Source organism: Rissa tridactyla, chromosome 7 (genome assembly GCF_028500815.1).
Source record: "Rissa tridactyla isolate bRisTri1 chromosome 7, bRisTri1.patW.cur.20221130, whole genome shotgun sequence".
Lineage (NCBI taxonomy): Eukaryota > Metazoa > Chordata > Aves > Charadriiformes > Laridae > Rissa > Rissa tridactyla.
In genome coordinates, this window is record NC_071472.1 from 27,284,313 (window position 1) to 27,356,401 (window position 72,089).

The following is a 72,089-nucleotide window of genomic DNA, read 5'->3' on the forward strand; positions in this document are numbered from 1 at the left end:
GAGAGATGAAGAACAGTGACAGCATCGCCGTTCACCCATAACCCTGGGACAGCAGGTAAACTGACAGTGCGTAATTACTAAGAGGTGATATTAAGTTAAAACATATAGCTAAAGTAGCGCTATTGCATATGCATCCCTTGGTTTTCAAGGCAGTGTTTAAAATAAAAAACCTTCACCGAGACAGAAAAACTGCTATAGTTATATCATAGCGCACTGAGTTGCAAACCTTTTAATGAAAGACATAATTCTTCTGCTGTCTGCATCATACTATATTCTCATGCAAAACACTTTAATGCATCGTGTAAATTATCTAAGACTTTCTTAGTATGTATTACATTTCTTAATCATAGATATTGGGTGTAAAAAAAGAGAATTATGTGACATGCTGCAAAACAAATTGCTTGGTGTTAGCATATACTAACTGGGTCTATATCTGAAAAATGCATGCATGGAAGGGTTGGAATTTTTTTTTTAAATGTGCAGAACTTGCTTCTAAGTGCGTATGTTATCAATGAAGAAAAAATGACTAATCTGAAATGATGGCGGTCTGATTTTCAGCCAATATCATCAGTTTAAAAGCAGGGGATCTTGATTAGAGTATGGATGATATATTTATTCTGAATTTCTGAATAAGCTCCATGACTGGAAGAGGGTGTGTATAAATAAACCAAATGTTTTCACCCACTTTTTCCATTCAATTACTTTCAGTTTAGCTATAAAGGAGTTTTAAATGCAAATCTCGTTTTCAACAATAAAATGCTTTTGTTGCCAAGTTAGCAGACAGGTTTATCTTGCTGACGCCTCACCACCTGAACACTACTGGAGTGTAAATGGTGGACTATTATCATCACCACCTTATAAGCTGTGAGTCGATGTCCCTTTTGAGAACAGGATCTGATGAGACATGACACCTAATTTTCTGTCAACTTTGATTGAAGTTAATCCGTATTTACATTATATTAATGTTGACTAATTGGGAGTACTAAGCAAGGGTGGAACTTCGCGTATTCGAGATTATGTATTTCATAAAATTTCATTCAAATAGATGAGACATCTGCTTTGAATGCAACCTGAAAGCCATGTGTCAAACATTATCAAATAAACCAGAATTTGTGAAGGTTAAACTCTTGTGGCCCTTGCAAAAATATAAATGTATATTCCACTTGCAAGTACAGAGGAACAGGGCCTGTCTAGACTGGTAGGCATTTCACACTGGCTTCCGGGAATAAGACACACAGACACACACACTAAGAAAGCCATGATCTGGCATTTAAAAATTAATTGATTGCAATCACCACATTTAGTCATTGCAGATAATGCTGTTCTATGTATAAGCTCTCAGGTCTCTAAAGACCAAGTTTAATGGTGGTTTTATGCGTATTCTTTGTTGCTAATATACAAATACTGGTGCAGATTCTAAGAGACATGGACTACCTGGAGGTAGTGTTCTTCAAATCTTAATGGCTTTTGAATTATGTTCATAATCCAGGGCAGGGGGGGAAGGGACACACACACACAACAATGACAATGATACCAAAATATGCCTCCCATTGTGTTCTATGTCCAATTTCTTTCAGTAGGCCAAACTATAATAATACTATGAAATGTATTACTAAATACAAAGTATTACTGATTATAAGCAAGCATGGAAATATATGCAATGAATTGTTAAGCACAACATACATGCTAAAATGTACATTTATATAACACCTCCCCCCTCGATTTTAATTAACATAAACCTTAAAAATAATTGATGCCCTTAGTGAAATATAAATAGAAGTAATGTTGCGAAATAGACAACAACAAAAGACAGTAACACATTTTTAACAGAGCACAAAAGGATCTAACAGGAATTGCTTGTATATCTTTTGGGTTTTTATTCATACTGTGGATGAATCACTGGCTGATGTTTGTGGCGGTTATTCATGACATGTCTGGTGGTGTTATGACCTTCCCTCTTTTATTGGTTTATTTGATGTTTGTGGTATTTTATATAATTGATTTATGCCTGGTGATATGTTTGGGAGCTTTCTAGTAATACACAATAGTGATTGTATGTCTGTAAGTGATGTTACATATTGCTGTTTGTGAGCTTTCTTGGCCAGGTCACCATTGTAAATAAAACTTGTTCTCAATAGATTTTTATGTGGTTAAAGATTTTGACTACTTGAGTGACTGATTGATTGACCGGAAAACACTTGCTAGCAGGACATCAGGGTATCATAGAAAAATGTGTCGTTTGTATTTCTGATTCAAACATCCCCCCACCTTTTCAATCTTTTAAAGCGAAAAAGGTATCATACCAGTAAATGATCACCTACCTTCCTTCTTAGTTGCCCTGATGCGTGTAGGTGCCCACAGCATTTCATAGTGTTCTTCATCTGGCTTACAGTAATGTTGCACCATTTGGTTTGTTCTTAAGTAATTATCCTCCACATGCTTCCTCTGGTATCCTAATGAGTCCTTTACTGAAAACTCTACCAGAAAGTATACTGGAATTGTCTTTTCCTCTCTCTCTCTCTCTGTGTCTTTCTTTCTTTCTTTCTTTCTTTCTTTCTTTCTTTCTTTCTTTCTTTCTTTCTTTCTTTCTTTCTTTCTTTCTTTCTTTCTTTCTCTCTTTCTCTCTTTCTCTCTTTCTCTCTTTCTCTCTTTTCTTTTCTTTTCTTTTCTTTTCTTTTCTTTTCTTTTCTTTTCTTTTCTTTTCTTTTCTTTTCTTTTCTTTTCTTTTCTTTTCTTTTCTTTTCTTCTTTTCTTTTCTTTTCTTTCTCTTTCCATCTTGTTCTGTCATGTGTCTAAGACAGAAATAACACATGAGAATGAATAGTCCAACTACTACAGTGATGGCTTTTCAAAGAGAAAGCTCAAATTCCCTCTATAATATACAGATTGCACAAATTACTCAATAACATTTTTTTATATGGGTTATGCTTTGAGTTCCTGCAACAAAACCTCTAGAAATTCTAATTAACAGCACATACTAACTATTTTGCACTGTCCAGACAGAGAAAAGACTGACAGTTTTTAGTGTATTACTATCAGTGAACTTCTGCAAATGAGCACATGCAACTTCTATCCAGATGTAGAAGAGTTCAGAGAAGATGACAAATAACATGAGCTCTCTCTTGGTTACACAGCAACCTGTTAGCAGTACCCCCGTTGTAAACTCTCATCTCATTAGCATTTCCTGAGTCTGATTAACAGATGTTTGAGGGTCTTGGTCCAGACATAGTTTGATTCTATTTAAAGAGTCAAGACCCTGGCTTGATATGTCATCCAAAAGTAACGCTCACTGTTGCACATTTGCTGCCTCTCTGACTGAATGGTGCAGGTACAAATTAGTGTACTAGCTTTGGCTTCTCAAGGGAAAATAGGAAAGGGAAGTGTGTGACCTCGTCTGACCAACCGTGACCTTCTTTGTCTTAAGAAACCTGATGAGATCCAAGCACAAAATCTTAAAACTAATGCCATTTAACTGTAACTGCTCTTCTCCAATTCCAGACATCTTGTGTCATGCTAAATGCCATGGCTGAAATGATGAAACTTACTGTCAACAAGAGACTGTTGCACACTCCACTACTTTCTCCAGTTCATCCCCCACCGCTCCTTGCTCTGTAACCTCATTCAGTTCACAAACCGAATAAAAATTATCCAGTTTTTCTTGCCACATTAGTTTTCTGCCAGTTCAGTGTTTTGAATGGGCTCACAGGGTAGTCAGAAACCAGCAGAGGCAGCACCAGAAAGGGATGATGGCTTCCCCTGCAGCTCTCTGTAACAATGATGACCCAGAAAAGCTCAGGCATACCGTTGGGTGCACTGACTGGTCACAGAGGGTCCCTGTGTAAAATATGGGAGTAGAAAAGAAACTGAAAATTCAGATATTTTCCAAGACTTGATTTCAACATATACACACAGGACCCTGATGGAGGCATCAAAGAATATACACAGAGGAGAAGCACAAGTTCTTATCCAATATCTGTCTAGTCCTAACTTCCAAGACGGCATTTTTTTTTTTTACTTTTTTATATTTCAACCGTCTGATAGGGATTTGGGGAACTAGTATTGCTTCTGCTTTTTCTGCCAAAAATGGGAAGTGGCTCAAGCTTAGGATTTCACAGATCCTAACAGATTTGATTGATTAGATTTTACTTTGGTTCTGAAACAGCCAAGCAACAAAAGAGTGAAGACCAGTGGGTTAGATGGTTTCTTTACACATGTTTAAGGTATAGAATAACAAATTAACTGAATTTCTAAGCTTTCTTAGTGTCTGTGTGAATCTAAAAAATTATAACTAGTTGGGATTGTAACAGAAGGAAACCCTCAATGAAATCACCTTTAGAAACTTTGCTTTTCACATGATCTATCTGAAAGCTAACAGGGAAAATGGAATATACGCATATCGTGACGGTAAGCTAACATTCATTTTTTAATTCCCTCAAGCTCTGATAAAAAGCTTTAAGGAAAGATAAATCAACTCATTTGCCATCCAACTTTGGAAAACCTGCAACTACTCATGCAGGTGCTGGCCATTTCCATTCCTAGCACACACAAGCTCCCCTCTTCCTTCACACAAACACAAGATTCTAGCCAGAGCCTGCATTTTTTCTTAAAAATTTGGTGTGCAAAATGATGCCAGGTCTATCTTTACATACTTTTCCATGCATACCTCTGAAGGTGTGCTTTCTTTGCTTACAGTATACACAGTATGACAATTTCTGGTGCTGTGAATGAAGCAGAAGTATCACAGGCGATTGTCCCTGCAAAGGCAGGAGCTGGGCTAAACTCACTATCCTTTGCTTTTGTTTATCTTCCTTTCCCATTCATGAATAATGTTATGTCTGCATTTGCCTCTTTAAGAGTGTCCCTGAAAGCATCATTCCAGCACTTAAGGGACGTTACGGTAGTGGGAAGGTGAGCTGGCAAGAACGCTTGAACAATACAAGCATGCCTTGACATTTGACAGCCTGAGTTGGCGAAACTGGCATACAGCTTCCTGAAGAATAACGCCCTGCAAGCAGTATTTCTCTCTACTATACAGCCTTAAAGGTAGTCACAGCACTGGAGAATTCTAACTAGTAAATATGCCGACACAAGCTGCAGAAGGACCACTTTCTGAAAGAACTCATGGAATGTATACCTCTGGCAGGTTCGTAAAAAAATGAAAAACTCAAAAATGCCCCATCTTCTATTGGAAGAATATGAATCTTAAGAGTAGATGAGGGAACATAGTTACCAAGCCAGATTGGATCAATTACCTGTCAAGTTCAGAATTCTGCCTTTGCCAGTGGCCTATGTTGGGTGCTTCAAAGAAAACAGCTGGCTAATTACACGATGTCCTACATGGCAAAAAAGGATGAGAGGACTGTTTCTTATCCCTGTGATCAACTAACACCCTGGAGTATGAATTTGATAGCCCCTCCTAGTACATAAAATCACAAATGATATTATTGGTCATAAAATTAAGAAGTCCCTTTAAAAATCCCATTACAGTATTTAACTCTTTGACCTCTGTAGGTTAACTACTATTCATGCTGTGAAAAGAACTATTTCATGTTTATTTTTTAAATAATACAGTAAGTTCCTTAAAGCCATTAAAACTAATGATGGAAATACATTCTACGTGACACCTATAAGTGACACCCTTAAGTTCCTGATGTCTTGAAGTCTTGAAAAATATTTGGTGTTTTTAAAAAAACTTTAAACAAGAAAAGTTACATAAACAAGCTACTCACATAACTAAGCACTACAGCAAAGCTGAAGTTAATTTGTTGGGGCAACTCACAAGTTGATTAAGGTTTTGATGGTAGCTTACCTTTTAAGTGTGCTTACTCCCACATAAGTCAAATTTCTATTTTTTTTTTTCCTTTCTTTTATGCAAGTACTTTAGGCATTGAAAGCAGACACATGAGAGAGTGCTGTAGGGCTGGAAAGAGCACACAGAGCAACACCTTGTACAGCTCTGCTTAGCTCTGCCAAGCTGCTGTGCCTACCTGCCATCCTACCCTGCGGTACACGGGCACGCTTATTACCAGGACTATCTAGTTCAAACAATAACAATTAGGCAAACATCAGTGATGATTTTGGAATACATTTTTGAATACTGCACTGACACAGTCAAACTACCACTGGCACCAGAGTTTTTTTGCTAAAGCTTTAACCCTTTGAATCACAAAGCTTTCCTGAAAATTGTTTAATAAGCTTCTTTTACCAAAAGAGAAAACATGAGGAGAGAAGGAATAACACATCTTTAATTAGAAAAATTCAAATCAGCTCTTAATTTAATTCACCATACTAGCAGCCATGATTAGATCTGCATCATGATATATCTCCAATACTATCAATTTTCATAAATGCAAACTTTCCTGAATATGGTTCTGATGTATCCTGACATTTTAAAATATGTCCTATTGTCCTTTTCTGTGCAGCAGACCAAGCACAGAGTGTTCAGTCCTATATCACTGTCACAGTGGTATTAGACCAGATGGCTGCTTCCTCGCAGAATCAAGAATTAGAGATAATTTATGCTGTTCACTGTTATTAGAATGTAAAAATATAAAGAGTTTGCAGCACGCATACATGAAAAGCTGCACAGATCCATCAGTGACACCCTGGTGAAAAGGCATTCACACTGCTACTGCACTCTTAAAGGTAAAGCCTCATTTGGTGAAGCTCCGGACTCCTGCAGAGCGTATTGACTGCCCTGCATAGGATACAGCGCAGGGAACCATCTGACCCAGGTTACAGTCCTGCTTTGGCGGGCAAAGAATATTCTGAGTTGGGAAAAAAGTCCAAGAGCTGCTTGCTTTCTTCTTTATCGTAAAATAATTCTACCACGTGATTGTTCCCATTAGCATGTGACAGTTATTTTTGTGTCATAAAGAATGAAGTTAAAAATGGAAGCTTCCTTCAGTCAGTCTGATAATCAGTGCAGAATACTTCTGTATTGAGTATGAGTAAGAGCTCACATCAAAGGGCTTAAGAATTACAGAAATTTGCTCCTGTGCCAGTAAGGACAGCAAGTTTTGCTTATCAGGGCATCATCGCAATCTGTAAATGTATTGGCTCTACCTGCGTGTATATATGCACCTCAGTGTGTGTCAAAATACTGAAGTGAAAGGATGGCAGCCTACCCATTTATTGAGTGTGAGCCCATTATAGGTAAGAATCTTGTTGTCTGAATTTCAAGCAGCTGAATCTGTAGATAAAATAAATATTATTAATGCAGATGATTCATTTGGAGGAACTTCTCAACCTATTCAGGAATTAAAATCTCTCAAGTTCCTAAAACAAGGGAGAGAAACAAAGGGGAAGAGAACTTAGTCAGCTTGTCCATCTTGCTGCAAAAGATTGTAGAAAAAAAAGAAGTGAAAAGGATGTTAGGACAACCAAATGTCAAACACTGTATGCAGGTAGCAGTAGTTTGTTGCTTTATCTTTTCAACTGGGGAAGTTCAGCACAGTACTCCCTATGGATGGTGTCAGAGTTGTAGTCAGATTAAGGACAAACACTCATCAGTATTTAGCAATATTAGAGGAGGAGAAATTTTACTGGCATTCACTGAAATGACACGCTTACTCAATGTGATCTTGGAAAAAGTGTATCACAGAGAGAATGATTTGGTTCACTTTAAGTTAATCTTTAAATTATACTAAGAAACGTTACCAGGGACAGATTTGCTTTCAGCTCTCTGTGAGCATATAATTTGTATTTATGGCATACAATGAAAGTACTGTGACTTTGAATGACTGACTAGCACCTTATGAAAGTCATTACTTTTGTATCAAGAACAATATTTGTAACATAATGTGTTCTTAAACTGATCAGGACAGCAGGAAGCGGCTAAGTGGATCACTTATCTTTATTTTGCAATTTAACCTATGTTGTGACAGGGAACAAAAAAATTAGATAATTTATAATTTTCTGTCAGTGTTGCATACTTTGGGGTAAGCTTGTAACTGCTTGGTATAACTGAAAAGTAAGGAGATTTGGCTGCCAAATAAAACAGAAGAAGAAAGATTACTTTAGAGCACAATGAATTCCTAACTGACTGTTAGAACCAGATCACAAAGATTTCCTGCATTTTTGTTTCCTGACCAGTGTTGTCGATGACTGGATTTTTCTTCTCTAAAAATCCTAGTACTAGTTTTATTAAAATAAAGTCTATCAGAATAGAAGATAGTTGTTATGCAGAAGCAGTAACTCGCATAATATGAGATGGCATTTCTTTCCAGCTCTTGCTGCTCCGCTGGTTCTAATAGCAACCTGGAGCTCAATTTCCTCCTCAAGAACATTGCATTTCATGTGGAATGTCAATTATTAAAATGCAGTGTCCCGTGTCTTACTTTTCACTAGATGAATTCATTTGCAAATTTGCTAATTTATGTAAATGATCCTTAACCTGTAACTGCCTGGTATGTATTTCTCAGTGCCTCTTTTCAATTCAGAAATGTATACAAAGAATATGGTGCCAACAGCATGTATGTTAATTACCTTGTGCCAGTGTTCCAAACCACAAAGATTTAATTCCAGTGTAACCCAGAAAGAGTATCTGATGCTTCTTTCCACTGTTGCATTTTCAATAATATTAGCCCACTCAAAATAGGTAAATAATCTTTAAAAGATCACCTAAAATACCTCTAGTCATTATCATTGGTGGTAAGTATAGTTTTAGTACAATATTTTTGTGAGACGACATGAAACGAAACCCCCTGACTTTCTGATTTGATTTTCAGCTTTCAGTTTTTTCAGGTCATTGTGACTTGCAATGGGCCGAATCACAGCTCCTAAAATTTGATTATTCCTAAAATTCAATTTTTTTGCAGCTAAGACTCCTCTGCATTTCAGAAATTAATTAAGACAGACAGGGAATTTCCTTCAGTCAGTGGACCAGCTGCAACTCATTCTTTTCCTGATGACTTATGCATGGATGCCATTCTGGATTTGTCACTCTGTTTCTTGTTCCACCATAAGCACATCCACTCTGCACCCGTAAATGTTCGTTTCACTCCCCAGATGATCTCAGGAAGTTCAAACTCCTCCTGTCCGTTTGCAGTTCTTACGAATGCAGGAAAATCAAGAAAACCTCAGCTGAAGATTCTCATTTTTGCCTGACTTCTCCCGGCTGCCCACCCAAACCCCTTCAATGGCCTCAGGCACCGCTGGTGGTTTAGAACCTGTTGATGAACCTGGTCCAAGTTGCGGATATTAATAAAACCTGAAATGAGGCAATTTTCCTCTGTGTTATTGTTACTGTTCAGTAACTTCCCACAGCCCAAATAAAAGGATCCAGATTCCCTGTGGTGTAATTGCAGGCACAATTCCATTGATTTCAGTGACCTGTGAATGGCAGAGAGGACTGTGGCCCAAGGTCTCCTCTTGATAAACCGGCTACAGCTTGCTTTCTCGCGATTATTATCTCATTTACATGTCCTTGTTTTAGATGCCCCCCACAAGGGGTAGGTGAACAAAGCTCCATTTCACAGCCGGCGACAGAGATCGTTCCTGGCCAGCATGGAAGTCCCATGATGAGGACTCGTCTCTGAGCCTGGCCTGCAGGGCAAGTGTCCTTTGCAGTTCTCCTGCCCAACTGGCCACCCGTGGGGCCTTGCAGGAGACTGTCGCTCTCTTCAACTTACCCCAGGTTTTGCTTCCCCGGGGTGTAAGGGAGGGAGAGAGGGATGAGGTGCCACCAGCTGACAGGCCACCATGCTGTCAGGCCAGCCCCAGCGTGCTCCTCTTGTGTCTCTGTTTGGGTTGGCTTCAGAAAGTGCAAAGCTGAGAAACGCTTGGCTGCTTTATCCCTGTTTCAGCATTCAGATTGTTGAGAGAAAATCTCAAACGGCTACTTGCTGTGTGTTCTGCAGACATTTTAGCACAAAATCAGCATCTCCAGTATCCCCCCCTCACGCTACCCTGAGGTCTCGGGTATCTGATTTAATTTCTGCTAGGATAACGGCAGGGAAGACTAACTAAGACAGTTGTAATTCTGGAGTTAAAAAGTCCTTCATTGTATTTTATTGCACTGGTTACCTGCAAAAAAGCAAATATCTGAGTTTAAAAGTAGCCTTTAAGCTACTGCTTAGTTTTCTCCACAAAGGACATACTTTACAGGACAATGTCTCTTTAAATCTACCCCGAAGATATCCCTCCTGGCCCAGAAGATGCCAAAATGACTTGATGATTTATTTATGTGGAGCTTGGCAGACCATAGTCCAGATTGTGGCTGAGGCTGAATTTTATGAGCATTCCCCCTAGTGAGTATATTTAAAAATTAAAAAAAAAATAAAATCAAAAAAGGTCTTTATAGAGCTTGGCATGAGATTCAAGCAAATATTATCAGGAAGAAGAATGACTAGGAAAAGAGTTTTAGGACAGAATATAAATATTAATTTATTAATAAAATTTTGTGTTTAGAGAATTAGAATTTTCTCTTGATCTTCATGAAATTAGGGAAGTGAAGGAGGCATTTCTCATCTCAGCAGGAGCTAATGTTTGGTCTGGAATTTTTTTAGCGTATACAACTTGGCATTTTGTACTGGGAACTGGCATTTTTGTCCACAGAAAGATAGATGTCTCATTGTCATTCCAGACCATACAGGCGGCATGTTGGTGCAATGATGTAAGAAAGCAATTTTCTGCCCTATTTTATTGATTTATAGTATTTTAGTAAAGTGATAAAAACATAATGCTAGGGATAAAAAGGAGACCCATCTGATGTAGAGGCGGTGGAAAAGAATAAAGAATGAGGAGAATCCAGCATTAATACTTATTTGCCATGTTTTCTCAGGCCTCTCCTGTACTAGACCATTAACTAAGTTATGAAACCGCATCTAAACTCTTTGACTAAGATATTTTCTAGGCATTAATCCCTCTTTCGAGGCACAGCTTGGTGCAGCACTCTGGCTTTTTGAAGCACATACACATCCTAAGGGCCACAGCAACAACGACCAACGTCAATAGTCCTGAGTCTTTCGGGCTGGGAGGCTCCGTGCTGGGGAAACAAATTCAGGGGGCACTTTTACATAGAGGGAATCGGCAAGCAGCAAGCAAGAATGTGACTCTACAGCATTTCATCTGCTTCACAGCAGTTCTCGGGTGGCCTCTCCAAGGAGTGTTACACTACTCTGTGCTAAGTTCACTTTCCTGCTTGCTGCAGGGCAGCTCCTGAAGCCGACGAGCCCTGAGGCAGAAACTCCCACATCCTTTGGGGAACCTCTTGTTGGGATACTCCCTCATCCTTTTGGCTCAGCACAGGGGCTCTTGCGACACCCCTGCAAAGAGTATAGCTTTGATCCCCTGTCTCCTTTCCTAACACCAGGAAACAAGCTCCCCCAAGTCTAGATCCATAAAAGCTGAGTTTGTGACAATTTATAGGCAGGAGAAATTGTGTTGGAAATCAGTTCAGCTGAAACTATATTACACACTGTTCTTGGATGTTGGATACAAGCAAATGTATGTGGGATGTCAGTAAATGAAAGCCAGAACGTGCCAGGAAGCAACATTTTCTTTCGCAGTGGCATCCCCCACTTTTCTCCAGACAATATAGAGAATACTCATGAATCTCCCCTCAAAGGGAGCTTCAAAGGAAATTCAAGGACATTCATTGTGCTGTTGGTAAATCAAGGTCAACAGGAAAAACATTCGCAGTGGCTACACCCATGCTTTTTTGGTTTTGTTTGGTTTTTGTAGTTATATTGGAGAATTCTCACACTGCAAGTGTAAAGGGAGAATGGTATTTTACAGCCAAGCACCAAACTAACCTTATGAAGTCAGACCTATTCTAATTCACCAAGTGAGGTATTTATTTGCCCTAGGAAGGAGCCCGGGTATGAACTAAGCTATATAAAGCATGGGTATCTTCAGGGCTGGGAGTCCCATGTGAAACAAAGGGAATGCCGGGATGGCAGCCTGGTGCAGCCCCATCACACAGTATTAAAGCTCCTACAAGAACACTTGATCTTAGCCCTGCTTGGAAACCCTAAGCTGATGCACCAAAAGCACTGCTCCACTTCCAACCAAAGTTATTTCTAAAGCATACACTTGGAAAGTGCATCCTGTTGCTGAAATAATTTCAGAGGACTGAAAACTACATCAAAACTTGTGGTCAGAAAGGCATGGGACACAGCCTGCTGGTAAACCTGCCAGGGCAGCAGATTTAAAAGCCAGAAGGAAACGGTAAATGGCATCTTTGACTTCACATGGTAAACTGCCCAGGCCTTTACCTTCAGAGAACTGCACTGTGTAAATTCAGCCATCGACACCAGGTGAGGAACAATGGAAACAAAACCAGGATTAATTTAACTTCAGCCTCACCATTTTATTTCACTCTGTTATATATTGAAACTAGTCCTTGTACTTGACTCAGTTTTGTGTTTTTAATGACCTGTCAAAAGCTCAGTCAGGGCTTATTGTATTTATACTTTTAATTAGTTTAGTAAGGAGCTGGACTGCTTATATTTGATTTTTTTAATTAACTGTGAAAATTTCTGCACCAGGATGATATTGTTCACGTTGATATGTGTGCCTCTGTTACATTGGGTTTGCTGTGTGATATATTGGAGACAGAAGAGGTGTCACAGGAAAGGCATGCCTAAATAGTGCTTCACAGATTGCTGGAGCACTGATTGGAGCTGGTTATGTATCATGTAATTAATTCTTTATACTCTAACGTGCAACTCAGGCCAGTATTAAAGAAAATCGTGTCAGGTCAGGTCATGTCTCTAGCATTTTTTATCTCTGTGTTACACTGTGGATGTGTAGACTTTATTGCTTATGCAAAACAGTCACACGTTGTCATCTCTGGTGACTTGGATTCTCTAGCCACAGAACAAATCCTACATTGGCCCTGGCTTCTGTCTGTCTTTTGATTGCTATGGGATGCCTCAGCCATGGCCTTCTTCAAATCCTGCTCTAGATCTTTCACTGTTTCACCAAACTTGTGTCTTTCTTGCTCAAAATTTATAATTCATCAGTGTGGGAGAAAATTGAGGGTGCTTAATTCATTTCACAAGTCCCTTAACAGCAACTGGGTGGGAATGAATTCTATTCAATGTAATATTAAGCTCTATTTCAATCAGGGTGCTAAAAATGGAGGTACAGCTGTTCACACAGGCAAGTTTAACCTCTGTGCTTGTAATCAGTTTTCTGCTGGTAACATTAAAAATAGGAGTTTCTTATAGAAAGCAAATCATTGCTCTGGCAGGTTTGAATCCACATACCCTGCTGAGATACCATCAATGTTCTAACTCACTTGCAATTGTTACAAGAAGGGAGAAGAGAAAAATTACCAAGCAACTTTGATTTGCACAGGTGACCAGAGCTAATTATACGGCTACCAAACAATAGCACAGGAGGATTAACACAACTTACTCTGTAATTACCATTGATTCCAGCGAAGTTACTGTGTGGTTAACCATGTAATAACATGCATTATTTCACAGTAACCATGCAAGGACTCAAGTCAACAGAGTACGCTGCACAAACGGAGCAAATCATTGGTAAGCTGAAGAGGTCTGAGTGTTTCAAGGAATGACATGAGTTTTATTAGATGGATGATTTTCAGATTTTATTAATAGCCTCAGAGGTTTGGAGCAGAGCCACAACACTGCTGGAGGAGCTAAGGAAGAAGCTCTCAAGTCTATCCAAGGAGCTCCCAAGTGCAGAGGCTCTCATGGGTACATTTATATCACTTTTAACTAGTCCCACTGCAGAGGGCGATGCAGAAAGCAGATCATTCTTGTGTTCCCTCAGAGCAAGCATTAAATTTTGTTTGGTTTGTAAACCGCTTGGCCTTGGAGGAAGATTTTTAAGCCCTCGTCTTGTGCAGCTAGCAGGACCAGCTTCAGATCTCCTTTAAATAAGCCATCTTGCCTACAAAACACAGACCTTGTACTCTGCTTAAAAACCCAGTGACTCGCACTCCAGACACCAAGGACATGAACACAAAGTGCCAAAGAAAATGAGAGAGATTACTCAGCCAATCAAGCATAGACCATGGAAGACTTGTAGTCCAGCACACCGAGGCTGCGTTTTTAAACAGACTTGGACAAAGAAACCATTAAGAAATACAAAATAAGGAGATATTGCTCTATAGTTAATGTAATGGAGAACAATGTTTTGATTAATGCCTTCCCATTAGCGTATGGACAAGCTAGATTGTGTTACAGGATTACGGGCTGTGTTGGTAACACAAAAGAAAAAACATGCCCAAAACTGCAGTAACAACAATTATGGTTCATAGGTGACACCACCAGAGACCGCTGAGAGACAATATTATGAACTGGACCTCTCTAAATAATTATTAATACCTAATTGTTCATTTATATATTGAATTTATAAATTAATCTCTTTTCATGCTTCTATTTGTGTTGAATTTCCACACTGAAGTAACGGCATGTCCACTTGTTAAAACACTCACAGAAATAACTCACATTAAGAAGCCGAACTTTGAGTTTCAGATACTGAGCGTACATCCGCTCACAGTCTGGGGGGTAGGAAGTTACTGAAGTAATTTGAAAAAATTTGAGTTAGCAATTAAATTTGTGAAAATCTCAAGACAATTGGCAACAACCTGCAAGCTGCAAAATATGGCCGTTTCACAAAAAGAAGTGCACAGATACCATTTTTGGGGGTGTTTGACTCCCACAGGGATGGTCCATACTGACTCAGGAGGTGGCTGAGTATCGTATGTCCCGATAGTCCTGAATTATGGGCTCTGCTCGGTATGCACCAGCACACAGGGCTGTATTTTAAAACGCTTCCCTTAATCTTCTGCAAGGGAAGCGTCTGCCAGAGCATCTAAAACAAATGGTTCTAAATCTTGCCTGATTAGACTTAAATGCACCTCCAGCCTACCTCCCCCTATGTTTCTCTATTGCTGTTTAAATCTGTATACATTATTCTCATTGCTGGAAAGATACAGTAACGCTTCATGATGCTCCCTTTCTATTCTAATGCTGCATGGCAGTTGCTTTCTTTAGGCCCCAGCTCTTACCTACATCTGTGCTTACTGAAGTGAGACTTTAATTTGCTACACCACGCCAAGGTATTAATAGACAATTATTTATTGCAAATCTGAACCATTTATACTGTTTACTGGCTGACACAATGTAAAATTTTGATCCAAATGTTAATGTGTCCATGACATTGCATAATTCTGTTCCATGCCAAGGTTTTTTCTTTTCCAAATGAATCGAACTTGCAATATGAGGAAATAGAGTTTTTAATGGATGAATGATTTACAGTCTCAGACTTATAAGACTGCTTACTTGTACAAATAAGGGAAAATTGACTAATTAAAATAGCACAGCAAATTAGAAAAATTTAGGATTTTACTAGAGGCAAAATTAGAGGGAGAAAAATGGAAATAAGTTGCAAAGTACTTAAAGGGTAAATGAATAAATCTTATGTTAGTCATTTCAAGGCAATTGTATTTTTTTAGTGGGCATCTTTGAGACCAGACAGCCTTATAAACATTCAGTTGAGTAGAGCACAGACAAAAATTACCGATTCATAAAGAACCATATGGATAGAAAAGCACTTCAAAGTCTCCAAATGTCTGGTGAAATTACCTTTACAAATATTTTTGGCAGTAAGGAAAAGAAGAAAAAAAGCTTTATAGATAGGCAGCTTTATACAGAACACAAGAATTTCAAGCGTTTATCTCCTCAGGTTTAGATATCCTTCTTTTAATGCAATCTAGGCATGAAATCTTTTTTAATTGATACCTGTTAAGAATCTTCAAGATACAGATGTGTGAATTGAAGAAATATTTTTCTAGCGATCATTCCTCTTGGCTTTTCCTACTGAACCGTGCTATTAAGTTAATCTTTTTCCAGCTTTGCAAGCAGAGAGATTGTTACGATAAAGAGTTATAAAGCAGTTCTAATTAAATCTCACGTAACTATATTCAAGTAGTAATACCCAGAACCTGTGGTCAACTCAACCTACAAAAGACATTTAAAGCCTTTGTAATATTTCAGCTTATATGGACAAGATTACACTGGAAACAGCTCTAGCAGATAGACTAAACCTAATTCAGTACCAAAATAACTGTAAAGGTGCCCTTATTAAAGCCTTCATCTGGGGGACAGCAGAACAGCTCCATTTTCCCCCTTTGTTTTTGTTTCTTTCAGATCTGGCAAGCACAGAAAAGGCCCCAGATATCATTCTGCAATATCAGAAACACGAATAATGACGCTACACAAGTACTGGTTTTACTGACATGGCACAGATTTGTGGCTGACAAGCTGTGACCCCACGGAAGCAATGGTAACAGGTAGAGGTAGGGAGACACATTTCTGCTCATTACAGCAGAATAAAACTAGCCGGTGTGACCTTGAGTGCTGCATAAAGGAAAATGGACATTCTGCACAGGTCTGAGATCCTTGAAATAAGTGGAAATGGGAGCACGCCTTTAAGTCACAAGATTTTTTTTGCCCCTAAAGTGCAAAAATCAGGCTGCAGTGGGAAAGCTGCTAAATTACTTCCCTTTTTGTTACTAATTTAAGAAGAAATAATATATAATTGTGATTCCATGTCTGAATGGCCTCATCATCCTAACCATTGCATGTGGTGCTGCCAACAGGTTAGCGTTCTAGGCAGGGCATTGTGGTAGCAGCCAGGCTGCTCAAACACTGGTTGCTTCTTTGGAGTTCTTTAGAAAACAAATATAAGAACAGTTATTTTGAGGCCTATTACAGTACATTGTAAAATATGACTGTGTTACACAGCAATTAGCAAGAAGCCAACGACTGCAGTGACAAAGACAATGCCTTTGTGAAGCTGAAAGAAAGGAAGAAGAAGCAGGAATTTGACTAGCATCCCTCCCTCCAAGTGTAACAAACAGGGCTGTCCCAAACAGTCCCTGTTCCTGCTATGACTTAGACAACTTTTCTTTTTGTTTAACATGCATTCGCATTGAGATGTCTTTCTGAGCTACCAGGATACACGCTGTCGATGCATATTAATGACAAGATGCAATTTTTATTATTATTGTTCTATAATACAGAATATGTCTAACTATATTTTGTTTATTAGTCATAATACACAATGAGAGAAGACACCAGAATGGCCTCTTTGGAGACTTCACATGCTAGGCTGCAAATGCGTATTAACAATAGTACACATTTCTGTGTTATGGTTTCATAAAACGCATTTGCATAATATGAAATCATAATCCCAAATGTGCAGTAAAAAGCCTATGAAAAATAGTTACTTCTCATACACAACACAATGGTTGATTTTAATCTTCGCTGTCTCAGATGCGGGACTGGTTATTAGGGGTTTTTTATAATGGGAAAAAAGCCTAGCCCATCCTACAGAATTAAGTCTTGCAAAATGAACCAATCGAACAAGAACCTTCCGTAAAATGGCAAAGAGAGTTTGCTGGTAATTTGCATGCACACTTCATTTAATATACTTCCAGGCTGAGATGTTACTTCCAATATAATACCAGAGACTGAAATAAACAGGAAATGCCGTCAGGTCTGGCTGCACGGCACTCCGGGGGCCTATGCATGCAAAAATGTGCAATGGGAGTGGAGCAGAAATTAGCTCGGAGCAGAAGTCACTAGCGCCAGGAAGCCGTCCTTCGGGCTCAGAGGGAATCTTTGCGAGAATGTGATGCTTTCAAATTCCACTATCCAATGAATCCCGAGACAGTTTTCTCCCAGTTTGATTGCAGAGATGGGTAAGTCTGTTTTAGTGTTGTTTCCATTTAACTGCAGGAAAAAAATCGACTAGCTAGTCATAACTCTCAGGTGTTGTAACAAAGGCTGTATGTGTGCCACAGCTACAATTTCTGTAAGGGGAAACAATGATTTCTACTTTTCTTCATTATAAAGAAGCACAGTATTTTTCACCTTGAATGGCTACTGTGCTATTTATTTAGACAATTTGACTTTTGAGCTGCTTTTGCTACGTATACATTATCAAATGATTAATGGTTAATTAGCATTTTGCTAATGGAAAATAAATTTAATAGGAATGAGTGTGCGCCATTGCATTTCCCCTTTTAGCTCAAATTATCACATTTGCATTTTTATCAATAAAAATCTATGAGTTTTCTTTTTGCTATGCCAAGTGAACAGTCTTAATTATATTTAAGGCTCCAGTCCTTCAACACATATTGTCTGGTACCCTGCTGCACCCACACCTGTCCATTGCACCTTGCCAGCTCTGAAGTTCTCTTCCCTTCCTTAGAGCATCGTTTCTTGTTGTATGGAAAATCTCAGTACTCAGAATTTCTGAGCTCTGACTCCTCTAAGGCCTATGGTGGCTTGTGCAGACATTTAGCTCTTTGCAGATGAATGTATTTGGAATTATCAGGATGTTCTGTTTGATGACACGAAGGGGAGAAACGAGTCTTCACACTAAAACTAGCATTAACATTTTTACAGAATGAGGTGGCTTGAAAGCTAAAGGAGGTGTAAGTCTCCAGGGAAATAAATATCAACCTATTTTTTTCACTAGAGATTTCCACTGATTTACAAATCATCTGCAAAATATACTCTGTATGGCTGCTAAGAAAAATCTAGTGATTGTGATGTCTAGTCTTGTCTAGTCACAATCCAGTACTCCCAATTTCAACTGAGACTGAAAACAGTAAAATAAACTCTTCCTACAACAAAGAATGATAGATAGAGTTATTCTTTTAATTTACCTACTCTTTATATCCATGAGACAGCTAATCCAGGTGAATCTACCCAAATTTGTCACTGCCAGTGAACGCAAAACATACAGAATTGACACAAAGCAACATAATTCCACCTTTTTAAAGTTTCATTGTGTTATAATTAATTTATCTGGAAGATGGCATTTTCAGATGTGGCTATTAATGCCATGCTGTGGCTATTAGTAATCGACGAATGAGAAAGCCAGGAGAAAGGGAAGAATGCATTTTAACAGTGATTGGTTTTTTATGATGAGTTTGTTTGTGCTGCTCACCAGAGCTGTGCCAAGCTATTTTCTGTCACCTTCTTGTCATACGCAGCAGATTATAGAAAGAGAGTATTTTCCAGCCCCAGAAATGGCAGGTGAGTAACTTAAATACTTATTTAAAATCAACACTTTCGAAGCCCCTCCCGCCTCTCTGAAGTTTCTTTCATCAGTTGCCCTCTTTGGGGATGGATCAAGACTGGCCGGCTACTGGGAGCATTCGGTCATCAATATTTCATCAGGATTTTCGCAGCTGAGAAGAGTGACAGGTGAACTGAGAGGCAGTGGGGAAGTGGCATCAGCCAGAGTTCACAGAAAGCCTGGAACCATACTTGAAAGAAGTGGGACTTTTCTGTCTTTCAGTAGAAGGGAACCTCTGCTACTGCCCAGGGTGAGAAAGGATAGATGCCACCCCCAGCTGTGATTACTGGGCGAATCTACACTGCCTGAGCTCTGCCTGGAAGCATTGCCTAACATAACTATTGCTCCCAAGTGACGCTTACACATACTTCTTAAAAGGATGATATCCTGTCCAACTACTGTTCCAAAGAGGAGACAGAACTGCAGAGGTGGAGGGAGGAGGGGATACTGCATCCAACTAACCTTAATCTGATCCTGACGTTGCCTAGGGAGAAAGCACTAGGGGAGGGAGATGCAATGAAAAAGTGATTTAAATAGTTTTTAAAAAGCCTGGGGGAGAAAAACACTTCATTTTTTTTTTCATTCATGCTGCCATTGACACCAGGAACAGGATCTATTTCACACATCTAAGAAACACTGAAACTTGTATATTTTGTCTGACTTGGTGCCAAATGTGTTTCACGTGATGTTTCCACCATGATTTAGCAAAAGTGTTTTTTGCCCTCTCAAACAGTGGTAGAGCTGAGGCGGAGGCAGCCATTCCGAAGTCAGCAGAGTTTACAGGAAAGTAGAATTTGGCTCTACAGCAGACAACAGCATTGCACTTTCAAACCTGATGTGCTTGAAACATATTACCAGCAAAATTCAGAGTTTTAAAAACCAGGCTCCCTTTTTGCACATGAAAACTGTGGGAGGAATTAATGGCACTTAGACTTCCAACTCCCTCATTTGTAGACACAAGCAGGTAGTTAGACATCTAAGTAGCAATAACCAAGAGCACAAAATTGCTGGCACAAAAGGGAGTTTAAAAAAAAAAGATCAGGTCATTAAAATATATGACAAAGACTCAAAAGGAGGGAGATGATTCAAACTGGCAGACAATAAAGAATAATCTAGAAACAGATGAAGTTTTCTATAATCTCAATTTCAACTTCTATTTTTTAATGGCAATAATTTACAAGAACAAACAAGAGCATAACAACAGGAATGTGACATACAGAAGTAAATTTGGGCCTAAAATAGCAAATGAACTTTGTAACGAAGTGCAGTTGAAAGGTATATTGCTACCTTTACATATTAAGCTATTCCTGTAAGGTGCCTTTTTAAGGTGTGATATAATATTTTTTTGTTCGTTTTAATAGAAACAATAAAAATGAGACACTAAAAAGGCATCATTACTCGGAAGAGTAAGAAGACTTTAGATCTCCTACTCTTAACAGAAGAGAACAGTATCCCAGCACTGCTGCTGTACCTGAATATTGGCAAGCCACCATTTCTTTATTTATATTTAACCACGTGGGGTGAAAAGCAGTGACCTGAGTTTCAGGTGAGACTGATATACATGTGAACTCTGCATGTGTATAGTTAAAAACTACTTTATTTCTGGCAAAAATAAATAGCTGGCAGTAACCGAGCTCTCTCTTCATTGAAAGAATGCTATAGGGCTGGATATAGCCACTGCAATAGAGCAATAAAATGAGATGAGCTTAACACTACCAGATGGTACCCTGTACAGTGCCTGAAATAAAATGGAGAATTAGGGTGCCCTAAGGTGTGCACAGGGAAGGCAATTACATGAAATAAATGGGCCTCAGGCCTAGATGATGCTCAAGTATGCTACACAGGAGACAGATAGTACATCTGGTGAACAGATTTTATCACACACTGGAAAGCTATAAAGCATGGTGTTGAATTTCAGATCTGGGTTTCACAATGACATTTTACCTGTGTTGGTATTCGGTGCTGTTTATTTTTAAAGGTGCTGTAATCTCAATGATGTGTTTTAAAAGCCTTCTTAACATTGTTTTCTGATGTGCCCCATTTTTTGGACAGATTGATGTAACACAATGCTTTTTCATGGACAAAATACAAACTACTTTGGCTGTAGACGATCATGTTTTTATTTAATATATCACGTTGCTGATGTGATTTTAGTAATATGGTTATACTTGTCAGCACTCACTGCTTGGGAGAAAGCCAGTATGTTTTTAATGTTAACTCCCACTTCTCCATTTCGTTGCAAGGTCTCACTCTCTATAAACCAGCACAAATTCCTCGAGGTTTAAAGCAGATATATTAGATTATGTGAGGAAATCTGCTAGAGTGAATCAAAGCAATATTTTACTCTTATCTCTCGAAGAAATTTCGCTTGTTTTTGCAAAATTCCTGCTCCATTTGACATTAAGATCTTTTTAAGTTTACATTTTTCATAGCAGTATTCAAACTGTTAAAGGTACTGCAGAGAGCAACGTTCAATCTGTGGTGCTGTGACTTTTTTTGTTTTAATGAGGAAATCGTTTAGAGCTTTCCACAGACTTCACTGGTTTTGGTAACCCTCTCTCTCTAATTCCTTTTCTTTTACCTCTCATATAAAGCTATGTGAGGGAGTTAAAAATGCTACCAAACTCGCATAAAAGGAAAAACTGGGGAGACAGGTGAATATTCCTGACAGAAAGATCTGTGGGCTGTGAAATAGGGTCCCTATGGAAATGGTGAAAGCTCTATTCCCTTGAGACACTTAAAATCAGAAGAAACAAAGGTCTAATACACTCTAAGGATATAATCCTGTTCTGGCCCCCTGTGGACAGACTAAATATTTCTAATATCTGAAACTCTGTATATTATTATTGTTTATACTGCAAAAAAACCAGCAAACCCTGTTAAGGGTTTGACTTGAGGTTTGCTTAAACAAGAAAATTTACTCATATTACTATAATGGTGCAATTATATCACTGCAGTTGTATCAGTATAAACAGTATATCTCAGTGCTACCTCTCTAATAAGTGCCTTATTTGGCTTATTGTATACCAATTCTAAAAGTCACAGAAGTACAATAACATGGGTACACTAAAACCACCTTCCCAGCTTCTTGTAACTATTAAGTTCTAGTTAGAGAAGAAATGCATAAATGCAGGCAGGACGTACCACATTCCCACTGAAGCTTATTGCCAGCTCTATGTGCCATAGAAGATGGATATTAATGGCAAAAGCGAAGTGTAAACTAAAATTCACAACGGTAGCATAGCTTGCAAAATGCAAGCAAAACTTGTTCAAGGCATGGACAAACACTCTCCGAGTTTTTTCTTTATGTCTAAGCAGTCTCAAAATAGGGCTGTTTCTAACCTCCTCCTCAACACTTTGAATTTTCCTGCTATTATTATTGAAAACTAGTATGAAAAGACAGGAAAACAATGGGAAAGTTTTATGGGATTTTCTCTGAAGTAAACTAGTTACTTCACCAGAGTCCTTCCCTTGAGAGTACGTCTACATCACAAAATCATACAAAACTTCTGGTTCATAATTTGAAGCAATATGCTGCAGCATTTTGAGAAGACCACTTGGGAGTTTTCTTAATTGCAGGGAATTTGCCACAGTCGCTATTGAGAGGAAGCAGGGGTTTGGAATATTTTCATACGTAAATTAAAATTGTGGCACCGACTTTGAGTTTTGGGTATCGGCCTAAGCAAATTTTGAAGCCTAACAAAGGCTTATAAAATATATACAATGACAGGTCATTAAATAGAGCAGTACAGTTGGGCAATACTCTGTGTACAATTAGCACTGCCAAATAGTGCCTTTCAACCATCAGTTATTCAAAAGCTCTGCTTGTCCTGCTATGTCTGCAGTTCTGTATTTCACTAAGTGACAGCCCTGAATGGATCTTGAATAGGCTGCTGAATAGGAACTGTTCTTTAACTAAGCAAGAAAGGAAGAGATGAAGAAAATAAATGTGAGGAAGGGAGAAACGAAAAGAAGGGAAGAGAAAGATCCTTAGATTGCACAGATATTCTCCCTGGCCAGCTGCATAGCTTTGCAAACCCCTTCTCCCCCCCTCACACATTGCCCAGCCCAGAGAGGAGCCTCATCAGCCAGAATTTCTGTTGTGTAGCTTCATTGTAAAAAACTAACTTATTTTCTAAGTGGCAGTGACCTCTATTCTGCATTGGTGCAGCTACAGAAATCATGGAAGAACAAGAGTAAGACCTCCCAGAGCGAGAACATGGGTGAATATGGCTCCTCCATAATGAGCTGCCTCTAATATCCGCTACTTGCTGATTTGACTACAGAAGACTCCAACTATAGACAGAGGGCCAAACCCTCTTGTAGTGTAAATTATGTGAACTTCAATACCCTCAGTGGTACTATGCCAATTTACAGCTGTTAAGGATCTTGTCTTCAGGGCTTTTCCCATAGAAAAAAAAAAAGTTCCAACTCACTGAAGGCTAAGGATGGAATTCAGGTGAATATAGGCTCCGGTTGCTGTTGTAGGTATCCAAGTTCAAAATGTAGATCCTCCGTTGCCCATACCCACACACAATCTCCCAGCCATCAAAACCTCGGGGTGCCTAAGCTTTCAGGCTTACCTGTGCCTAAAGTTCTGGCCACACTTCTGGCCACTTCTGGCCATACTAAAGAAGACTTTACTGTTGATCGTGCTCAGCACATTAAAACCAATCTTGTGCCGAAGCCCCGCAGGGTCTCCAGCACCAGGATTACCCCGTGCTTCTGCAGCTTTACCCAGCATCCAGGTGATGTTACGGTGCGTGTGGCAGACACTATACAAGCAGGAGAGAGAGGTGATGGGAATATCTCTGTTTTACCCACCCAGCGGCTGGCATATGCATCCAGCACCGACAGCCTTTGTGCCTGCCTGACAAGGCTCCATCAGTGACACGCAGCAGTTCATTGCTTGATATTAATTTTTTTAATGTTTAGGTAACACGAACTGCTCAGCGTTTGAGGGCTGAGCTGCACTGCCTAGACGTGACGGAGCCTGTTACACTTTTGCTGCTTCTTGAACCCTACTCAGGTCAGTGCCAAACTGAGCTGGGACAGAAGACTGTGCAGGTCACCTTACATTTCTGCGTGGGCCTGTGAGATTCAACTGATCAGCGGCTGTTTATGACAGCGAGCACAAAAGGGATATAATGATAACTGCAATTAATTCCTGTAGAAATTAATGCAACTATTCAAAGATTCATTTCAGTCATTTTTCATTCACACCTTCTTCTCTGCCATGAATATACTTTTTTCATTTATGCGATTCTTATTTGTACGATTTATATACAGTACAGTTCACTCAACAGAAAGGTTGGTGGTCTGAAAATGTTCTTTGCCAAAAGAATAAATTCTAAAATGAGTTTACTGCCAAATAAACATCCCAAGTTGCCATAAGCAGAATTTCAACAATCTTGCAGATTATTTTTTTTGCAGGAGGTGGGTTTTAAATATGATGAAATAGTGTAAATAAATGAAATATCAATACCGATCATTTATATGCATTCAGGAGAGCACTAATGATTACTGAAAGTGTGGGGAACTTTCAGTAACGTTGTAGAAAACTGGAATAACTTCACTGTGGTACCGATGTTGAAAATGTATCCATGACGTGCAAAAGAATAGAAATAACTAAAAGCAAAGCGGAGGTAAACGGGCATTGGATTGCCCTGCTCTCTGAATAGGAAAGGGAACTGAACAGTCTTGTTTATTTGGACTCACAGTGTGTTAAAGGAAAGTGCTTCTTTGAAAATATGTTTACATATTCCTTACAAATCATGATTAACCTATAGAAACACAATGTGACAATATGGCAAAAAGAAATAAATGTGTATTGGTTGCTTTCTGCATGATTAATGCTTCTTTCCATCAGACACATACATTTCATTTTATTAAAGATCACATTTCTGATTGCAAGAACTTGATCATAAATAAAGCATGCAAGTGGAAGTTGGAAATCTTCTAATATTAATGACAAGAAAAATGGATTTATTGAATAGTCACCTGCAGTTCATACATACATAAGCACATAAAATGATAACCCAACAGGAGGTACCATCTCAAAATTGGGAGAAAAGATTCTGTTTCTTAAATAGCTTAATAATAATAGCAGTACATTTAGAGAAAATTATTTCTGTCTTATGTGACTAAAAAGAGCCCAATAATAGCCACTTATCAGCTACATTCTAATCAAATGCGGTTCTTTGTCCAAAGAGCTGACACATGGAAAATTCAGTGTATTATTGAAAACATATATATATATATTTATAATTAACATGACAATGAACAAACAGAATTGAAACAGGGCTAATAGACTTCACATAAGATCGTACAGTGTTGCTGAGACTGCATAGGCAGTGTAAACACGACTAAAGCATTCAGCAAAACCGCTGAGGAAATTTCTAGAGCAGTACAGGGCTGGTTAAGATGAAAAGCAATTAGAAAATTCCTCACTAAGGCCAGCGGCCAGCAGAAATAATACAGTTGCACTGTGGAAAGCATCTGTGAGAAAAGCTTATTTTGTCAATCCACCAATAGGTTTCACATGGCCCATATGAGGCTGCCTGCCTGTTTAGCCCACGTGGAAAGGAACATCTGAGGACAAATAACCTGCAGCTCCGTCCCCTACACAGCACACCCAGGGCTGGTGCACATACCCTCAAACAGCTTGTGCCTCATCAGCAATTTACTCCATCAAAGCTGCTTTGCTGTCACCCAACTCTTCCGGCTAACCACCCTTTCACAGCTACCACCAGCTCGGCAGCTCACACGAACAGTCCCTTGCTCTAGAACTGGGTTATTGCAGATGTCCAGTACTCCTGGCACATGTTGACAAAGCACAGAACAGACAGGGCAGAGCTGGGAGATTCAGAGGTGTAAGTAGCCCGGAGAGAAAACCTGAGCAAGCTTTGGGATCACAGTGGGCACCCGGCCATTTTCGGAGAGAGAGCGGCCGTGGAAGATCTGCTGCTTGCCTGTCTCCAGCAGGCAGGGCAGCTGCCGGGGCCAGCATGGGACGCACCCTCCAAAGGATGACCAGTGCCTCCAGGGATGCTGGCAGCCAAGATGGGAAGCGGTGTTTCTCACATGAGCATTCTTGCAGGATCTAGCTGAGTCTATGACTTGTCAAATAAATGATTTTTAAAATAAATAATAGCACTTTAAAAAAAAGCACTATACTCACAAAGCCTCACATACAAGTTTAGACAAATCTACTGGCTCTAAGAAAATGTCCTCCAGAAAAGGTTACAGCAATCACACATGCAGCTATAAGAGAAGGGTAGGAGCTACCACAGAAAACGGACAACAATTTTTGTGCTCAAACAAAAATAATTAAATGGGAGATGATACACGCCTCATAACTATAGCAAATGAAATTAACAGCTCCTTGAAAACCAATTAAATCAACCTCTTGCTTTCAAGACTTAGAAAGAAATGAATATAACCTTAAGTAAAAGACATATAATTAAAACTTTAGGAAGCCATTCATATAAAAATCATATCAGGTTGTCATATGAACCCACAGAAAATAATGTAAATATTCCAATTCCAGTTTGGGAAATCTAGAGTGAGATCTTTGTGTTTCTGAGCGGCTGCTGACAACATGCAGACTACAGAAGGGAAGGGGGTTAGGCCACTTTACAAGTATATATCCCTGTTTAAAAACACTATCTCAAAAAATTGTACAGATAGAATCAAAGTTGACAGAAGTTGCCACAGTTCCACTCCCAAAAATGAATATATTTTTCCCAGTTTAATTATCCAGATAGATATCTTAAATCAAAACCACACCCAAGCCCTTGTTTCCAGCGGTTTCCTTCTCTGACTAGTCGGCAGGAGCAGATCCAGCAGCATCTTACAGGTTAGCAGCCACCTCCACTTCCTGCTTCCAGGCCTCTCTGCTCAGTTCCCATGCCAAGCTCCATAGCCAGGAGGGAAAAAAGAGACTTGCACATGTTCTTGCTTGCATATGTGTGTTCTCCCACACACGCACCACCAGACAATATATAGAGAGAGAAACACTTAATCTCTTATTTTATGCTGTGCCAAAACGTGGGGAACAGGTGCATTGATGTGAGCTGTCTGTACCTTACTGTACTTCTAGTGAATTAATCATTGCCCTCTTCTTTTTCTTATCTTTTTTAAACTTTGTTTCTGGTGCCAAGTCCTTTTTCTGCTTTAGACAGCTATACAGCTATAATCTCTAACGATTTTCGGTGGCAATTCCAGTGTAGGGAATTCCCTCTCCCCCTGCCCACAACCCTCATTCCTGCCCTGCCCCATCCTGCCTGTTGTGCTGACATGGTTGTTTGTAGGGGCACACAGGAACTGGTTCAAGGAACTGAGTTTTCACTTTAAAACAGAGGAATATTTTAACCCGAACCTGGTCCCTCGCCTATTTTTCTACACCTCTTTAAAAAGATTTGTCTCAAAAGTCGAGAAGCAGGTGTGGGTCAGGAAAAACCAGCTGAGGACAGAACCTATTTAAAGATCGTAGCCGAGAAAGAATGTGAAACTGCACAGTTAAACTGTAGCAGGTATTTATTTAACTAGTTGAAGAAGTAATATAGAGCTTGGGAGGTACGGTTAAAGTCCTGTTTGCCATTAACTACAAAGCAACGCAGAGAGAGATCAAGTCAATCTTCGAGTGTGCCACTGATGTTTGAAATGTATTCATTAAACAAAGAAACTTCAGGAACAGTAAGTACCTTTGAAATAATTACTATTTTTAACATCATTTTCCTGCAGAACTTATTTGGTTTAAGGGCTGCAGGTGACTATTTTACAGTTTTATTAATTATATGTTCTTGCTACAGTGCAAGAACATGATTTTTTGCTTTTTTTGGTTTGAAGGCTTTTTTCGTGCCCCAAAATATTGTTGCATAATAGATTTACCCACTTGTAACTAACTGTCTAAGTCACTTTTCTTGAAGAAAATTTGCATTAAGTTGTACTTCAAGATAAGAACACAGTCTACCCATTTAAGAAGGATGAAAACAGTTGTATGGGAAACTTCTGGCCGAGAGCAAAGGTTTTCCTAGAAAATCCTGGTTTACTAAGAAGATCTTTTGCTGCTTCCTCAGTTTTCCATCATTCTTCAAGATTAATTATCAGTAAGAAAATACAGTTCAAATGCTGACACACTTTATTTCACAGTTCATGATTTACTCAAATAAAATTCTCAGTTTGGCTCTTTGAGAACAGTGTATTTAGGATTTTATACAGTACTATTAATCAATAACTACTTAGCTGTTTAGGCCTTGTTTTAAAGTTCAAATCTATATTTTGCCACATTTTAAAATATCTAATGTCCTCCTAGGAAACTTCAAAGCAGTGTTAGTATCCAAGGTATCAACAAAGAGGTGGCTGATGGGTTTGGTGAATATTTTCATTACTTCGGAATACAGAAAAAAATCTTTTCCAGAACAAGGAAAACATCATTTTAGCGGTTCTTGTATCGACTTCTTTTAATTGGAACACAAACCCACTAACATAAAATTCTAGTGAAGTTTTTAAATTAATGGTGTTCAGGCACTCAACCTGGTTGAAGTTCTCCCCATGACTAAAACAGTAGCTAAAATTGTTTGACATTTAGGAACCTGTAGGGTCATTTCTGTCAAAGGGAGGAATTGATAATATTCAGAACATATTGTTGCAGACAGCCACACTTATGAAGAATTTATGCAAAATCAGCAGAATAAGAGCAAATACTCTTTTCCCAATCTGGCTTTCCACTCAACTCTCTGCCCCAAGGCGTTCTGCTTCTGACCTCTCTCTTAGTGTCTGCCTGCATCTTTCCTCGTCTGCTGGTTTTCCTTTGGTAACATATTTGATATGAAACAATTTCCTAGAATCTGTATTTGTGATTGGTGTCTATACGGCTTAGTTTTTGTCGGGCATTGCCATTTTGCTCAAATATCAGCTTCTCTCTCTTCTTAAATATGTCTGTCAATATCCACAGGTTGGGTTTGATGGTGTGAATGTCTTCCAGCTTAAAGAGAGAAGGGTGAAAGCTCATAAACTTTTCATTTTGACTTTAACTTCCTATTCAGCTTGTTCCAGCTCTTACAATGGGTAGCGCCTTGTCTTTATTCAGACAAGTAAGAAATCACACTTCCCTTCTCTGCTTATTAAATCTACAAGAATCTGAGATGGGGAGCCAAAGCTGTCTTAGTTTCTTATTGCCACGTATCACAGTAGCTTCAAAGCACTTGGGTTTAGAAAGCTGCTTCTGTTCTCATCCAGGAGCAAATGGGAAGGAGGGAGCCAATGCCTGGAGTCTGAATTTTTTTTGCCGTTGTCGCTTGGGGTTGGAAAACTTGTGTTACACCTTTTGCTGCAATATGGCTAAGCCTAAAGGCTTAATCTAATATTACATCCGAAATTATACTACAAATATTATTTTATTTGTTATTTTTGGAGACTGTATGATGACAGCATTGGTTTTCATTCCAGATTACATCTAAAATAAGAAAAAGGAAGACAGATTTCCTAACAAGCAATATCTGTTTATCGTTAGTTGCCAAGAAACTGTACAGTAGCTTAGAGAAATGGAGTGGTTTTTTCTATGGCTTGGGAGTCCGGACCGTTGCGGGAACTTATGAAATTGTGAATCCAAAGGTTTTGTAAAATTTATGTCTTGGAAATGAAAATTTGGGTTTAATTTATTGAATACTGAAGGCAACACAGAATAATTTTTCAGACTAAAATCCTCGAAGAGGCATTAATGTAATAATGTGACCAGAATTGTTTTCATATCTGGTCATTCCGTCTCCATTCACACAGCTCACAGTCTGTCAGCTACGAGCTCTTATTTGCTTGTATACCTGTTCAAGAGTGCAAGAGATAGACCAAGAGATAGCCCTTCCAGTACTGTGATCAGCTGTGTATCATTAACTAATCACAAACTAAAGTAATTACTGATGCTTATGTACATAATATTCCTGAACAATATCTACAAAACCATTGTTTCTATAGCAGTTTTGTAAATATGAGCCCGAATTAACTATAAAGTATAATCAGTTTATTGAACTCAATGCAATAATTGACTCAACAAAATCCTTGACCACAAAAATATATAGGATAGAAGAGCAAAGATCTGAATATAGGTCAGCAGTTGTCCGTATTTTCAGTAATTGAACCATTTCTCTAACTCTGTAGAAATAAAGGACAAGCATACAGAGTCAAGAATTTTTCTTTCTGGCAGTGTAATGACACTTAAATCCTAGTCAGAACCAAAGTTAATCAAAGGAGCAGGCTTCACAACAAGTATTAACTGTAATTTTAAATACCGTGCAATGAAGTAGAGCATTAACTTTCACAATCTTTCAAAACATGGGTATGCCACTGGAAAAAGTTATGTACCTGCAGGTGCAATAGCTAAAACTATTTAAATAACTGCATTTAAGGGCTTTCTGAAACTGTTCTGTGATATTCGATGGAAAAATAACTAAAAATTACTTTCTCCATAATCATTTGAGCCTACTAGCATAACCATAAGATTAAAAAAAAAGCACCTATTCTTCTTCAAAATTTATTTAATTGTTGTGACAGATGACATACGAGAAACAAATCAGATAAATATCAATGCCTAAGCAATATCTCCAGGAGCAAGTGGATTGCATGAGTAGATGTAAGTTTAGCAAAAGGATTGAGACATTGTCTCTTGCCCCTTTCATGTCCTGAGGGTATTCATATCTACTGTAATCAAAGTGCTCACTTATCCTGGCTCAGATTCAGAGTTAAGTCAGACTCAGAGTTGCTCCTGTTTGCTCAGTCTGCCTCCCCTTTAACTTACCAACATAGCTTTCATTAACATCAATAAAAATTGGTATTGTTTTTACCATCCCTGGAGGTTTTTAGCATCCCTGGAGGTATTTAAAAGACGGGTAGACATTGAGCTTAGAGATAAGTTTAGTGATGGTTTTTGTCAGTGTTAGGTTGATGGTTGGACTGGATGATCTGAAAGGTCCCTTCCAACCTAGGCAATTCTATGATTCTACATTGGCAACACTTTGCACCCCTGCAAACATTCTTATGCTGAACCATAGCTTTATTGATTAAAAATTTTGCCTCTGGATGTTGTTAAGTTCTGCAATTAAGAACTACAGGATAAAGGCAAAGATCTCCAAGTCAATATTCAAGATTTGGAACTGGCTAACCCACTAGTGGTATCTTGCTATTCTTTTTTAAAAGAATGTTTCGTTGATTATATTTATCATTTTTAAAATTTAACAGCAACCTCTCCCCCAAGGTTCAAATATGGGAACATTTCAGTGTTTCTCCTGTAGCTGATTCACAATAGTAACCCCCCAGAAGCACAGAATTCCCCTCTTAGTGAGGAATCCTTTCAGATCGGGTACACTTAGACCTACTGCATAACAACGTACAGGTGAAGCATGTAAAATGTCTCAGAAAAGGTAGCTCAAAGCAACACTTCTTGTGTGTGTCCAACACGCATATGACAATCACGGATGCCATGCACATGCTGCTGACATTCCCAGACTGCTGTCTCTGTTGTCAAGATCCTAGCGAGATATGACACAAGTGATGGATCTCTAGACAGAGTTAACGTAACAAACGAAGCAAACATTATATTATCAGATTAAGATTCTGGGGCCCAAATTTTCAAGAGGTTCACAAAAATTGTAAATAAGACTAGAATTCCCAAAGTATATGCCAGTTTTTTTATAAAGGCTCAGTTCTTAGCTTGCCAAGCATACCTGAAAATATGTCCATGTATGTCCATAGGTGAGACATAATTAGTTCAGAAAAACTTCCCCTAGTAATAGGTATTTGGAAATGGTACGAATAGGTATAATAATGGCCTGACAAAGTCATCTCTCAACTGAGGCTCGGAATAAACTCTCCACTTTCCTCATGCAGCATGCAGTTACATATTTTTGTCTCCTGATCTGCTTTTCTGGGAGCCTTTTGAGCCAGAAAATTACTATCCAACTCGTTTAATAACAACAGACGAGAGCTAAGGAACAGCTGTCATACAAGAGGTATATCGGTCATTTCGAGCAAATCAACCGTCTCTACAAACTTAGAGGAGAAAGCCAAATGGCACATATTCAAACACAAAATTATAATCGCCAATAGCAATACAGCGCAAATCCTCAGCTACCCAAACTCTTCTAGATTGAAGAGCCCTATTTTTACTCCCTCTTTAATACCTATCATCTTGACATCTAAAGACTGTATACAAAAATACAGTCTTTAGACTTTTTTAGCAGTATGCCACTATAGGCTGTTTGCTGCTGTTCTCACAGTATGAGTTTTAAGTGTTCGAGTCCATTGGTTTCACTTCTGAAAGGAAGAGAGGAGAGAAAGCCAAACCCACAAGATGAATTTTCACTTTGTCCTGTTTATTTCCAGTAAAAAAATGGCACTAAAAAAATGGCACAAATAAAATGTGCCAGGCCCAGTGCCTTTGAAGTTCTTAGAGGAAGTGATATACATCCTCACAAACTCTCACATCCCTGGCAAAACAGGGAGAACAAGTGGATAAGGGGAGCTATGGGCTGGGTAGCTTAATACCACAACTCTCCTTAGCTGCTAAAACATCCCCATGAGGTTATAGATGGTCAAGGAGTCTGAAGCTGCTCTGAGTTATGCCTGGGACTCATTCCAGAAAAGGAACTGCCAAAGTGACATAAACTGTCTCTCTCCTTCCCAGCTATGCCAATGATTTCTCTGTTGCAGGCTTATTGTTATTGGGACTCCCTGAAGAATCCCAGGCACATAAACACATCGTGTTATAAGGAAGGAGAGACACTGTTACCCCTTGTAGAAGCATCAGACCACATCAGCTTTGTCTTTAAGAGGCCATGTAGACTGTCCCCATGGCTTTCTGGGGTGACACAGAAGGAGGAATACACTTATGAACACTACTTTCAAAATGAACATTGCGTGCTTGCAAATAAGAGCAGTAGAAAATAGAACTAACAAGGGAAAATTCAGCATTTGGCCTAATTTTTATTTGTCAGTGGAAACTACTGTTGCAACACTTAATAAGAATATTCTCATATTACACAAGCAAAGATGAGAAAGCAGTACTGTTGACACTTGAACAGTACTGTTGACCTTTGAACACTGAGGATGTGAAGACCAACCTTGTATTAAATTTTACTCAGTGGAGTCAGAATAACGAGCGGAGAACTCCTGCAGAGTGTTCCCATCTCTCTTTTCTCCTCAGCAGTCAACTGTGCTTGAGCTACCAATACTGCTGTAGGTTCTCGCAAAAGACTACAGCTGTAAACCAGCTTTGAAGAAACAATAATCTGTAAAAGGAAATTCTCCTCCATATTGTCACACTCGTTCTTTAAATAGATATATTGTCAGGCTTTTGTCTTACTACTAATTATTTGTCATAGTCCACATCCATGTTGTATAGCCTCTCTCTAATTTCCTCTGATTTCCATCTTAAATTATTAGGATTATTAAATTATTAAATTATATCTCTGCTTCTGTATTGACCACCAAGAATCTCCAAGTATTTGTTTTCTTTTATATTTTTGTAAACCAGTTGCGGCAATGGAAATGAGGCCTGATCAGTATATTTTGTTTAGCAGGTATAAAGTCTTTCATTTAGGCAATATTATAGAAGTGCCTACCGTGAACTCTAAAGCAGCTGGGAGTTTAATTGATTCCTAGAAGTGCAATGAAAGTAGAGCAGACAAAAAATGACAGTTGTTGCTGATGCAAATGAAAATGTTACAGCAAAGCAGCTGGGGAGAATACTGTAGATGTTTACATTTTCCCAACATGCTTACATTGTTTCTTCCACATTTTCCAGGCAAACCTCACCTGGTTTTGCTCAAGGCCTGGAATGCCGCGAATTGTGTACAGCACCTAATATTTATTCATGCCATTGTCAAGAACATCTTTGCAGCTCCTGCCAAAGTCTGTCATTGAATGTGTTTGTTCAGCTGCATGGCAAAAATATAATACACAGTCATCATTTTTACTTCGTCACCTACTCAATATTTTTCTTCTCCGATTAAATTAACTCATAAATACTGTGCATTTCATGCCAGAAAAATCTTACTACATCCATTCAACTAACACCCATTTGTACATTTTCATATCCTTGAACATTTAGATACTTCAATAATAAGTTCTGAAACAACGGAGAAGCCAAATATACCTGGGACTCTGGAAACACTAATCACAATTCAAGAAGATTATATATTCAGGCAAAACTTTCTGCTAAGCTTAATTTCGTCATTACTCGCCATCAACCTTAGAAAGCTGCATATGAATGGAGAAAACACAAGGATAGTAAAGGATTTGGTAAAAAAAAAAAAAAAAAGTTTAATACCAATCTACATTTCCACAGGGGGATATTGACTGCAGCACAGGTGACAAAGAATAATGTTAGTTAGCGTGAGTGAAAACAGAGCATACCGGGGATCCTGGCTAGACACTTCAGCTTCTAACCCAATGGTCTGTGAACTTCATTGCTCCTGCTACCCATGGTAGGTAAAGCATGGATACTCTCTTGCGCTGTAAACACATCTCTTACCTCGGATGGCACAGAAACTGCAGCTTACAGACATTTGACTTTGTGTCAGGGAATCACTGGAAAGTAAGACTCCCCTGGGAGGTCTCTGCCCTCTCTAGGCAAGTTTAATTTATGAGATGTTCCTCTTAAACCTATTCTTAAACATTTTCAGTGATGAAGGCTCCACAGCCCTATCAAAAAATCAGTTTTGCCATCTTTAGAGTCAGTAAGCTTTTTCCAAAAGTCTAATTTGAATTTGCCAGAGCAAATTTGTTCTATCTACCAGAGAGAACAAATAATTCCCGTAAAGGGCTGTTGTAAATAAAATCTCTTTTCCCATGCTCCATCAGTCTTTATTCTAGAGAAAGAAACACAATACACCTCTTCCAATTTTTCACGTATGTCATGTTGTTGTGACCTGGTTATTCTCCCTTGGACTCTAACTACTTTGTGTCTTTCTAGGAGTTTGGTGCCCCAAAACCTGACATAATACACCGGCGCAGGCCTTAAACAGTGCTGAGACGGTTGCTCAAGACAATGCAACATGGTATCAGAGAGTCAGAATATCTGTGACCTATCACTTTTCCACTTCACTTGTGTCCAGTTACCCTGTTTTAAAAGTAAGGGAAATTTATTTGACGTGATTAGTTACTAACAAATTCCCAGTCATCAAGTGGGTGAATTTCACAAATTTGTACTTGGCTGCTACTTATTTCTTTCTCTTCTTTTGGGGTTTAAAAATTCATTTTGAATTATGTAAAAAAATCTTGCATGTGGCTAGCCAGAATTTCTTTGCTCTTCCTCTCCCTTTCTGAAAGAACTGGTATTACATTTGACTTTTTACAGTTTTTCTCATTATTCTTCCCTGTGTCCTCCAAAAAAACTGCCAGCAAATCTGAGGTGGCCACGATGTACTTCATTCTGGGATAATTAAGAAGTGTGCCAAAAAAATTAAAAACATTTGTCCTGCCCTTACTGTATTCTAGGTGGAGGTTTTACCCCTTTTAGCTGGTGTTAATTACATTAGCTGGGTGCTACAGTTGATGTATTTAGTAGAGTCTGATCCAATAAAAGGTACAAAATATTTCAGCTGTCACAGCAGATATACTCTTTTCTCTTGAGCTTACTTCCCAGTTCTCTGACTTCAGAAGAGTTTATCTTCCTGAAGACTATTTTTACTTTTGCTGATTTACTTTCTTCTGTTCCTATGCATTGTGAGTTCTGCCTGTCACAATCCCATCACCCAAGTAATGTTGCCCTTGATGTCCTACAATGGAATAGTGTCATATTTTGTGTACATGCTTCAGACCTCAGTTTCTTACCATTCACACAGAGGAAAGTATCAAACGAATGATGAAGTGCATTCTTTGTCTCCCTTTCAGGATTGTAAAAAGTCAAGGCCCAGTCACAATGTGCACCCCTGACCACAGTGCACAGCATTTATGAAGGCAGCCTGCAAATGTGAACAGAAATAAGGAAGTAACATGGAATAGGCCCCCAACCAGCAAACTGAGAAAGATGAGTTGTGACTTATCTAGTCCTGGCTGAGAGGTCTAGTTCTGTCATGGGGCTGAAAAAACGTCTGACAATAATAATTCCTCTGATGAAGGCAAAAACTACAAGAAGTCTGGTTCTGAATTCAAAGTCCAAAAAGGACCCTGCAGCTAAACCGAATCCAGATTAAAATGAGCCTCATCTTCACTGAGCTTTAAACATGGTCCCTACATTTTCATTATCCAGTACAACAGTGCTAGGGAAGGTCACTTCCCTACTTTCTTCGCTGGTCTTGCTTCAAGCAAAGCACAGATATCATCAGACCTGAGAGGGTGCCTGGGACCTGTTCAGAAAGTCCAAAAGATCCTGAAGTTTACCTTCTGCCAAGGGGAAGCCAGTAAGTGAATGTCTGACAAAGTCTCTTAAAAATTGGAAAACAGCCTCTAAGAAAAAAACAAACCCAAACCCTCAACTCTTTTGGAAGACTGGTTTACCTTCAGTCCTTCCCTTTTAATTAGCACCAACCAGGAATTTGCTGACCAGCGTGTTCCACCGTATGTCTTTACCAACAGTTTGGAAATTAAAGCACACAGAGTACAGGCCCTTAGAAGATTCTGCTACTTCATTATAAAAAATATCCTTCACTTGATCTTCCAGATTTAATGCTTTGTAGTAAACCCTAACTGTGAGATTGCCTATGTCTGTTTCTTCTTTATCATCATGCATGTGCTTTGAGCTCCATTTTAGACATCAGACCACATGATATCCTTCCTTGCTTTTAACCTGCTTCTACTTCCTGAACGATCTGTATCCTTTATATTAATATTCCAGCCATATGAATTCTCCCACCAAGAGAGTGGGAGAATCTCTCTGTTATGCCAGTTCAGCTGTAATCATGATCCATTCTTAAGATTTTCAGGTTTTCTTGTTTATTCTTTATATTTTTTCCATTAGTATGACTGTTAAAAACACTCATGACTGACTTGCTGTTTTGTTTCTTGTCCTTGTGACTTTATTATGAATAAACATCTCTCTATTACTTGTAGTTTTTTGACCCTTTTGCATGTTGGTGGTGTTTATTTTAGTATATAGGGTTTTGCCAGCTCTCCCCTTAACTCTTAGATTAAAGCCATTCTTTCCAGATTAGCAAATGACTGTTCAAAGATGTATTTCTTCTTTTACTGTGGGTTCAATATCTGCCAGCAACTTACAGAATATCACTAATAGTCAAAGCAAGCTAACATCCTTCCAGAGTCACAGGCATAGCTACACAGTCATTTTCAGGCTGCAGCTTGACTGTCAAACCAGAAGTTCCGCAGGAGTCCCACCTGAGTTTCTGATCTCCGTATCTCTGCCCCTTTCCGCAGATCTTTTCATCTGCCCCGCATCACTTCCAGCAGTATCTCTGTGGCAGGAGAGGAAGATGCAATGGAGATCAATGAGGCAGATGAGTTGCAGAAATAGTGACACTTTGACCCAGATTTCTGGGAATCAGTATGTCTGACAGGAGACGTTAATGCTGTCCTGAAAGTGATGGTACTTATTTGCCACCAACCTTTTTTCCCTTTTGTGGAAGTGGCTGCCTGTCCATGAACCTCGCACTTCTTGGTGGTTTCGGCTTTTCCCCTATTATCGCTGAGGCATTCAGTCTTACTGTGGTCAGAACAGGTCTAACTCTCAATGTTAGCAGGTGGCTGGCACGTTGTCAGACACTTGCCCTATGAAATGCAATGGACTAGACATTCCCCCCTTCATTACTGGACATCACCTAATCCAGTTTACGTTATCTATTGGTCTATTTTCTTCAGCGGTGATTGTATGTATCCTGTTTTGTGATAACAGATGCATCCCTCCGTGACCACTTGCAGCCCCCTTCCCTGCTTCATAAGAGATTTTACTAGCAACCACAATCCAAACCAGATGTCCGTTCCTACCCAGCCTTCTTTGGACGAGAATGTAGGTCACACTCCCTACAAATCTCATGCAGGACTGGAGCCAAGGCATACAGGATCAGGTCCCCATCTGGGCACGGCATTCAGTTTCCTAATTGCTTGCACAAACCAGGATGTTATATGTATAAAGAATTACATTATTTGCTGCACTTCACCAAAGCATAGTAGAAAACCTGTAGTTTCAGGGTGGAAGGGAAAAGGGGGAGGAAGAGCAAGACAGAGGCAGCTTTAAACCATATACATGCCTCTGGGGGACGCTTCAAGAGCCCAAGTAACTAAGTTATGGTGCACCCTGAGGTGTTAATGGGCTGCCCCAAAGCCAACAGCAACTGAAAATCCACGTAATTAGGCAATGGAAACACTCCCTCCAGTCTCAACATAGCCCCATGCCAGTCAGAAGCTTTTTCCTCAGTTACTGAGCAGGAGGAATGTTACCCTGCCCAGATCTATTAAACTGCTCCTTAGACCTCTGTAGCTGGAGTACAGGAACCGCAGCCCAGATAATATGTCGCTTTTTCCTGCAGAAGGCTGACACTCTCTTTGTCAAAGATGAAATAGTCTTTTTTATCGTATGACCAGAATATGGCCATCACCTGGCCAAAATGCTGGCTGGCTGGATACATACCTGCCACCTGAGCAGCATTCCTGACATGTGGCAGTCACCTAATGGGAGGAGCCAAGAGAGGCAGTTTTCTTGCCATATGAAAACTGGCGGTGACTATTCAGCTGCCAGAGATAAGGGCAGAAAACTAACGGGAGAAGAGCAGGTCCTCGATCGCTTTCTCTTTGAAGTTTTATTACAGCAGAACTTCCTTCTGAATATTCGGCTGGCTGCAGCAGGAGTGCTGCGCTTCAGCGGGCCTCGGTCAAACCCCCTCTGATGAACATTAACATGGAGGCTTGGGAAAAACTTCTATACTCCAGAACACTTTAGGATCTGCTAAATAACCTGAGATTAGCCTCTGCTAAGAGTTGTACATAGTGGGAAAGGAAGCCTTTTGTTAAAGGTTTTACAGCTATTATTTGCTCTGTGTTTTGTTTTGTTTTCCAGGAAAGGAAAATAAAATTAGTTTAACAAGTAGGTTTCAGATTTTTACAAGATAAATTGATAGGTTTTTTGCAGTGATTCTCATGTTTTTACATTATGGCACCCATTTAAATTACCCTGTTAGTCCAGAGTGGTGGAAAACCTGGTGAATACATATGGAACCCTTAACTTGCCTTTCCAACTATTTGAAGCATTTAGGAATTCATCAACCAGGAAAGAGAGCAGCATATTGCAAGTACCATATGGGCATTAAATGTGAACTTGTCAAAGGAAGAGAGAATAAACCATTTTTTACATTCCTCATGGCCTGTATTTCTTTTTTTTCAGAATATGAATTGTTTCTAACCATATTTTGGTTTTAAATACTCATTACAAGCCAAGGAAATATCCAGGTTAGTAAAAAACCTTTGCAAGTTTATGGTGTTCTGCAATGATTACCTAATACATTTGTCTCATCTGCTTTCCTTGTTGTGTGAAAACACACTGAGGAAATGTGTAAATGCAGTGAATTGTTCCCAACTCTTTTATTCACCTTTCAGCATGCTAGTTCCTTCCCTTGGCATTGATATCATTATGCGTTTGTCAAAGATAGACTGTCACTTTAGAGCTTCTATTATGTGCAAGATTTGGCAGCACATTTTACCTTTGGGACTTGCTTATATCCTTTGCATGTTATTGTACTGCTTTGGCATTCACTAAATTCAGTACACCCATTTCTTTGATGTTCATTCCAGCCCCTAAATGTGGAAACAATGACTGAAATTTTGGATCAAAGCATCCCATAGATGGCAGGCAACATAATTTTGTGATAATTTACATGAACAGAAAGAAATCCCATAGCTAGCTAGAATCGAGGCCTATAACTGTTCTACAATTTATGTACTCTAACATTCAAGAAAAAGAAAAAGAAAGGTATAAAGAACACAGAGGTCCAGTTGAATTCATACCAATGTCCTATTTCTCAATATAATTAAAACTCTTTTTCTTTCCCCCAGTATCAAATGCACATTCTCATAGAATTATAAGAATTCAGAGGTTAAGGACTGAATTGAGCAAGGACAGACAATATCTGCCTCATATTTGTTCTAGAATTGAGGAAAAAACCAGCCTTCCCATTTTCTATTGTTCTGTAAAATACAGTAGTAAATAAAAATACAGTAGCCAATCAAGTTAAATGCAAACTTTCATCTATGATTCAAAATGAAAGAAGTAAAAAGATTTAAAGGAGAAAATTATTTTCAAAACTAGCAGTCCCAGTTATCTTTGTAGTGAAAATGAAAATGGTTTGGTCTGGTTGGCTTTAAATTAGGCCCCACAGACAATCAGTCAATCTGAAGTCAACATCTTCACTGTCCATGTGGGCAGATAAAGGTGTGTAGAGGAACTAAAATATCTGTTTTTTTCTGGTATTTACATAAATAATAAATGAAATGAAATGAAATGAAATGAAATGAAATGAAATGAAATGAAATGAAATAACCCAGATTCTATTATAAAATATGTGCTCTTTTTTTTTTGTAGCAAGGGAACATGCAAGTTCTAGGACAGCTACTAGGGAGTATTACAGTATTAGAGTTATTTTTTAATACACATGTTTTGACGTCTCCTGTCTCGCTGCGTGAGTGTAGCATTATGGTACAGTGTGCTTGGCCAGTAATCCCATACCCACAGATATGTACAACTGCCCCAAAACTCATTCTCAAATTGGGGGCTCCAAGAGCCAAGTTTTTTCCTGCCAGCAATATGCAACAGTGCCATCCAGTGGCAGCTCAGCCCACTCACACTTGCGCAATCCCTGGGAATCCAACAAAATTACTATTTGAAATAAAATAAGTAAAGCCTTTTTTTCCTGAAAGGTAGCAAGCCGGGTTCAGATTAAATGCTAACTACAGAGCACCAGAGCAATACATCTTAAGTTTCTACAAAATCCTCTCATTGTATTCCTGGGCAGATTTTAACGGTACAAACCAGGGCGAGCTTTTCTGTGTGCGATGGGGGGTGGGGGGGCTGTGCAGGGGTTGCGGCAGCCCCCCGTGTGGAGGAGAGCACTGAGCTCCAGGCTCAGAGGCTTTTAGAGCATGTACAGCACAACTGTACAGGGCTGCACTAGATCATGCCTTACCTGAAGCATGAATTCACCTCTGAAGCAAGACTCTGTGACTAATCTTGGCATCAATCGCCAGTTAGGGCTGCTGGTTTAGAACCCTAAAATCCCATCCCCCCCTTGTCCTGTATGGCACTTCTTTCAAGTGATTGAAGCTGTACTTTGTACTAAGGTAATGCTAATGATTGCCACATTTAAAAATCTTCTAATATTCATATGCAAATAAACACCCCACAGACCAATATACGTGTATACGATGCATAGAGAACTATCCATACTAAAGTATTGCCATAGTAATTCATTCATAAAGAGCATTAAATATCCCCGATTGCTTTAAAAAAGGGATATGAAGATGCATAAGAGAATTTGTGCATTTGATAATTCTCAGCCTTGCACAATTTCCTTGTTTTGGAACAATCTGCCAAAGGCTTTTAACTATTTACATGCCATGTGACAACTGCTTGCCAATGTGGCTATTATTTTAATCACTTTAAGGATGGATAGACTAAACCACAGAAAGTTTAAATGACTGTCCAAGATTACGTCACAAAGCACTGATACAGCCAAGGACAGATCATGCAGGACTGAACTTTAGTCTCTAACACAAGCTACCAGCCCATGATAGATGAAGGAAGGAGAAAAAAAATCTGTTATTCTGAATGTAAGAAAAATCATAGAGTGTGTTTCAGGAAAAAAAACCCATAAGATGGTTAAAGTTTCAAGGCTGAGAGGGCATCTGCTCAGGGGAACATTCACATTAAACTCTTTGCCTAAAACGTCTATCAAAGAAACAAAACCAATCCCTATCTTCAGAGACCAGATGCTCTGCAGGGCTTGAGCCAATGATCAGCACAGAAAACTTGCTCATTTAGGCCCTGGCCCAGCAAATGCTGTTGGAGGAGTGCTGCTTCAGGCTTGTGAGCAATACTTTGGAAGAACGCAGGCCTAGTTCCTTGCTTAAAGTTATAACCTTGTTCAACCACTCTTTTGAAAAGGAGCCTAATGATAAATGAACATGAATATTTTAGTGCCTTCTCTAGAGAGAACAGGATATTTCAGAGACCAGAAGCCAGTAGCTTTGGCACACAAGCCCTGCACACATTACGTTCAGCCTCTCCTTCCCCTCCAGCGCAGGGGAAGGGCCCTCTCCACCTCCATGGCAGAACTTTTTGGTACCCTCTACTTTCCTCACTTCAAGCTCTGCCCTCCTTCAGTCACCTCAGGCGCTGGTATGCCATCCCTGGAGCAGGGCAGGGCTGGGCTGGCCTCCCCCAGGTCCCCTCTGTCCCCAGCCCGCCAGCGCCAGCGGTGCCGGGTGGTCCCCTCCCGCAGGGATGGACCACGCCGCTCCCCAGCACTACCGGGTCCTGCCACCTTGAGGAGCAAGAGACCGGCGCTAGGAATCAATACTTTCCTCCTCCTGACATCCCAAAGCCACACATCCTTTGGTGGCTTATGTTGGACTTTTCAGTACGGTCAAGAAGATGACTGTGGTGGTCCGTCTATGTTTGCTTATAACCTTCAGATAACCGTGTGCTTTATTCTATTGCCTAATCTAACATTGCATTAAATTCCTTAAGGATGCTTTATACTTACAGGCAGTGGTTTGATGGGGTCATGCACAATAAACCCGCCTGACCAAATCCAGATTTGAAAATCATGAAAATTTGTTTTACATGGTCAATTGGTCATTTTTTTTGTATCTCAGAACGTATCAGAGTGTTCATAGGAAAAACATAAATTCTATAAAATGGTAGCAGGGTTTCTGATTTACTGACAGTTGTTCGTTTGAGTTTTCACAAAAATATTTAGCTATAGGACAGTGTATTAGGCGTATTCTTAAAGGTAAATAACTGCAGCCAATAAAAGTTCAGCCTATAAAGGGTCCCATCTTCTAGGAGTTTTCTGCACCGAGAATTACTACCAGCATAATCATGGCTCCCTGCACACTAATATTTCCTCTGATACAGTATGATCAATGTTGTGGAAAAACATTTATTATATTTCTTCTAGCTACTTAAAGGCATTACTGAATTATGAGCATCGCAAAACGAATCCACTGTGCATTTTTTCTTTATGTGACGTTTTTACAATCTTCATTTTCTGCTTTGCAGCCACTGAGCTATAGTGATCGCACTATGCACCCTCTTACAACTGACACAGGGGCCAGGAACTCCTTTCTGCTTTATTACATTTGAAATGCACTTCATATGACAACATTCATTCTCATTCTGTGTTGGACCCTTATTTAAAGGGAAAAGCCGTTTTTTACTGGACCTGTACTTAAAGGGAGAAGTTATGAAAGAAATTAAAATGAGGGAAGATGGATTAAACAGCTGTTTCAAATATGCCTAGTTAACAAAGGTGACAAAGTTTTGACTCAAAAGGGAGAAAAATGGACAAGGAGGTATCAATGCCCAGAGAGCTTCTTAAAATGTTAATAATTGCAAAGATGACAGTTTATTTGCTTCTATATTACAAGGTTTTGAGACATGGTGCATTACCGTGCACATTTTAACTTTACTGGAATGAGGAATAAACAAGTAAGGAAGGAATAAGCGAAAGCTGAGTCAGGAGTAAGATTCTGCTACACAGGATAGAAACTTGCAGAAGTCGGTCCACCTAATGGCTGCTACCCGCAGCAGCTGTAGGCTCATTAAAACCTTGTGGGAGGAAGCCAGTTAAAATAAGATGGAAATAGTAGCAGGTTAATTGAAATTATATTTTCCTTTTGTAGAAGAAAACAGAATGTTACTTTTCAGAAAACAATCCTAATAAGTTATATGTAAACCTATTCTTCTCTATGGGGGTGAAATAATTATTCACTCTTCCTGCCTTCGTATTCAGTGAAAATTTTAATCCTAATCAAAGTATTAATAGAAAGAGAGTGTGAGGCAAGAGAGAAATGTATAATAAGTTTGAGCACTTGAACCTGTGATTTATGGCCTAGAGCTGCAGCCAACTTTATTACAAAAATGACTTCACCTATTATAACCTTACCCAGGGCTCTCTGGAGATGGCAGGGGGCTGAGCAGCATTAGAATATCAGAGGTGTTCACAAACAATTCTAGTCTCATTCTCACTTCCCTTTCCCCTCTCGCCCTTAATGCATGCATATCATCTGTTGCCTCCTTTCCTGCTCCTTGATGTAGGCAGATCACGGTGCTTCTCTCTGTCTTCCTGTGGGAACCGGCCACGGCCTCTCATTTGGCACGAGCTCTGACTGAAAGGTTCCTCTTATATTTTTCTCTCCTCTTGCCTGAAGGACAGCCCAATTCTGAGAGTGACCCTTTTGGTAACCCTTGGAATTTGCTAATGATGGTTGTCTGGGCACTGCAGCTGATGATGTCGAACATTTAGCTGCCACTGCACAACACACAAACTGGCCTTTCATTTTGTGAAACTATTGCATCAATTTCCAGCAACTGTTTTATTAAATATAGATCTGTGCATGTTTTATGGAGATTGCATGTCCATTTGCATTATTCCAGGGCTCTGTCTTTAAACTGTCTAGTGCTAATCCTACTTAAGACAAATTAACAATCTCTCAATGGCATTAGAAATAGAATTTCATTTCACAAATGAAAAAGCCGAAATACCGGAGCCCACAATAGATGGTTAGCAAGGGCAGTCGCACCACAAGTTATGGCCTGTCCTACAAGAGTCATCAACAGAGATGACGTTTCTTCAGGTGCTCAGGGAAGCTGCAAGCATTATTCTGAAGATCTTTGTCAGTCATGACAAAGCTTCCTCTGGCACAAACAGAAGTGACACAGAGTGCCCTGATGGCATCTCCGTAAGTCTGTATATTACACTGGAGCTGTGTATTTAGCATGGGGTGATCATCATCACAGTTACAGGACATAGCCTCTTCAAGTAGCGTACGTTGTTTCTCTCCCACATAATAGTTATTTTGGTGGTATACAACAGATACAGGACTGTCAGAGAGAATTCAAAGCATAAATAAGCCATGATCTCATTTATGTACAGTCTTTATAGGCGACAGTAATATGTATGAGTGACTGCTATATTTAGGAATGACAAGATGGGCATTATTAATAGCTTAATTGACATTAATGCAATTACCCCTATCCTTATTACAGTTTGTAGAATTACACAGAAAGCACTGGCTGAGGCCTTATTTTCCCTAGAGCTGCCCAAGGATACGACATTTTCCACCATGCCAAATCTAGTCTTTGACATTAGATACTTAGCTACAGAATCATCCCAGTAAATCATTATAAATGCATTATAATAAAGATGTTATGAGCTATTGGATATTAACCCCCAGCCCCTGAAGAGAGATAAATACACTGCTTTCAAGATTTCTGCTTTTGTTTTGCAATGGAAAAAAGGCTTTTGCTTACAACTAAAGAATTATAAAATGTTATGTTATAATTGAAAAACAGACTTCACCTTCTCTGGTCAGATTAAAGCTAAACACACCCTCAACATAAAAAAGAATATATCCATAGAACATGAAGAATCAAATTTTTGGTCCATCACAATCAAGCTCCTCATTTACAGATGCACATTTCTGTATATACTGCTTGGAGACACAGCTATTGTATTTGCATATGCAAACGTCTCCATTTAAACATCTGATTGCTGTGCCTCATCTCCAGAAAACTTGCTTTTTTTTTTTTGTTTGTTTGGGTTTTTGTTAGTCTTGATGTCCCTTTAACATAGAAATGCAAGATTTTCTACTATTCTCTGATAAAGGAGTAGATAACCTACATGTTCCAAGCCCAGGAAGTAAAAATCAGCATAAACTTCAGGCTCAGGACTGCCTAATATTAAATTTTTATCAACTTGACAGGAGACATGGATTAATTCATTTTCCAGCACAAACAGAAATAGAGAAATAGAAACATCATGACCATACATTAATTTTACTGAAGAAATATACCGGAGCATTTAGGACCACCATGGTAGGTACTGGTCAAAGGCATAACAAAGCAATGGTGCATTGTTTCCTTCCCAAAGAAACTGCATTGCAATGCTAGCAAAGTAAACACAAAGCACTAATGAGTACGTCAGTCATTACAAAACCCAAGAAAATTATTACAGCACAGCATATAAAAACCCAAACTGGGATCGCAAAATTAATTTTCAAACCAAATATGAAGATTTCCCACCAAACCATGTTAAAGTGAATGCCCATGCAGTTTCATGGCTTTACTGGGTTTCGTTTTCTACAATTCATTAAACCCAGTTTCTTTGGGATTTTGTTTGATTAAGTCTAAAATCCACTGCAATAAATACTGTAATATGTAATTATCATTAAATACTCAGATATGAGTTTTTATGTCTGTATTAGCATGTGTACATGTTGGCATGCACATGTGTAGAGGAAGGCTTTGTTATTTCCCCTTTTCTTATTACCTCCTGACAGTAACCTGTAGGCACATAAATCTCAAACTTGTAGAAGTCATATATCATTGTGGTGCGTTCCATTTTTAGCAAGTCTTTCTTGGAGGTGACTGGGAATAAATTCAGCTTGAACCAGTGCCTGAAAGAGATCTGTCTCCAATATAACTGACTGCTCAGCTATGTTAGTTCATCAGCTTTCAGGGCAGGGTTCGTGTGCTTTACCTGTCCTGGCCATGCTCCTGACCACAAACTCCCAGAGAGAACAACTCCCATAATAAAGAGCAAATTAAAAATGAAGCTTTAGCACCGACCAGGCACTTCTTATCTTGTAAAGTCTTAAGTCAGGTACTTCGTTATACTTCAACCCTTCTAAAACAAATACAGATCTGGCATCTGGTGAAAATACTTCCTGGGAAGGTTTCATCTGTTCTAAAGTGAAACCTGAGACAAGGCTATAAGATATAATCCGGTGTTTTAATCTAACTCTGAGTTTGCAGTATGTGTTACGTATTTTTGAGGATAATGTTTAAGTGTTTGCAAAACGAATATATTATTTTACATAAAAGATTTATTTTTGACTACTGAATGGTTAATCACTGAGGCTTATTAGCTGTAGGGGTAAAATAATCAGGACAGTAGTGGATGTCTTGCCTTTCAAGCTCTCCAAAGCAAGGCTGGAGGCCTATGGAGAAGATCCCATGGTCCAGTAAAAGGTGTGAGACAATGTCAGGAGAGATGGAATTTTACAATCTATAGAAATAAACAGATGATCTAATGGCCCTTTTCAGCCTTCAAGGCTAGCACCATTTAGATATATAATATGCACAGAAGATTTTAGAGAAGAAAAGATTTAAGTCTGTGTTATTTTCTTCATTACTTCATCATAGAGCAAAGAAAAAAGTAGTGCTACTTAGGTACTATCCTAGTTAGCTGAGATGGAACAACATTATGAATCCCCACCCTCCTCTCAGAAGAGAGAACAGGAGCTTCTGCAGCACCAGGGGGACTGGAGTAACAGCTGTGGAGCAGTCCGAACTCCCCTACACTGACTAGTTTGTCAGCTGGACGTCAGAGAATTTAAATTTTGGCTCAACTCATTGAATTGAAGTCTGGCTTTGGAAGATAGCTTTGGTATTAAGAAGGTGTAACATAGCTCAGAAGACACGGATATGTTTCCTGGCTCTGCTTCAGATTTCCTGTGCAACGGATAATATATGGAACTATTTCTATAAGTAACTTGGCTTAAGAGAACAGGATTCTTCAGTCTTTGCCCAGATGACCTGTTGGCTCTGCTTCACAGTCCCTTTTGGAATATCTGCAGCAGCTAAAGAAATTACTACTCTGTAGAAAATATTGAAACTACAACCCACCCACTCCCTGAAGAATTTGTGGAGCCCATAATAGAGACACAGAGGGGTGGTGCGCAAACTTCCCAGCTGCTGCAAATCATGGCCTTACACATGAATATCAATTTGTTTTTTTTTTAAAGTTTATTGAAGTGAATATACCAGGCTGTGAACAATGGCAAATGAAGGCTCTGATTCACAACCCTACTTGGACTTGGCTGCAGCAGCGGAAGAAGTTACTGCCCCTCTTTGGCAGTTACTCAGTCCCTGCAGCTAAAGTGGTGAAAGAAGACCAGCCTATAATCTAATTCTGGTTTTCAGGCTATAATCTAAAACTGATTTTCAGCCAGCCATGGAGCTGTCATTACCAAATGTCTGTGCAGTGAGTGACCAAACATTCCAGATAAAAGTGAAAGCTGACAGAGGTAAAAAGAGAAAGAGAAGCCACAGAATGGACAGATTTTAAGATTAACTTGATGGCACCTTTTCCAGAACAGAGAAAGAAGGGAAAGAACAGCCTTAAAGATTGCCACCTTACCTGAGTATCAGGCACTAACAGTCAAAGATAAGCAAGTCCCAGAAATGACGTCTGATGGATTTCTGACAACAGCTGTATGGCTACAGTAAAGCAGAGCCACAAGTCAAAGCCAAGAGTGAAGAGGTTATTGGACATTACCTGTAGATTTACTCAAAATTTTGTCTAAGGAGGCCTCTATATTGGAGAGACATAGATTTGATGGACACCCACCTGGAGTACTGCATCCATCTCTGGGGCCTCCAACATCAGAAGAACATAGACCTGTCCAGAGGAGGGCCATGAAGACGATCAGAGGGCTGGAGCACCTCTCCTATGAAGACAGGCTGAGACAGTTGGGGTTGTTCAGCCTGGAGAAGAGAAGCCTCCATGTAGACCTTGGACTGGCCTTCCAGTACCAAAAGAAGGCCTACAGAAAAGATGGGGAGGGACTCTTTATTAGGGACTGTAGTTATACGGCAAGGGGTAATGGTTTTAAACTGAAAGAGGGTGGATTTACATTAGATATTAGGAAGAAATTTTTTACTGTGAGGGTGGTGAGGCACTGGAACAGGTTGCCCAGAGAAGTTGTGGCTGCCCCATCCCTGGATGTGTTCAAGGCCAGGCTGGACGGGGCTTTGAGCAGCCTGGTCTGGTGGGAGGTGTCCCTGCCCATGACAAGGGAGTTGGAACTAGATGATCTTTAAGGTCCTTTACAACCCAAACCATTCTATGATTCTATGCAACTCGCTGTTGTGGAAACCATTCTGACAGGCTCAGCTTTGAAAACAAGGTGGGAAGAAGCAGAAGAAATTCCCTTTCTGTTATGCTACTGGCACGAAAACAATGAGCATCATTTTCCAGCTCCTAGGATACAGGACAATTCTTGAGCACCACCTTAGGAAACACATTCCTATGTCTGAGGAATGTTCAAGCTCCAGTCATCCACCTGTTTGTGTATGCTGTGAATTCTTTGATTGGAGGCTGTGTCTTACTACTGCTTCCGTTAATATTATGTAGTCTCAGTCCTGACCGAGGCTTCTCAAACTTAACAATAAGAATACTAGCCTAATGTGCTGCTTTGCATACTAAAGAATAAAGCTTACTGTGAGGTTTTTTTACAGAATTTGAACCCTCTATATGTGGGAAGAATCATGAGAACGTATGGGATCAAAATTATCATTTTTCAAAACAAGTTAAATGAGAAATAGTGCAGAGGGGAGGGGGCTACTTCTAACCACTACATTCTGTCCATTGCACCAACTCCAGTTTTATCACTGTTCCCTGTTTCTTTTGCACGTTATGGTATTGTTCACACCCAGCCCTTTATGAAATGACACCCTGATACTGCATCAGGCTTTTCTTGCAAATAAAGTGACTTTCATACAAGCTCCCTTTCAACTTCAGAAGTAAAACATTTTTGTAGTTATTAATGGTCCATTCTTGTGACTATCCATGGGTGAAGGGCATTTGCCTCACTCACGTCTTTAATAGCAAATAATTAATGAGGTGTTCGAAATTAACAACAATTAACAATGCCTGGGAACAACAGCAGAAGGTGTTTGATGCTCTCTAGATGAAGTTGAGAGAATTTGTTTCTCAGGCAAGGGCTTGAGCCTGCAAGGAGGGAGAGATGGAGGGGTATTTCTAATGCGATCCTCCTTCTTCTGCATTACCTTATTGAAAGTTGTTGAAGTGACTTGTCAAGTCCAAAAGAGAACAGTATGGCCTGTGTCTCTGTGATGCAGGTACATCAATTCTAACTTCCACAGGGACTTCGAACCTTAAGTTCAGAGCCTTCAAGAAGACAAATCAGAACATTCCAAGTGGGATCATAATTCAGAACCGTATTGCTTTGAAAGCCCAGACTTTCTGCAGGAGATAAGTAATTTTTGTAGTAAACACAACATTCTGGTCATTATATGCAGTTATTCCTGGTGACATCATGGTTGCAGAATGTTTGCATGTGTTTAGAAAGGATAGATATGCTGAGGGAAGTTGTTGAGCCATGGCTCAAGGAATACAGCAAGAATATTCCAGGAATATTCACTACATGCTTGATTTGTCCTTTTGGTCTTTCCCAGGCCCAGACAAGATACTAGGCAAAACAGACCCTTGATCTAATGTAGTACAGGCAGCACTTTTCCTCTTATGTTATATGCAAATAAATCACACTAATAACCATGCAAAATAGTCATAAAAATATGCAAGATAGTCATAAGCACACAAAGGAAGAAGAACAGGACTACTCCCCTCTAAGTGATATATTTTCCTTTCTCCGTAGAAATTAAAAGCTGATGAAGAAATTGAGTTATGCTTTTCCCTAGTTGCCCATGCTCCACTCAATGCAGCATACAGGAGCAAAGGAACTTTAAGATAAGCAGTCAAGACCCCACTCCAACTCCTCATTATGATCTTGCAGGAAGATTACTATAATTGACCTGAAGAACATAATGGTGTCTGTTTACTCTCTTCATAAATTTGAACAAGCAGCTGTGGAAACAGCTAGGGATGGCCTTTTTCCTTACTGGAGAGCAATGGAAGTATAGACATTTGTCAGGAACTTGCCCAAAACATGTGAAGTTTCTTCAGCCTTCTAGCTTGGAATCCTTTACTTTTAGCTTGTAGTTTAAAGTGTTGCCCAATGCTCAAGAAAGATCTACAGCATACAGCAAGAAAAAGATAGAGAAAAAATACTTTCACCTGAATAAATGTAAGAAAGGCATTAACATTCTAATCTCTTGATTTAAATATTAAATTGGGAGTGTCTCATTTCTAAGAATGAAATTATAAAGTAGAACTGAATGACAATGTTACATCACACCCTTCCCCTCTCCTTGACCCAAGTGAACAGAAAATATTTGGATAAATAATGTTCTAGATGTAAAAAGATCAATTTTCTCCTGGCATGAGTTCAATCAGTGATCCCAATTTACAAAATAATTATCTGTGTATTGTCCCTGAATTTCCATGTCCTTGGAACATGGTGTTACAATTGGCATTTCTATACATAATGGGGAGTTTTAGAAAGCATAAGGAGAAATAATATCTCTTTCTGCAAATGTTTAAGGGTAGATGTTTAAGACACTGAGTCCAGAAGTTGTTTTTCTGTTCTCCTTCCATTCAGTATGATGCAAAGACTAGAGTTGGTAACCTATGAATTCCATATGCAGGAAATTAAACAGAATGTCCATCAATTGTTTTTAGCCTTTGGATTCACATTGTGGAGGTGATTTCTTGTGTCTCTGTGTGGAAGTCATAATCAGTAAAAAATAATGTGTGTACGTACCACTTCTAAATGTTATTCTCACAACTTTGGATTTCAATCAGGCACTACCAGGTAATACAATTTATTACCTATATTACTCAGATTTGTGATGGAAAAACCTTAAAGAACTGTAACAATGCAAATACTGTGGCATGATAAAAGAAATATGAATATAATGCATATCCTGAAGTACCTTAAATTACATTTTTAAAAAATTAGTTTGTTTGACTCAAGAAAAGAGTAGCACAAACCAAAGCAAAGTACAGTGGATGTTACTTTTTCTCCAGAGCCACAAACCAGGAAATACACAAAATCAAGAAGTGTTTAACAGAATATAAAATTCAGAGAACAGGTCTGCAACCGTAGAGTCCCAGGAGCCTTGTCTGTAATGAATAAGATGGGGAAGGATTGGAGAATGTTTACAGAGATAAAGCAGATGCAAGAAACTTCAGAGGCTTCCATGTAAGGTTAAGCCTCCACTTTTCAGGTCAACTGCTGTGGACAAATTTGTCATTCAGTACATTGCGACTAAGTGATGGGAGCTCTATTTCATTTATATCTACAAGCAAGGGTCAAACACCGTACACCCAAACTGATAGCAGACAGTTTCATCTTAGTGAACCAGCTAGAGAAAGAATGCAATTCAACTGTTTTTAACATCCCATTGGCTTTATCTGTACTTCTAGGCATGACAGCAGGCATGGTATTTATGGCTTAAAAGAATTTCCGTCTGTAAGTTTATCATCTTGTAAAAATCAGTGAGAAAACAACTTAAATATACCAAACCCAGCTTACAACAGGGCAGGATAGAATTTATTCTCACTTTGTACACCAGAAAACCTATTAGCATGTTGTTATTTAAAGGTTTAATTATTAGAGCTCCACTGTGTTTCAGAATAGCCATACTGCTTTGGCCCAGCAGGTCCAGCTAGTGTTTACTCTGCCTCCAAGGTCATAAGAAGATGCCTGCAGAAGAATAAGAAGAGGGCTCCCTCTCATATTCTCCAGCCTCCTCCTATTTTCAGCTTGGGGACGTTCTGAAGCAGAGGTGGTTCTTACACATTTACTAACCATCAATGAGCATCTCTTCCGTGAACCTCTCCACCCCCTTTTTTAGCCACTGTAAACTGTAAGTAACTACATGATGCTCTGGCAACAATTTCCAAAGATCCGATATCTAGTGCATAAGGGACTAGGGCATCCTCTGGTTTCTGCTACAGCATACTATTAGTAATCTATTATCCTACTAACCTTATCATAGTTCTCTTAGTTGTTGCATACAAAGCCTGAGTGTGCAGTCCCCCTTCAAGTAGCATTTTCACTGATTCCAAGTACTGCAGGTTTGGGAGCTGAATATGTCACTAAACCAGCACACTTCTCTCAGAGCTTTTTTTTGTGTAGAAGACCAAGTACATGAAGCTGTTAGTGTAAGCTATATTATCGGTCTGAATAGAATGGTCAGAAAGAGCTGGCACTATAGGCTTTGTGTTGTCATCAACTGATGAGCCTTTCCCCAAAGCTAGGAGCATTGCTAGGTTTTAAATAGAACACAAAAACCCATGTGACAGATACACAGCAGAAAATACCATCTATAAGGAGAGTACATTAATTTAGACGTACAAATACTGTGGTACTCTGGAAGTAAATGCAAAGATTATGAATATGGACTTTAGATTTATAGAATCTCTTCCTCCATGGGCATCCAAAGCATCTATTTCCAGCGTAACCACCCACAGCAACCTCTGCCGGAACCACTAGGGAGAATTATACTTCAGCATACCATCAGGCCTTAAAACCTTAGTGATGGACAGACCTTGGGCGTAGATTCCTCACAGGAAAGGTTCCAGCACTACTTGCACAGTGATATCATACAGGTAGCAGAGTGTTCTCTAAGTGTCAAAATTACCTATAAATTACAAGATAAGTTAAAAATTCTCTAGACATTAAACTGGCAAAAGAATAGAAAACAAAATACCTTCCCATCCTAGTCATCCTAGTGGTAAGGAGTGGAAATGAGGGGAATCAGTAAGTGATAGCACAGTACTAGGCGCAGTCATAATGATGACTTTATAAACCATTATTAATTGCTTTGTGAAGTCACTAACAGGACGATGAGTCAAATAGTAATAAAATAATATGTCTAGGAGTCTGCTTTTTAAGATGATTAAAGTTAGTGTCCTAAGCCTACATTAAGTGCCTAACTGGTCTTATTTCCAGATCCCCATTTTGGATACTAAAAAAGACAGAGCTTGCCATAAGCTTTTATTTTAAGAAGAATTACACTCTCAGAAATGTATTGGCAAGCAGAGTAGATGATGACTGTATGTCTTCTACCTTCAACAGGTTCAGCAACATTTTAACCCTCCAGATGGATACTAACCAGGACTAGCTAAGGAAGAAGGGCACTAACACAGCTTGTAGGCTCCATGACTTACTGCAGGTCTAAACATCTGGCAGGGAAAACAAAATTTAAACTAAGCAAAAAAGAAAACCTGCCTAGGAACTAGATTGAAATATGACCAAAAAAAAGCATTAGGGGTGTTAACTAGAATTCTGATACATACACCATCAACCTGCTCTTATCCATACAGCTCCTCAGGGCAGGCATTTCAGCTACTTTGGCTTCTTTTAAAGTGGTTTTTTTTTTGTTTGTTTGGTTGGTTTTTTTTCCCCCAAACTAATCAACATGTATTTCAATCAATTTAAAAACTACAAGGGAAATGCAATCATCTGAGTACTGAAAAAATCTTGCTCTGTTAACTCCAGATATTTTCTTAGGAGTGTATGCCATTAAATCCAGCAACATGTCAATAAATTCTGATGAATATATTGGTTTAATTTTTGCATGATGTCAGCAGAAATATACCACATTTCATTCACTGGAGTATCTAGAGATTGTAGTAAATAAAATAATGCAGTAATCTTAATCTGAGTTCACCATTTGTAATTTAGGGATTCTGTACACTTTCTTCAACTCAATGGATACCTAAATTTCCCTTTAAACATTCTACAATCTGAGTTTCTGCCTCCTTTATGTCCACTGCTCCCAGATTATGCACTCTGACCTTGTTTCCAGCATCCCACATATTACCAAGAATTTCTTGGCCAAGAGAATAACATACTATTAAGTTCATACTGCAAGTGTCCCATTTACAGCAATAAGCCACAGATCCTTGTTAACTAGGCTGATGAATTTGTACCTAGGCTGTTTGTATGTGTACAGCCTTCATTAATTCACCAATTTAAATGACTGGAGGACTCTCCATAACTGTACTTTAAGCACAAGAGCTTCACCATCCTATTTGAGCTCCACCAATACCTTGGCAAAGCTGCATGCCCTGAAATCACATCACCCTTGGCTGCTTCACCGTTAGTGTCCTGGGCAGATTTACAAGGGAGAAAGAAAGGACTTAGAAGGGATTTAGCTCACTCTTTAGCACACCATGCAGTGGCATTGTCTTCCTTTTCCCACCTCAATTGGAACTGTGTTCCAATCAAGAGACATCCTTTCCTTTCTAAGAAACTGAACAAGTAGATGAAAAGTAAATGATCAAGTAAATTCAAAACATGTTAATTCACTTCATTAACGAGTTAGCAAAATGTTATCCAAGTTTTCGTTATTGCCTTATGGCCCACGGGTAGCTTCATAGGATTCCCAGTTAAATGTATTCTTAGACAAGTTCCTCCAGGTAAAATACACTGCAGAAAGCAGGTAAATATAACATGATATGCTGGGTACCATACTGGAAATGGTACAAAGCCATCTGTTAGTGAACCGTTCTTCCATCTGATAGTATTGGTGATGTCATTCACAATAAAAAAGAAATGAGAGGATCGTCAACAAAGCCATAAAATGAAATGATAGTCCCCTAATGTGAAGCAGAATCTAATTGCACCTATTCCCTGCTTGTGCCCACACCCTGCAGCTGTTTGCTTACCTTCACTTGCAGATGTTTCAGATCGTCTTGTCTTCTCCAAGGCCTCTCCTATTTCTACCCACTCTGCATCACCCCTTTTCATTCCAGACTCCTATTTTAAGGATACTGAAGCTGTTGCACACTCTTTGCGTGAAGAGAATGTGTTGTCAAAGCTCAAAGCTGATACATGGCACAAAAACCAGTTTGCATGAGCCAAACTTTGGGATAGAAGTACTACCTCACACTGAAGTCTTACACCTACTTGACAAGAGGGATGGTGTAATGTCAGGGTTTGAGGACTGGGTCACTCTTATTGCAACCTTCTTTCTCCTCATCAAGCCCAGTGCTGTCACAGAACATCTATTCAGAGACAGAAGCCCCAAATACACATACTTGTGTAAACATGGACCGTCAGTCAATGTTTCATGTGTAACTCCACATGAATGTCAGAAAAGGTCCATGAGTTCAATCAGAAGGGTAGAATTGGATTCTTCTGCTTTTTCCTGCCGAGAAATATTATCTGATGAAACTGGTTTCCTACTATAAATGCTTCTCTTTTTACTATTAGTTGGAAGATTCTGAAGGAAAATGAGCAATGATAAGGACTTCATGGGGGGAAAAGTTTGGGTTTTTTTTATGTTTATGAGGAAAACTTACAGTAGTTTGCAAATTGTAACACAGGTATCTATTCCCCAGAGGCACCTTGGTCAAAAAGGAAATCCAACCACCACCTTGCATTGGTTTAAGCCCTTTGGTATATCACCTTTCCAACTGCTCCATTCCATAGGAGAGCTCTCAGTAATAGCTTGCTTTCTGAAAATAATCTTGTATTAGAAATATTGTCTGAACCCTTCCAAGAGAAACCCATTTTACCACCATTTCATGTCAGAATGGAACTGGACGGGTTTGCAAAATGTACAGTTTCTACATAACAGCTTCACGTTCTACTAAGCAAAGATAAAAACAGTCACTGGCTCAAGGGGTCTGACAGTTTTATCCACAAATTTAAGCTCTAAAAGCATGTAAATCCAATATCAAAATTGCTATTAAAATTTTGGTTTTTTTGTCAACCAAAAATGATCAAACTAAAAATAAATATTAATATGAAGCAGATACATAAAATTAGCTTGATGGCCAACTTTTGAGCTAGATTTGGTCTCCAATTCATATTGATATCATTATAATTTATCCAAATTTACACTGGAATCTGGTGAAAAAGTAGGCCACATAGAGCTGTAATGTGGTAAGGCACCTAAACCTCATGTACATTTTTATAGTTCTTTGCTTTTTAATCAGGAAATACTGCATCCATTATTAAAGATTTGAGTGAATACTAGACTGAAGATATCCTAGTAGTGCATTCAGATGCACACCATGTTCTCACGCTAAGGCCATTCTTACCACTAGTACTGATTTTTTCCTGTGTTAAGCAAGAGATCGCAAGAGGAAAAAATACCTCTGCTCTAAAATATATTGTGGACACAACACAAAATAAAGATTTAAACTTCTAGTCACGATTCCTATACTGGATCAGAAAAGATTTTCACAACAGTAGCATCTTAGTTTCAGTGGACTAAACACTAGACAGAGGCTTGCATTCTGAGCAACTCTGAGCAAAGTTAATTGACTTAATTCTTTTAAAAGTCTTGACACCAAGGGATCTGTATGCCATGACCCTCATAGCATCTATGGCTGGGGTGCTAAAGAATTCTGAATTATCTTGAATATTCTAAGTAACACAGAGGATGTTCTCAAGGGAAGGAGAATGAAGTACATTAATTCTCCATGAATGAAAGTTCTCCATGACTAAGGAACTGATTAGACAACAAACAAACAGAAGTGAGGTGGCATCCTTGCACCGATCAATCAGAAATCACCAACTCAATGTCACCTACCTGCCTCCCACTACCTACAAGTAAAGCTACTTACTGCAACTGCAACTTAGTCTTCCTTCTAAGTTACTTCTATTGCATCCTGCATTATGCAGTGTGATTTGGTATATCCCACAGAAACGCAGGTGGGCAGAGGATCAGTGTACACTGGAAAAGATGGCTGGGAGAAATGGCATTTTCCAATCCTCTCTTCTTTTAGTGGAAAAAGGAGGGAGAGGGATAAGTTAGGTGTCTCTCTTCAGTGTAATTTAAAACACTTATCACTAATATCAATTATAAATGTTTATTCTAATGTATGAACACCTGCTTGACATCAACAGAACTGACACACCCCTCCAATTGCTTTTCTTATACAATGGCATATTTATTTCACTCTGATGAGATGAGGCTTTTCTAATTTCCTGTATAACCACCCCCAGCTCTCTGTATATCTCCCATTAAATTGTGAACAGGCTTCACACATATTTTTAGATGTTTGAAAACGGCAGGAAGAGCTTTTTGATGTTTCAGAACATGTTCAGTCCCAGTGTTTCAATATTATTTGCTTGCTAACTCCTCAAGCTTATGTCATCCATATGAATGGACTTCAGGCTTTTGAGAAAGTTGCTATATCATTAACATCTGCCTAAACTGCTGCAGTCAGAGGTCTTTCCTTCTAATGTGAACGCCACTTGGAAAATAAAGTTGCAGAATTCCTCCACGTCTTAGAGCATACTTAGAAGTCAATGTCTTATTTTCTATGATTAGTCTGTAACAATGTCAAGTGTGAAATTTAAATTAATGAGCACTTCACTTACTGAAATTACTTCAGCACTTTTGCGGCTTTCATTGATTTCTATTTACTTTGGCAACCACAAAGATGAAGAACATATTTCTAGATGTGACTAAACAGACTAATAATATGCTAGTATAGGTGTACCTGGTGATCGAACATTACACTTAACTCTAAGCTTATTTTGAAAAATTAACATAATAGGAGAAATATATTATTTATAAAGCACTGTTCGTTTCCTGCATTTCAGACAGTGTCAGCTTTAAGTTATTTTCTTCCCACTCTCTCCACACTAATGATTGGCCTACACTACTGAAACAGAGAAGTAAATATGGTATCAACATTACCCCTCCATAGAATCAATTTAAATTTGACCTAATATATTCATCATCCAGTAAATAACATCTCAGCAGCAGATAGTGCTGTAGAGAACCTTCAGGGTATTTTAGCCTCCTGATAGAGGCCAATTTGAAGGAAGAAGCCATATCTGATTCATAACAGGTAGAGACACATGTGAAAATCTTTCCTTCCCCTCTACCCTTCCCCACACATCAAACAGTCATTTATTCTATTTGTTAAAAATCTTGAAACACTTGCATTTCTTGCTATTATCTATCAGAGTGCTAATCAGTGGAAAAGCTAAAGGGATACCTCGCTCAGAAAAGAAAGCCAAGGTCATGATTCTCTGCCTATAGGTTGGTTTGGTTTTTTTGTTACAGAAAAAGAATAGAGAAGAAAAGATAAGTGGAAAAGAGAAAACAAGTCTCCCCGAGGCTACTTAGTGTGTTTGTAATGAAGCAGGCGGCTCAGACACAGCGTTGTGCCTGCTGGAACTCTGCACACACTCCGCGACGTAGGGTTACCCTTGCCCTTCTCAAAAGCATGTGTTTTTGTAGCACAGCCAAACCCACAGCTGTTAAAGCTACATTCTCACGTCAAACAAACCAAAAAAAGTAACTAAGAATGGAATCTGGCCCTCAAAAAACAGAATAATCACCAAAGCAAATCCCCACTCTGTGAAATGGATGTTATATGCAAACATAGATGAAAAAAAAAGAAAAAATTAATATAGTAAAAGAATATTGAGGGGTTGAACTTTTTTACTTTTTTTTTTTTTAAGACAAATTCTGCAAGCCCTTAAATTTCCCTCAGCAGCCGTAGTTACACAGTTCCTTGCAAAATCAGTTATTCAGTCTCTCAAAACATTTGTCTAGTTATACAGAAACTCAGATAATGACCAGTGTGCCTGTGACTCTAAACTTGAAGCCACTTGCTCCTGTAGAAATTCATGTGTAAATCCTGAGGGCATCACTGGACGATGAAGAGTGCGACATCACATATAGTCTAGAAACTTCAGTGTGGCAGTCTGTTGATGCAGGAGATTTATGAAATCTTTCATATATGGGAGATTGTGCCAGCATGGTGCTACTTGCTCCGTTTTGAGTTTGAAAATCAACCAATCTTTCTTTTGTTGCCATTTTGCAGCAAAACCTTGTTGCCCCTGGAGAATTACCCCTGGGGACGTTTGACCAGTAAATGTGACAGTTGTGGAAACAGAAAGGTCTCAATCTTAGTAATTTCCATATCTAAGCTTCTCTTTTGTGCTTCATTAATTTCTATTTGTGCTTCATTAATTTCTATCAATTTAGTAGACCAAAGTCATCTTCAGTTTTGTAAAGGACCAAATCTGAATTGAAATTCCCAAATGGGCATCCTTCTCCCAGACCCTACCTGTGATTCACATCCTTCAGTTACTCTCGGGCAGAGTGCTGCAACATGATACCAGTGTATGCAGGGCTTTAATACAGTTAGTATATGACTTTTAAAAACGGTATATTTAAGAGCAAAAAAGGCCGTTTATTACTTCATATAGCTATGATTGCACAGGAAGAATGATGTGTTCTTATCAGAACAGGTGACATTACTTTTCCATGTAGAAAAGGCTTCTCAGAGCACGTAACCGAGACAAAATTAGAGTTTTTCTAGCAAGCATCCTATACATGCACATCTGCAAGTGTTCCTGCTTCCTTCTTTGCAACCACTACTATACGTGACTGCTTCTGCTGAAATTAGAAAAGTATGTGAATCAATTTTGGCTTCATGGTTGCACCTTAGTCTGAGTAAGTAATTACAGATGAACAGCAGAAGACTCACAGAGCCCTTAATTTATTCAAAGATCCCCAAAGATCCAAGCAAAATGTGAATCCTTTCTTGACGTTTGGATCTAGGCTGGAATTTATTTCTTGGTTTTCACTCATTTATGAAGACATTCTGAGGCCCTACAGAAATTCTGAATTGATATGCCTACAAGGCAGCCTTTCTAGTTTAGGGAAGAGAAAGACATGTCTGAGCCTCTTAAGAGGGGCAAGAGGCTTGTACACTGAAGCCAGTTATTACAGCTGGGATTTGAGAAGGGCATAAAAAAAGACAGTTTTGCGAAGGATGACACAAGCTCTTTCATGAGCTTGTAAGGAATTCTGGAATCACTGTTTTTGGACAGTGTGACCAAACTAAAGGTTAGATTCGGGTCTGATTTTTAATTAATTTCAGCTATAAAGGTAACACATTTTATTTTGGTCATTGATTTCCTAGGTCATTATTAGAAAAACAGTTAAAAGAACTCATTCACTTGATCAAAAAGGTAGGTAAAATCAACTACGTGGTTTAATGGTGGAATTCTTTCTTTCCATGTAAACATACACTTTCACGTGAACAAGGCACGTCATGAGAAATAGGTGGGATGACAAGACTAGAGGCAGTTTCTGCAAATAGCAGAATGCTCAAGGGTGAAACTACCAGCATAGCTTTGGGGCAAGCACTCATTTTCAAGCAATGAGAAAGCAATTTCTTTGATTATTTCATATGTGAGGATGTGGAGAACAGAATTGCTGTACCGAAAACAGGAAAACTGGCTGTAATGTCATTTTGCAGGCATGCAAGGACAAAATCAGTCCTCAGAGAAGTCTGAAGGAAGTAAAACCATAAAAGATAGCTATAGCTTTCTGGGTCTTGCACTGCATTACAAAAGCCTGACAGAAGCTGCCAGAAGAGCTGTACACTTTAATGAGAAGAGCGAGTGAGATAGAATTTCCCAAACTTGGTTCTCCTGTTACGCTTGATAATGAAGACAAGTGTGTTGCCCAATACACCATGTTGTCACCTTCACCCCTACTGCTCTCTCCAGTCCTCAACTTTGAGTTTTATGACAAGATTACAGTGAGATTATTGCATATTGAGAAGAATATTTAGGAGGGTGAGGGATCTTCTGATGAATTATGGAGAAACTCGTCTAGCTCATGCTGAAAACACAGAGAAGAAATAAAGCAAGGACCAACATGGGGGCAAAATTAAGGCTGTAACTGTTGTGCAGGAGTGCTCCACAGGTAGTGCTGCAGCTGTGCTGGGAGGAACCAGTAGTTCTTGGAAAAGAGCTCTGTTGTGAGGGGTTGCGAGGGCTAACCTGGCACAATCAAAACACAGCTAAAACAGAAGCCAAGGCTCTTCGGGGTCTCAGGACATCTTACTGTTGGTTTTAATGAGCTGTCCTGTGAACTCAATCTGTCAGCATCCCAGTGACCCAAGAACAGTCTTCACTAGGTCATTTCTGTGCTTTCTGACCCTGTCAGAGTCATAACACTAAACACATACGAATTTTGAGAGCATTTAGACAGACCGCATTGAAGTATAGACACTGGGCATTTCCTACCCTACACCATCAAACATAAGAATCCGCAATTCATAGAAATGCAGAGAGTAGATACTGCAACTGCTCAAAGTTTAAAGGACAATTTGGTACTAAAACGGTATTAGTCTGCCATTATTTTTACCTCTTTCACTGTGCTACTTATTTGAAAATATATACATTGATTGCTGTTATTAAATAATTGTTTTGCCCCACACAATGCAGTGTTTTGCATATTTGCTGATGTTTCCCCAAAAGCACTGGGGGAATGAATCATTACCGAAACAATTTACTTTCAGTTAGTGCATGAATGCCTTCCCATGATGCTTTGATGCTTTGTTTGTCCTCCTATAAAAATTATTTATGACCCAAGTGTGATCTTTTAAATCAGAATACTTATTCAGAAATCAAAGCACCAGAATGTTAATGCAAGTAGAAGCCCTGACTAATTTTTCAAAGCCACGTTGAATATTCAAAAGCTAGAACTGAAGGAAAGGAGTTAACATTAATTAATATTTGAAGCAGTAAAATAAAAGCAACAGTGAAGCTAATTTTGCAGGACAATTAATCATGAGTCTTGCTAATTACACATGGGATTTTGCAAATGATTTTTTTCTCAGGTAGCGGAGTAAAAATGATAATCCACTACCCATCAAAATCATTGGCTCCTCACCAATGTCCCCAGCAAGAGCAATTAGTGGGAACAGCAGAGCCCTAGTAATTGCATGTCAAGAGAGGAGAATGTTAGAATTTTAATTGCTCCAAATAAAGACCACTTGCTCATCCGTACACCTGACTGTCCAAAACTAGTCTGCAAGCCGGAGCAAGTACGTAACCACTTCCAGGTGTCCGCACAAAAATAACTCTGTTGGAGAAGCACTCTCTAAGCAACACATGCAGTTTCTGGAAGAAAATATCAATATGCACTTCTATTCTGAACTGCAGTGTCATCACTTGACTATAAGAACTTAGAAAAAAATATATCACCCACTTGGGAAAAATGTGCATATTCTTTATATTTGCCAAATATTTATTGCTGACATTTTTTGAAGAACTTTAACTATCTTCAGGGTGCCAAGGGCTTCAAATTTACTGAATTTTAGGATCACCAATAAAATGTTTTTAACAAGACATCTCAAGAGGGCATAAAATAAAAAATTACCATATTCATGAGAGCAAGCCTGTAAGATTGCAATGCTATAAACTGGATGTCTATAATTTGCTTGTGGCTTTCTTAATTAAAAAAAAAAAACCAAACAACTAGTAATTAGAGACTCCAGTTCCATTTTTGCACTTTATCCCAATCACTGACATGCTACCATTACTTTCTTTTGTTTAATATACCTACACACGGATGCACACAATTGCAAATAATCAATAATATTTAAGTATGTGTCCAAGATCTAAACGATGATGGATATATTTAAATATTGCTTTCCAGGAAATTATTACTTTACTGGTCATGTAGTAACTTTAAAAATGTAGAGGTTAAAAGAAACCCCTGCTTCTTCCCTATTTCTGTTTAAGGTTTTTACCATTTACTCTCAATTTAAAACCAAATGACTGAATTGCCTTCCAAGTACCACTAGCTCCTATTGTCTTTTTCTCTCTCCTTCCATTTCTGTGTATACTATATCGAGGTGCTAAACCACTTACTTCCTGCTGTTAGCTTTGTTAAGCATTAAACCAAGAGTAGTAGCCTTAACTTGTCTAAATATATTCTTTGCATGTTCAAAACCACTGTACACTGTTTATTACACCATGACTGCTTGAGAGAAAAAAAGCAGGTCATGCAGAGTGCTGCTTCCTTTCCTGAATTACCAGCAGATCACAGGTGTTTATCAGACTCCCGGAGGTGATTCAGGTAATAAACACCAGGATGGCAGTTTAAATGGTTAGAAGCTTTTCCATCAAATACAGTCCTTGCAGTCCTATCGTTTTGCATATATTGCTCACAAATGGCAAATTATTTATGCAGCCTCCTTAAGTGGTTCCTTATGGTTTTTACTTTATTTTTCCAAAGCATGAGCCTTTTGAAGATGTGTGTTCTCATGACAAGGCGAACTATCATTCCATCTGTAAGTCTGACTCATTTCTTAAAGCTCACTGTAGATATATAATGCCAGTGACCTTGTTTTGCCCTTCTATTTCGCTCAAATGTCTTTTCTAAGAAAGCACCAGTGTCATAGCAGAAGTTACTATTCTGTGCTTGTACAAGGGGACCGAGAATAACTGTATGCAGTAGAAACTGGCTTTTAAATAGGAAAAGCTTTTTAAAAGATTTGCTTGTGAAAATAACATGGCAATAAGCGTAGATTAATGATAGCTACTCCTAACGCAAGTTTTAGAAGGATTTGCTGTAAATGATAATAGGATGAGGTTTTGGAAACAAAATGTTTAAATGGAGTTTATTTTTGTCTAAACTGAGCAACTTTAGAGATGAAGTTTACGCTATTACAGAAAGTTACTGACTGAGACATACCTCTAGCAATTGCCCATTACCTATTAATAACTGGAATTTGTTTCATGGTGCTGAATCACCAAGCCCATATTTAATGCCAGGGTTGTCACATGAACCAACTTACTACTATGCAGATCACCTGCTTCTTCCCTTCTTGACAAACAGCTCTGCAACAATCACTTAGAAATTCCTTATATGCTAAGCATATTTCAGGAAAGGATTTATGGTTGTTCAGCATAATTTAGCACCAGGAAAGAAAGAGGAAAAGCCAACACAATATGAAGCCTCTAAGAATCACCAGATCGTAATTACTGCACCAGTGGTATAACTTCTGTGAATCTCTTAAAATTTTATCAGTTACGTTCTCATGTTGTGAGATAACACTGATTTCCACAGTAGTGATATGGAATTCAGGGTGTTAAGAAACACTCAGAATGTCCAAGATTAGTTTCTGCTATTTTTCTACAGTATGTCAGATCACCTCAAGCCATATACTAAAGATTATGGCTGCATCATATATATGGGGTAAGTAATAGAGTATCACCAGTTTGATCGTGGTGGGTAAGAGTAAAGAGAAAACAAGCATTCCCATTTCTACTTTTTGACAGTATGAAAATTAGCCACACAATAAGCAACTTGCCCAGGAATACAGAGTAAACCTAGAACGGAACCAAAACCTGAATCGAAGTCTACCAAACACTAAAATCCTACTAACCCCACAATTCACCCTTCCTTTGTGATTGTATCTCACAAACAAATGCACTAATTTATAATCAGTAGTTTTTACAGATTAATGAAAACTTATTCAGAACATAATATTAGATATAATGAGGAATGTCAAGTATTTTGCCATCCAGTATGAAATCCAGATCGAACTCCACTCCTTTGCTGTTGTCTACTAGAGGCCTAAGATGTAAGTTCTCTAGCACTGTCTATATTTCTGCGCCATTTCAGACTGTCACCGCAGTAAATCTGATCTGACATCACAGGCTGTGAAAAACTTTATAGGACCTTCACCAATGTATGTGAACAAAATGGAGGACGGCAGAAAATACCAGTAGGCTGAAAGCAGACAAGAAAGATTTTCTGTGACTTCAGTTTCAGGATTCCAGACACTTCAGAGGACAATAGTTTTCAGAAAAAGTGAAAGTGGTTTTACATAACGGCTCTGTTTTAAAGGAAAAGAAATAATTTCAAAATGAACTCATATCACAGGAATGTCCCATGTGCATTAAACGAAGAGGATTCCAAAAGACTGTCCTGCCTAGGGAACTTGTCTTTTTCTAACTATTTTGAAAGAAAACCAAGAAGAATTCATTTTGGTTCAATAAGTCATGACCTAATCAAAGCCAATGAAGAAATAAGCTAAGAGGTGAAATATATTTTTAGACCAAAAAATGTGGGTTGGATCATTGAAAAGAAAAATAAAGAAATAAAAACTCTGCAAGTCAAAAATTCAACCCTCGTGTAATCTCATGACTTCAAGATACTGATATCACAAAGTCTTACTACAAGTTTTGCTCTATTACATCAACCTTCATCTTTGATAAAAACATAATATCCCAAAACACCTTACGCAAAGCAACTTAAACAACTGGTACTGCATATGGTATGCAAATTGCAGATGGGTTAAATAATCCACACACAGTGCACCTGGTTTTTATCTGGCAAACAGGTGCTAGATTTTGGATTTGCTGACTAGCCACAACTTTAATGACTTTTCAATGAGAGGTGAATTGGGGATCTGGGGAGTCTTCCATTCATGCTTGTCTAGCTGTTTTGGTTTTGTTTATTTGCTAAAAAGTTTCAAAAGAACATAATATATGAGTATATCATGATACCCTTCCTCAGAATATCTTACTCTGAGTAGAAAACTGCCAGTTAATAAGCCAAAAAATACTGTGCTTAGATACTGGAGAAAAATATAGCAGGTGACATGGCAAAAGAAGTTTTAAACACTTCAAACTGAAGCATCAAGACATATAAAGTGCTGCACATCAGAGAAGGTACTTTAAGCTCCTAGGAAAGAGTCTGGCCCCATGTATTCAAATACATAAGAGGACAGCTAAGCATCAAAGATATGAGGTTCTCTCTCTCAGGTTTGAAGGAATAACAATGCAGTGTAGTTCCTGCATCTGCCCACAAGTTTCTCCGGTTCTTCTAATAGCTCTACGCCATAAATTCTCCGGCTTGTTACGGAGACATATTTTCAAACACCTCAGGGTGGGAGAGTTTGAGGGTTTCTTGCTTGCAGAACAGAATGGTTACACAGACCCACAGTGATTACTGCATGGAGCACTAACACTTCCTCCCTCCCTACAAGACAACCGGATATGCAGTTACGCTACAAACCGTGTTTTTTAAAAAAAAATTGACTCACAAAACATACATGTGAAATCTGGGGTACAATTAAAGATACATTAATATATACTAAAGATTAATATTTGGTTTGAATGCCCCACACTGAGGCATAATCAAAAACGAGACACTGTCAGTAAATTCAGAGCTCAACTATGACCTTCCTTCTTCAGGGGATACATAGCGTAGAAGTGAGTCCTATCAAAACCAACGGCCAGAAAGGACTATCAGAGCAATAATCTAAACTGAATTAAACACCTGAACAGATATTACAGAGCAGGATCATTAGCTAAATGATTAGACAAAGCTCTTGGGCATCCTACTTATCCTCTCAGTTATAAAGAATGGTAAAAATATTGCTCTACCGAGCACAAAGCAAGAAGACAACATTGTGTTTTGGAACAGAAGAAAAGCTCTGACTGGAACAGAAACTTGACTGAGGTTAATACAATTGCCCAGTTTCAGGTCCTTTATATCCCCTCTCCAATATATCACTACACACTTGCACAAAATGCCATCACATAACCACAGTAATCCAGCCTACTCATTACTTATGTCATCAGTCACCTATCCTAAACACGCTGTAGCTGAAAAGAAACTGCAAGATGCCTTTTCTTTTCTTCAAGGCTCTTTTGCCTTGGCCCTGTGTCCGTTTTAAGTTTCCATCCACGTTCCTCCTCTCCTACAGTCTTTGACCTATTTAGCCTGTTATTTGGCATTCTTTCAAAAACAGACATCTAAAAAATGTACAGTGAGAGAGAGAGAAGAGAGACAGGGAAATAACCCCAGCTCCCAGAATCAACAGGATGTTGATATAAGAGATCCAGAAGTTCCTTCACACCAGACAGATCAATGAACAATTATCTATAAAGCACAGGGCTAGGCAGCAGGGTTCAACACTGCTCAGAATTATTTATTTCTCCTGCAATTTTAAAAACTATTCTACTTGCCCTTCAGTGTGAAATATATGTATAGAGGGACTCTGAAAGCTGAAAATTCATTAGATGAACTAGGAACGAGCTAATAAAGCAAGCTCCATGTAACACTAATAAGTTGGGGGGAAAAACACTCTCCTACAGACGGAGCACCTGCATATGACTATGATCAATCTGCTATTCATCACAGCAAATATTGGTACAGAAAGAATCAGCCTTAAGTCCCTTTTCATTAGGGGATAAATACTGCTTGTCTTTTGCAGGAATACGGGGCAATTGTGTGAAGAGTTTGCAAAGTCTGTATCCGTACTGCAAAATGCCCACTCACGCAGTCTGCATGCCGCCAATTTCAACCCCAGCACCTATCCAAGAAAACTTTGTGGCCTCATTGTTCCACTGTGTCCTTGTGCTCTGCAAAGCACTACCTCCAGTCTCCAGTGCTGTCTCAAAGACATCAGTGCTGAGACAACACGGATGGCCATATTAAGATAGAAGCTACTCTAAGTTGCATTGTACCAGCAACAGCTATCTTCAGAGTTGCCATCTGGGCCAGGGATGAGGCAATGACCTTCTTTCTATTTAGCCACGAACACATGCGTTGATGCCTTCAATAATCTGCCCCACAGCTATGATTGCTAAGATCTGCTATACCCAGATGTCTCAGCAGAGATACAGGCAGAACTAGGATTGGCACCAGATGATAGTTAAATAGCAAAAGGAGGCCTACAACAAACCAAAGAGTGGGAGTAGGGAGGATGGTAGCTGTAAGCTGCTGCAGGGAGGGAAGATGGCATATGACCTTCTTGACCAATGAATTCAAGAATGTGGAGCCCATCTGAGAGAAGCCTGCTTCCTTTGCCCTCAGCTGCCCCTTGCACACACAGGAGCAAATACAAGTCAAGAACCAGGGTGGTGTTTCTGGACATCTCTGCCTAAGCAAAGAGAAGGGAGACAGACTCACCCCTAGAGGAGACTACACCATGTAGCCTTTGGGCATCAGCTATGCAAAGAGGGAAAAGGGAAGAACTGATGTTTGCTCTCACAGAGACAACTTGACATAAGTGCCCTCATGCTTGCTGTATAGACACGAAGCACTCTTCCCTGAATGGCCTACAACACTGAACTCCTAATGCAAGCAATGAAGCAGCACAAGCAAATGCCATCTGCCAGACATGGACCTCCTGGGACATGCAATCTGGGAGGCTGGAGGGGGTAGGAACACCAGCTGAAGTAATTGGCATGGCATTGGTGGGATAAGGGAGAGACGGGATCAAGTTAGTAGGAAGGCTGGCAAGTACAGCCTGCAGGAAGCTAAAATATCTGTTTTCAAAAAGGGTATTTTGCACACAGCTTATCCAGTTCATGGACAGACAGCCCATAGTCTGGATCCGAGGTCTGAACTTCAAGAGCTGAGAGTCTCAGGCCCTTTTATTTTTGTTTGTATTATGTTTAAAGACACAGCTGGTTCTACAAGGACACTGTCAATTCCCTACTTCATTGCCTGTGCCCAGTAAGAATATGGCCTCTTTTTATGCTTCTCGACTTTGTCAGGGTAAGGTAGCCAAAGGCTCTTCTGATGAGACTCGGAGGAATTCCAGATGGCCTCAGCAAGAGATCTCTCTTCTAGCTTCCTGTAAAAAAGTTCTGACTCATCTTTATGATTAATCACAAATAGCTTGTTTGGAAATACTTGGTGGAAGTTGACCTAACTGGACCTCACTAATCACACAGAAAGGCTGGGCCCCATGGATGGGCTCCTGATATTTTTTCTTCCATTCATCAGGCAGTCCCTGGGAGTTGTCTAAACTGTGTACTGACTTTCAGGGTGTTCCCTTTGACAACAACCTCTTTCTGTGAGGACAGCAAGAGATTTTCTGATCTTTGACAAGGTTTTACACTTGAAAATATTTTTTTAAAGAATTGTATCAGTAGCAAGTGTCTTCCTTCTTGACTCTGTTCTCATTGTAAGATTCTTAGCTTTGCAGTCTCTTGCTCTTTTCCCACACTGAATTGCTGCATTGCAACCTGGGAGGTGTTCAGTATAGTTACCTCCCCAAGAATGATACTTGTTTCTGCTCTGGAGCTACTGTCAATTCATCATACAAAAACATTAAATTAGCCTCCACATCTGGAAATTAGCAGTCCCCTTCTCATCTAAGAGCACAAAGTAATCCATCTAATGGGCTACAGTGATGCAAGGCAGATTTGAGTGACACAACAGAGTTCAAAGTCATCAGCCTCCAACACCTGTGCCATGCACACAGTGTGTTGGAAAGCGTTCAACTTGAGTCTGGTGCCAGTGCCAGTTGCACAAGTATGGCACCTGCTCCAAATGTCTCTGCCAGGATGCTTGACCAGAAGCCAATACCTTTTTCCAAAAGAGGTGTTAACTCATGGGTTCACAGTCTAAACATCTCCCAGAAAAGAGAGAGCAGATACAAAAGAAACATGATTTATAAAGTAGATCTACCAAGTGGACCATCTCTCTTAAATCCTGTTTTGCTTGTCTACATAAAGTAGAAAGTGTCTGCCAAACTGCTATGGTTCTGTGTGCAAAACTGTTAGAAAGAGAGAGAATTTAGTCTTCATCTGTGTAAAGGTGACTGGAGATAATGGAGCAGGTTGTAATAAATTTCTTTCTTTAATTAATGCCTCTGAATCGCAGAAAGGGGAAGTCTGCTCTGTAATTAGGTATGTGTTAAGCTTTACTCTACATCAGTCAGGCTCCCTGCTGCAAAGCGGCATATCTCATCCTAGTCTCAGAAAGAACAGGGTTTGTTTTGTACAAATATACCTGAATCTAATGAACATCATTTATTACTGAGCCTGTGATGCAGGCCCAACTATACTCCCTATACATAACTTTTCTCAAAGCATCAAAAACTAAAATAGAGTCGTGGCTGTTCTAAAGCCATTCATAGCACCAGAACAAATCGACAGTGCAACATTTTAACAGTGTGAATGCATGGCTGCCCAGTTTGCCCAGCAATAATTAAACAGGAGATTTGTCTGAGTCGCATATTGGATTGGTGGAAGGGATGAAGACGGAAGTAAATGTACTCGAGAAAAAAAGCATCATGTTCTTCGTAGACACTGATCAACAGGAACATAGCCCAGCTGAGCAAATGCTTCAACGTACCCGCAGAGCTTCCTCCATCTTGCTAGAACATTTCTACTTCTCTTTCACTACTGTCCTTACGACAGGCTTGCTCTTTCCACCACTAATGTAACACTATCATTCCCCTAACTAAAGTCAATCCCTTTTGAGGTAGTTTATATTCAATCCCCTAAACTCAAAAATTCTCTATAATAAACCACGGACAAGGAAACCTGAACTTAACCCAGACCAACTCTGCCTTCTAACACAGACCTTCATGCACCTACTCTCAGAAGTCATTTTCTAACAGTGGTAGTAGCATAGCGTATTTTTTACCTGTAACATCATGGTGCCCTTCTAGATATCATCAGATTAGAAGACAAGTATGGAACCTATTCTAGTCCCCTTGTTTTGGGCTTTTGAAGGTAATTTTTAAACTGCAGTAATAAGCCAGTCTGATTCTTAACAAAAATCAAACTTAAATGCTGAGCATACGGCCTGCTGCACTGAGCAAATAAGGCCTAACTCCACCTTTTGGTAATAAATTGCATATGTAAGTGCTAAGCATAATTCACTATTAATAATTTATTGTTATTATTATTTATGTTATTTAATAACAGCATAAGCATGGCCAGGAAAGGAGGCAGCGTGTCCCACCGCTTTCTTAAGTGAACAAGTTCCTTCCTCTGCATGAATATTCCGGCCCAGAGGTGCTTTATGTCAGATGAACTGTCCGGCCCATGTCTACTTTTTGCAAGGGAAGAAAGCTTCCAGCTAAAGGAAAGAACAGTCTTAAATATGAGATACACAATGGTGGAGACCATAATGGCATCTAAAAGCATTTCCAGTAACACAGAAAAATCTTTATTGCTTTCTGTATGCTTGTTAATTACATTAATCATGATGAACTTTAATATTATTATCTACTAATAATCTTATATTGATACCAAGGTAGATGCAATATATAACACTATAGGAACTCCATGCTTGTCTGCATGAAGGACAAATGGAGTGTATTTTTTTCATTATAGTTTCTGTTGTATTTTCTTCCTATACCCTGGGTAAAGTCAATCATTTATTGCCATGAAAAGAAATCCATAACTCATACTGTTTTGAGGTCAGCATTTCCTATTTTGGGAATGGAAAGGTTCACTTAAGTATAGACATAGAGATTGTTATATAGCCCTGGTAAAAGGATAGCATAGTCAGAGATTTACGTACTTAAAGCAAATAAGTGTTATGAATGTTAATATTAACTGCATAGAAAGATTATGAAGATTAATTTATCATCCATTGC

The 72,089-nt window shown here is 39.1% G+C and overlaps 1 long non-coding RNA gene across 1 annotated transcript; it reads left to right on the forward strand.

The window, feature by feature from the left end:
• Positions 1 to 17,581: 17,581 nt before the first annotated feature.
• LOC128912905 (uncharacterized) lies at positions 17,582 to 36,898 on the forward strand. Its single transcript, XR_008467792.1, has 3 exons — positions 17,582 to 17,686; positions 35,042 to 35,199; positions 35,962 to 36,898. It is a non-coding gene; the product is annotated as an uncharacterized LOC128912905 (long non-coding RNA).
• Positions 36,899 to 72,089: the final 35,191 nt, after the last annotated feature.